This window comes from Thermobia domestica, chromosome 14 (assembly GCF_964235325.1).
Source record: "Thermobia domestica chromosome 14, izTheDome1.hap1.1, whole genome shotgun sequence".
NCBI classification, from domain to species: domain Eukaryota; kingdom Metazoa; phylum Arthropoda; class Insecta; order Zygentoma; family Lepismatidae; genus Thermobia; species Thermobia domestica.
In genome coordinates, this window is record NC_137467.1 from 3,004,659 (window position 1) to 3,076,747 (window position 72,089).

At 35.9% G+C, this 72,089-nt stretch overlaps 1 protein-coding gene across 1 annotated transcript; it reads left to right on the forward strand.

Moving 5' to 3' along the window:
• Positions 1–2,418: 2,418 nt before the first annotated feature.
• On the forward strand, positions 2,419–46,462 carry LOC145670555 (uncharacterized). Its single transcript, XM_081739360.1, has 4 exons — positions 2,419–2,703; positions 12,812–12,967; positions 35,892–36,053; positions 46,260–46,462. The coding sequence occupies exons 1-4, from the start codon at positions 2,518–2,520 to the stop codon at positions 46,404–46,406; spliced, it is 651 nt and encodes a 216-aa protein (XP_081595486.1). The 5' UTR covers positions 2,419–2,517; the 3' UTR covers positions 46,407–46,462.
• Positions 46,463–72,089: the final 25,627 nt, after the last annotated feature.

Here is a 72,089-nt window from a genome sequence, read left to right on the forward strand (position 1 = left end):
TATTTACTGTACGCCACTGATCTTGTTGTTCCTAATAACACCACAATATTTCAGTTTGCTGACGACACTGCTCTTTTCTCACAATTGGCCGCACCGTAAATCTCTTAACAAAACCATGCAAGTAGCTATTGATGCATTTGTGCGATGGTGTTATGTTTGGAGGTTGAATATTAACTCTTCCAAAAGACAAACCATAGTTCTTACCACGTTGACACCTTCACGAGTACATCGAAACCCGAATCTACTTCACCTTCAGGTTGATCTTACGCCTATTCCCGTTTCAAGTACTATTACGTATCTCGGTGTCATTTTTGACACTCATCTTACCGGGACTCCACATCACAAAAAACTCATAGGTCAAGCGCAATATCGAGTTAATCTTCTCAAACGATTATTTGACACACCCTGGGGATTAAGGGCACATACCGTTCTCAATACATATAAAACCTTCATGCGGAGTACATTAACCTACGGACATACCGGGGCATCTGGGCGGATTAACCTGGGCATCTGGGCCCCTAAAATTCTATCAAAAACTAGCTATACTAGAACGCCATGCTATACGCATAGCCAAAACGTTTACTGTATGAAATGATCAATTTTCCGCCATTATTAACGCACCTGGAACAACTTAGTATACGTTACATCTGCAAACGTTTGGCACAGCCCCATCCTATGATTCTTGATATACTCCGCTACGATCGTGACAACGATGCTCCACCAACTTTCATTCACACCCCTCTCAAACACTTCACGACATTATATAATTTACAAATAGATGATAACATGTTGGACCCCGAAATATATACAATCACCCGACCTTATGAACTTTCATCTCATATATATCCATCATATGCACAGTAATATCTATTAACAAGGGCCTCCTCCGTCTTCATCAGTCCCTGAATCGCCTCAGGAACAGAAGATAACTTCATTCTTCTAAACTAACATAACCTTGTGATGTGACGCCCAAAGCACTGCTTTTCATCCATTCATTACATTTGTTCATTTTCTTTACTGCTGCCCTCAACTTTCTTTTTCCCTCATCATTTGTGTTTATGTAATAACTGGCAATGTTCACTTCTAGCCATTAATCTATTACTGCTTGTGTTATTTATTTATTTATTTATTTATTTATTCTTTTGAAATTATTTCAATCCCTGGATGTTCAATATTAATGTGATGAATAAAGAAATAATAAACCTGGCAACCCTTAGACCACCTACATTTCCATAGAGACAATAGATCTACATTGCAGCACTTACCCTAAGAAAGGGCACAACCCTTTAAACGGGACAACAAACTAAAAAAATCTGCTAGTACGATGGTCTATATGGTAGTACATCATGTTTTTCTCGCTTTAGTCACCAATGAAGAATACTAAGACACTGAACTTCATGAAATCCGTCAATAACGTTGCCTCAAATATGAACATCTAGTTGTTGCACAACATACATTACACGTCAATGTCGTGCAAAGAGTGGTACAAACTTTATCACTTAAGTTATGAAATCTTTCTTCATTCTCAAAATGTTTCGATATTTCTCCAACAGACTACCATTTTTCTGCCTGCATTTTAATTATTTCTTCGGAAAGAAAGTTTTCTGAAATGATGGGACAGTACTATGTGAGGTACAAGGTTTTTCTGCATCTTACACTTAGAGCTTCTTTCGGAACAAAATAAAACCTTTAAAAAATTATGAATTAACGGCTTTGTAATTCCAATCTTTGACCAAAGAATCAGAATAGATGTTGATCTAGGATGGAATTCCCACACCAGAAGGATCAAAGAAAGAGGAATTAAGGTTTCAGTCAATCAGGAGCATTTTCAATAATATCAAAATAACACATCATAAACAGGTTGAGAGTAATGTTTAAATGAAAACTAACAAAATTTGTTAATGTGGAAATAATATGATGTAATAAAGTATTTGCGGGTTTGCGTGAAAAACCTGTAAGTCGTACTAAAATAATGCACTGTGCGCGAGACGTTATTTGCCTTAACATAATATATGTAAATATAATAATATTTTAATGTAGTGTTCTGTATTTGTAAATATGAAGCGTGTATTTTCAAAACATGCTGAATACAAAAGTGTCCAATTTAGAATTGATATGGAAGAGTTCAAGAAGATTGCCGAACCTCTTACGTTAAATTTTGTCTTTTTTTGTGTCAAAACACGTTGTTTTCTGTGGTAAATTCTGTTTGAAATATCACTTGCGATAGCGTTTCAATGTAAAAAGATATAGCTTTTTGCCTTTTCTGAAGAATTCTAGCAAACGGATTTAGCATGTTTTGGAAATTCACTCCTCATATGGATGTGTACCCTAGCCAATAACATTAGCTTTCCAACATATCAATTATTTGCATAATATGTCTAATAAATTTCTTTTATTTTCCATTCTTAGGAAGCAACCTTAGTCTTATAGCTAAGACTTAAAAGGACCACATATCCTGTGTTCAAGCTGATAACCGAATAACGTATTTTCTGAGTTAAATACGGAACGGATACAACAATGAGGCATTATTTTTGGTTATATATTTTTCTTGCTGATTCTGTGCTTACTAAAGAATTTAGACTTGGCAGTAAAAGTAAGCAAATGACATGCGAGTGCGAGTGCGATTGTGTCGACACTGATACTAATAGAACAATTACCTCTATGTATGGTAGTAGCAACAGAGATATGAAGTCGTACGAACCGGTAATATCATTTTCCATATTTTATACTACAAGTAACTCATAGTAGTATGTTAGATTAGTATGTTACAAAGCTTTTTAATTGTTTTCTCATTTTGTATTTATTTGTCTTATTTTAACATTCCAAGGACACTTTCAAGCTTATTTCCTATACTTCATTTTCCAGTTCAAATCACGGGTATTTAGGTCTATACATTTCTTCTAAAATAATTGTAAGATTATCATCAAGATTATTAAGTAATGGCTATACATGTACATGGTAATTTGCGTCACACTGTATACATACATACGTATATTGAGAAGAATCTTTACTGTCAGAATGAATGTAAGAGTAACTTGGTTTTCAATAATATTGCAATAACTCATTATAGACAGGATTGGGTAATGTTTTAATGAAAACCAACAAAATTAGTTAATGTGAAAATTATATAACGAAATAAAATATTTACGTGACGAAACTTGTAAGACGTAGTAATTGTGGAATTTGGCATACGATCATCATATGATATTATACAGGGTGGTTCGGAAGTGGGCGTACTCCCCTTTAGTTTAAACAGCATAGTGTTCGTTATGGTAAAATGTCTGTACACAATTACCTTGAAGTCTTAAGAGTCATAAACATCGGTTCACGATCCATGCCGTAACGTAATTCTGCGTCTAGTTCCCGCAGGTGTTTTGCAGAGATCATCCGAAGTCACGAAGTTGAAGGCGTGTTCCACAGCTGCTCGTAATTTCTTACTTGTTGCTTTATGAAACCCCAGAGAGCATTGCCTAGTGTCGTCAGATCAGGCCATACAAAGGGAGCGGGTGAGGATGCACAACCTCTTGCAATCCAGCGGCCACGAAACGTCTGATTCTGGTAATTGCGGATTTGAATCGCGATGTGCGCTGGTGCTCCATCCTCCATGCACCACAACAGTGTCTTTGATACTGTTTACTTCCAATTGAAGCACCAACCACTCATTAAGCATATCCAGGTAGGAATGTCCATTAACATTGTCTTCGAAGGATTAAGGCCCAAAAATGTGTGTTGCACTCATTCCAGCCCACATAATTATGTGTGGTGAATTTTCTCCATCTTTTTGTAAAACTGCAAGTTTTCTTTACACCACATTACAACGTTCCGAGAATGCATACTACGGTAGATAGCATAAACTTATGTGAAAATGACTGTAGCATGGGATCGTTGGGAAGGAAACGCGTTAAGAAGAGTTCTGCATGCCTCTTTCCGCGCATCCACGTCGACGTCACTCAGTTCATTCACATGTATTGGACGAAACTATTTTTCATAGCACTTAAGAAAAATATTTGTATTCGGTGCAAAATAATAAGTAATAACGTTAAGAAAAAATGAAATAATCTCATTCACATTGCTATTGAATAGTTCTGTTATAATAATTTATTAAGATGTGTTACATCAACTTCATCGCGAAGACATTAAATGTCGACTAGAAGCAAAGAATTCGTGTCATTATTCAGTTCTAAATCTCTTGTCGTCGTGAATTCCGTCGATGAATTTGAGGCGTAAAATATATAAAACGATAATCATGCCTGTTGTTCTGTATGGTTGCGGAACATGGTCACGTACTCTAGGGGAAGAACGTAGATTGGAAGTATTTGAAAGCAAGATCCTGAGGCAAATATAAGGACCCATTATGAACGAGAGTGGCGAACGGCGGAATCTCCATAAAGAGGAGTTACATAATTTATACGGTTTATCAAACATTGTTAGGGTCATCAAGTCTAGGAAGCTCAGGTGGGTAGGTCAGGTAGCCAGAATGGAGGAAAGTAGGAACTCTTTCAAAGTCTTAACTGGAAGTCCAATCGGACGACAAAAAGGAAAACGGCCATTAGGAAGATATATTCGCAGCTGAGAGGACAATATTAAGATGAATCTCTTAGAAATAGAAATACAAAGTAGAAACTGGATCCAGTTGTCTAAGAATGGAACTCAATGGAGAGCTTTTGTGAACGCGGCATTGAACTTCCGGGTTCCATATGCTATAGAGTTAGTTAGTGTAATCAAATTGTAATTGTCCATTGATTATAGTAAATCTTACTGTTTATTACAACACAGGGATTAGGCATAACCCCATTTGGTAGACATAATTCCGATCGCATTAATTCTGGAACTCGATGTTCAAGATGATACTCGTAGTGAACAACAAATCACAGCAATAGAAGATTGTATACTGTCAAAAGTTAAGCAAGGTTGGCACATAAGAAGTTGTGACTTCGCTAATGCCTCAAACGTCCATGACCAAACAACGTTAATTCATCTGGAAAAACTGGCTACATAAAGAAACGGTATGTTTTCGTACCATATGATCTGCCTCGGAAACATTTACTTCGCCAAAGAGCTACCTGCGAGTCTCCACTGAAACGTATCGAAATCTAGCCATTTCCGAAACTGTTCATCACGAGTGATAAAAATCGATATCTATGACAACAATGTGCGAGAAAGATCTTGGCTGAGGTGAAGATAAGCTCCACAGTCTATGAAAATGCATACATTAAGGCCCAGGTGGATTATTTAGTGCGTGGATTGTGAATCGTATATTACAAATTGCTGCCGCCGGGCATAAGGATAGACTCGATACTGTCGGCAAGTCAAAACAATTGGGTTAATGTACAACGGTAGCAGCGTCAGATAGCATTTACATATAACGACTCGTCAGAAATAAAGTGGACGTGACCAACAAGCATTAATATATTCACTATGTATATCATGAAGTTGGCATTATATGCCTAGCGTTTGTTTCCGTTCTTTCAGAACGATCTAACCAGTGTTACGTTTGTTTCAAAAGTAGTCCATGAAACCCAAATGTCACAATTTTTGAGAACAAAAAAAAAAAAACATTTTCTGTAGCGACAACATTATGGTGTTACTAGAAAAATGGCAGAAGTTCATCCAAATTGACATACAATCATAGTCATACGTCTTGCAAATAAAATCAGAAAAATAAACACACTGCTGAACAAGACTGCACTTATTTAATATTAAAACACATTTACACGTGGTTTTTTTTTTTTTTTTTTTGTAAATGTGTTTTTATATTAAATAAGTGCAGTCTCGTTCAGCACTGTGTTTATTTTTCTACGTTAATTCAACAATACAACATACATGTGGTCTCAGAATGATATTTTCAAATCGCAATAAATGTATTTGTTATTTTGAGCTCAAAACTACCAATATTGTTTAGAAAACCTGATACAACAAATTATTTTGCACTTCAGCTTTTCAAACTTTCCACTACACTTTAAAGTTCTTACTCGTTACAAAATATGATTTTCGTAAACATTTCTGATATAATGTAAGCTTTCAATATTTCTTTGTTCTCTTATTGATTACTTTTAGCTTCTATGATAATTTTTCATGCATAGGAATGTGTCTTCCTATTGTGAAATCTCTAATAATTCCTTATGCACTCTCCTTCGAGCTTTCTCTATTTTGTTTGTGATGCATTATAAACTATTGTTAGAAATATGAACAACTAAATATGCTCATAAAACACTAGAGTTTGATATTGATTTAGAATTAGATTAGATGTTGCAATTTAATAGCTTTGTGCACTCTGTAAAGAAACAAGATAGCATCACATCAATCCTTATAGTAACTTACACATAAAACCATGGAGCAGCCCGATAGAATAATAATAAAGGGAAAACCAAAATAGGATAGTTCAGTTGTATAAACTCTTACATCAGTGTATGTTGCACTATGGTGCTTGTAAATTTGTTCGTATACTGGAAGTATTCTAGCTAGAGGGCACTAAAAGTATCTCGCAAGTTATCGTAGTGAGAAATCTTCATCGAAGTTGTGATGAGTAAGTCAAAGTAATCAGTCTTTTCTGATTGTTCTTTGCTTCCTTATTGTTTGGCAGTGTCAAGTGGCAATATATCTGCTTTGCAGCGTTGTTTATAAGTGTTTTTGCTGCATATGGACTATAATAAAATAAGGGGTAAGTAATGTAACTTTTCTTCATGTAAATATGGCAAAATTCTTGGTTTGAACAGTGAAGGTTAAACCCAATAGGGATCTCTGGAATACTCCAACCAACCATTCAAGAGCAGGAACTGTATTTCACAAGCAAAGATTGCACAAAAAAGGAAACAAATCGTGACTTCGTCAACAGTGTGGCAGAGAAAAGACAGCTTCATCCAGAATATATCCCTATATAAAATCAACAGCATTGCACAATTCCAGTCCCTGAGAACTCACCTAGATGACCTGGAGTTCCAGTTACCATACAACTCTACTGATTTGAGTGATCGACCCCGCCAAGTAAACTTTGTGATGGACAAACACCGTGTGCGTGGGTTTCCTCGGGGTTCTCCCGTTTCCTCCCACTTTCTTCATTCGAACATTTCATTCATTATTCATCTTTACCGTCTCCTTTAGCCTAACCGTCATAACCGTTGGACGTAAAACTCAAATATTTCATTTCATTTTACTTTATTTTGAATGATCGAAAAGGATTTTACGATTAAGAAACCACATAAGGAGCTGACGCTGACAAGAGCACACAAGGCAGCAAGACGCGAGTTTGTGACCTCATTATATAAGTTGGACAGGACAACTGAAACCACATAGTTTTCCCCTATGAAAATACAATTAGTATAGTAGGAAGAGATTGCCGTGTGAATTTGCAGATAGAAAGAGCAAAGAATTTGACGAACATTGTGTTCCATATGGAAATATTCAGTGACAGATTGATGATTGTTAGAGTATCGGAGAAAGTATGGATTATGAACAATCGGACAACGTGTTAGGAAGTTGTACTAACAAAAGAAAGGCGTTACTATGAATATAAATAATGTGCAATTGAGTCGTAGAAAAAGAGCCTTAAGTGGCTGTAGTTGTTTATGTGTTGTAATGGAGCCATAAGTGGCTGAAGAGTTTGATAATTAGGTTGGTGAGCCAAAAGTGGCTGTTTATAATTTAAATATATGAGCCAAGTGTGGCAAGTGATATTTTAGTTACAACCAAGTGTGGCTGGTTGTAGTTGTAAGGCAATAAAGGTTGATAGTGAATAGAAAGAGTTATCTACATTCTTAAGTTGACTTGGGTACATGTGAAATCTAGTTGAAGTAATATTTAACTCACTTAAAAATATACCCTAACAATGATATGGACTTGTTTCAACGCTAGGGACATTAGAAGGATAGATACATGAAAATATAGGTCCATGGAAAAAGCTAACATCAAATTGTGGAAAGTATAATTCGTACAACAGTTAAGGATTACTTCTCTGAAATAATATGCACTACTTCGTTTTCCAGAACTATAATGATTCCTGTCACCAAGCGGACATCGTTAATACGTGGTTCAAGAGTATGCGTATTCAAAGATTCTTGTTACTTTCAAACTTACCTGACTTCAATGCAATTGGAAATTTGAGGGATCAACAGAACAGAAGACTATACCAAGACTTTCCCCAATAGAGTGGGACTTATAGAGCCGATAATCGTGCAGTAGTTTCATGAAATCGACGTTGTACTTTGCAATAGCATGACTGGATGATGATGACTATAAAAGCCTATAGTGATCTACAAAATACTAGTGTGCAGTATTATGCCACCTCATTTTCGTACACAACCCTTCTGATATTCCATTTTTTTTTGTTTTGTACTATTCTTCTTGATTTTCTGCTTTTATATATAAATGTTTCTACAAAGAATATTGTTTCAAACGCGCATAGCTACTTATATATGTATACAAATTCATTATATTTATGTGAATAAGCTGAAACTGTATTGCAAGGATAAACTTCTCAATGCAAATATCCATTGTGATATTGCCAGAAATTCGGTAAATAGTCACGTTGGTAAATGTATCTTATAAAATCCATATTCAAACATGCGTCGCTTTCTTATTTACAGAGAGTACTTCTTTGTCAAAGTTTAAATGTTTTTTGTAGTATCTCAGTGCATAATCTATAGCTCCAATAGGTTCAAATTACAAAATGGAACAAGCTAAATTATACAGTTTATATATACCGATCAACTTACAAATTTGGAAATGTACCTTATATTAAATATTATTTTTGTTTTCAGTAAGAGGAAATTACCACTGCCGATATAAATTATATAATAGTATACTTTAGGTCTTACTTCCAAAAAGCAGAACTAATAGCAGTTTTCTGTTCCCAGGAGGAGGAAAGTAGCCCAAGTGCCATGCTATACAACTCCACGGTATCTGCTAAGTGCTCAATAGATTAGACGTACATAAGATTTGTGAGCTACTGAAAGTTTTTCTCTAGGCATTCTGTGAAATTCATTTTGCACAGAGCTTAGTAGTGGAATATAGTTCGACGTATCCTTTCTGCTACAAGATATTCACGTACCGGTTATGTAATCATCTACACTCACCATGAAGCAGCTTATGATCCATGATTATAAGAACTTCTTGCTTTATTTGGCATAAGTCATCATTTCTCGAAGTTTATCAATTAATCAAAAATAAAGTTCAATTATTTTAACTTAGTTGTCGTAATCTAAAATGGAATTAACGATTTTATACATTTCGGTGTGATACTAAATCTGTATCTTAAATTCTGTCGATAAGATTCAAATGGAAATTAAACATATTTTAGGTGGGATTCTACTTGTTCCTTCAATGCATAAGAATGTAAGATACATTGCTAAATTCACATTGAATCATCATGCATATTAATCAGAAAGATAATATTTTTACAATTGTATTATAAAATGAGGGTCGCTCCACACTGACTTGCACTGTTCTTTTTTTCTTCTTTCAGAGTTCACCCTTGATCTTATCATTACAGCTGGAAGTAGCACTTATGTCTGCCTTTAGGTGGAAGAACAATACAGAGGTTATCCCTGGAAGTGTAGTTTCCAAGTGTTATCCCTGGAAACTACAATACATTTAACCAACAAATGTCACTACGTGAGCGGACAACATGGAAGGCGATGTGCTTAGCAAGGACAACGCTGGGCAACGTGGTTTCTATCACAAGAGGATGTATAGACTGCGGAAATTTACAGCAGATTTGCGGCAGTGTGTAGACAGTACGCACCGTCACGGAAAACTGTATAGAATTGGGCTAGACGACTGGAAAAATGGCAGCACATCAACGGGCTGCTTTCAGGGATTTAGGAATCCACCTGGGAGAAACCCTACCCATATTTAGGCGTTTGTGGATTATGCCGTGCAGAGTGATTCTGGTAAGTCTTGTGGCTGCCTCCAGTTCCTTGAACGTGATGCACCTCTTGTCCTAAATAAGCCGCTCCACTCTTGAAGTGTTCACTGGTGTTGTCACAGTCACTTTCCTTCCTTAACTGGTTCCCTTCTCCATTGATGTACGGCCACTTTTCCAGATTTCTGCCCAATTGTATATGGTTTTGCGTGACTGTGTACACTTTCCACACACTGCCACAAATCGCCTACGAATTGCCGCAGTATGTACATCCTCTTTCTACAGAGACCACGTTGTCCAGCGCTGTCCTTGCTCATCACCTTCCACGTTGTGCGCTCACGTTTTTATAGCTGTTGGTGAAATGTGCTGTAGTTTCCACGGATTACACTTTTCTGTATTGTTCTTCCACCCAAAGGCAGACATAAGTACTACTTCCTTTCAACTATAATGACGAGCTCAACGGTGGACCCTGAAAGAAGAAAAAAGCAACGTGTAAATTGAAAGTCATATCCAAATTGAAAAGGCATATCCCTTGCTAGTACAATATGATTTTCATCTATAGTAATTAACTATTTTGTAGCTACAAAATAGTTATGTCTTAGACATGTGTGCGAGAAACATTCCGGATAATGAACGAGGTTTTGTACTAGTTTAAAATCAAATCCGAGGATGGAGACAGCTCGCGTAGTAGGAGGTACCAGTTTGTTCAACTTTATCCAAGATAACTGAAATCAGTGTGAACGGCCACATTTAATTGGGTGTGGTGATGAAGATTTTAGTAGAGAACAACAGAAAAACAGATGAAATGCACTTCGACTTCCGACACAATGTAGTGATTCAGCAATCAGTCACAGTATGATATCTTTATAGTCCAAGCTATTCAAGTTTGGCCTTGCGTTTGTCACTATTGATAACATTTTAATGGATATGATCTCATAGCTCTTATTTCTGGAAACTTCAGCAAGTTTGACAACATTCACAATGTGTAAAAAATTTTAGTGCAAATACAAGACTGAAAATACTAACATTCTGTTCGAAAGAATAAACACAAGAATTCATTACTATTTGCTTTTGTGAAAACGGAGTGCATTGTAGGTTCAAAAATAGTTTCTTTTTCTTTTCATTGGCAGTAAAGAGTTAAAATACGCACTAAATGACATATGATCGCATTATTATAATAGGCCAGATTTAGCGTCTCATGATTCCAACCTGATTGCACGCCAGAAAGGGTTCATTCTAGGTCAATATTTCGACAATAATGAAAAAGTAAACCGGGTTGCCTTACAGTTATTAAGTCATTCTGACAAACGTTCGTGTAACGAGACTTCAAAAATCTTAGAATAACGTTGGGGTAAATGTACAAGGTGTTCAAATAAAACCTCCCTGATTACAAATATTTATTGCATAGAAACTATTAGTGCCAGAGTATAACGGCTTGCGTCATCTTGAAGAGCAACTCAATCAATTTTCGTCTATATATATGCACATTAATATAGGCCCCGTTAGTTGCTCTCAGAATATCCAGGCGATATTCAATTTCCAGCCATGTGTTGTGTAGCATGTCCGGTGTGATCGAAATTGATGCCTTCTTCAATTTTGTGACGAATAGCAGGAATATCTCATACAGGTGTTGCGTAGACTCTATCTTTGACATAGGAAGAAATCTATAGAAGTTCCAAGATCCTATCGGGAGATCCTATCTATCGGGAGATCGCAGTGGCCAAGTAGTGGGCCCATTACATCCAATCCATAGCTATGGGAACATTCGAAATAAAGCCCCACGAAGAGCCAACAACCAGTGTGATGTTTACCATCAAGTTGGAATATCACGTTTGGTTGCAAAGGAAGTAGCTGCGGAAAAGCAAATTGTTCAAGCATGTCTAGATAAACTGGACCAGTTATTGTGTGCTCCATGAAGAAAAATGGTTCTTTAACTTTGTAGTCTCCCAAAGGAAACCAGATATCCATTTGTCTAGCTATCTTTGACATATTGACAAACAACGTATGTGGGTTCGGAACTCCAAATGCGCACATTGTGATAATTCACCTTGCCTGATGTGTAGAATTTGCCTCATCACTGAAAATGAGACTCCCAAGTAATCGGAATCAACCTCGATTAGTTCCAGTATTCTGGAAACCTGGTTCCTTTTGTAGGTCATCGGGCTGGAGGGCCCGATCGATTTGCACCTTATATGCATACAAACGCATTATTTTATGGAGCACTTTATAGACCGTTGAACACGGAATGTTCAGCTCGCGTAACATTCTGTGATCTGAATTTGTTTGGCTTCTAGTGAAGGCTTCCCTCATCCACAGTTTCCTCTGACATTCGTGCTTAGCCCGAGCCAGGCTGTTTCTTGACACTCCCCGTGGCTAAAAACTCTCAAACCATGTTTTAATGGTCTTGACGTCTGGTCTGTCCCGTTGGTACTTTCGTCTGAAGTTCCTTTGCACGGAAATTGGTGAAGTACTCTCAGCCAACCACACCATGCACTTTGCGCTCTCTTGTGCTGTTCACATCTTTATTCATGAAGACCTGTAACAAATAATAAAAAATCATATAAACTTTGTTACTGAACATCTGCAACAAAGAACAAAAATTAACAATCAACAACAAAAAACATGTTTGAGTTTCCTTAAAATACTAACTTACGTTATATTCTATTTATTTTTCTTCAAAAAAGACCGAATTGACTTGAATGTTCCTCGTATTAATGATAATAACCATCTTAGCGTGTCATATATTATGTATGTCAACAAGTGTGAGGAATATATTCATTATTTTATTTCTATGCATAAGATATGCCCTTCTTTATTGTCAAACTTGGTAATTTATTCGGGAATACTGCTATACTTTCAACACAAAATTCCTTTTAATGGCATTAAGTTACTTAATTACTATGAAATTATACATACGTAATAATGTTTATTAATACTGTTATTTATTTCCAGAGCTGTCTAATCATTACGAGGTATGAAGCAAGAAGTTGTTCTGATTATGATAATTTCCTTCAAATATATAAGTTTAATGCGGAGAGAAGTGGCCTTTGTGAATACCAAATTACTACTAAAATAGAAGTTAAGAGAACACTATACGAACCGATACAGGTAAATAAATAGAGGTAAAATTCTCACACTGACTAAAGTCAGAGTAAGAAATGTGTGTATTTCAAATGGAAATTGTCTCCTAGATTAGTTAAATTCGATACCTTTCCTTAAATAGTCATCAAAATATAACAGAACATACAATTTACACAATATACACAATATACCAATATACACAATTTACACACAATATAACTATTCACTAATAATTTAAAAATTCAATTGCTAGGACTATAGCAATATAGATATATATATATATATATATATATATATATATATATATATATATATAGAGAGAGAGAGAGAGAGAGAGAGATAGGTAGATAGATAGATAGATATAAATATAGATATATGTGGAATTTCAGTGATGCTTTCCAAACTCAGAGGTATAAAAGATGATGCCGAAAGAAGCAATTTAAGGATAATAATGAGTTTCCGGAAATGCGTCAGTTTGAAGATTGGGCCCTGGACTATTTGTAGCAACGGGACAAAAATTGTCATAACAAGAGAAGGGAATGCCGGATTAAGGTCCGATCAAAGGCAGAGTGCAAAACTTAACTTGGAGATTTCATTAATGTAAGAATGAATTGAAAGCAGTGGAGGCGCAAGGGTAATCCCCAAAGAAATACAGGATATTTCGAACATCTGCAACAAACTTGGGACGAGAAATTGATAACTGTGTTCATTACAGATGTTTCGGACAGCCATGATGCCAGTAGCTTAAGTATGACCTGCACACAGTAGTATGCTATGAAAGAACTAGATGCTGTGGAAGAAAGAACGTTATACATGATGGGGACTGTGCACGTGGGAAAAGTGGATAGGGAGGGCGGGCAAGCACAAAAGAAGGAATCCTAGGTGAAAACTACTACTAGCATATGCGACAGTACAATAATTACAAAATAGGAGTGTGAAAGAAAGCCGTAGCAGGATGGCAGTAAGTGTGCCGCGCAGAAATGGAATGGTTCAGCAAAACGTGACTCACGATCCACTGACCCACCACACACCGTGACCCACGATCCGCTCTCATCCACCATGCCATATAAATCAACACACCAAGCCTGACCCACGAATTTAATATTGTACGAGTGGGTCACTTATTGTGCTGGATCATGGGTCATTGTGGGTTGCATCATTTGTCTGATTAGTGTTAGTCCGTTGTGACTCGCGAGTCATGGAAAAACTTAGGTTCGCGTGGGTCATCAAAATGACTCAAAACCCACCGATCTACGCTTAAACTGTACTACGTGACCCACGGCCACTGGCCCACTGTAACTCGCAGCGCAGATGAACGTAAACGATTCTGGTTAGCTGCATGTTGGTTTACTTAAAATTATGTTAATGTATCAAAAAAGTTATAGACGACGTTTATCGCACATATCGACAAAAGCAAGTGATGTAGTCATATTCTTACACGAATAGGTGTGAACACATTTTCTGTTTAAAACAAGACAAATACAGAGAGAGTAAGTAAAGGACCTGTAGACAGCGTGCCAGTCGACACCAACGATAGCACGGATGTAAGCACGTAATCTCTACTACAATTCGAAAGATTCTCGTGTCTACGGCATCAGCATTCAGTTGCCCATGAGGTGTTTCGCCAAATGTGGTTGATAAAGCCTGTTTTAGTTGGTTAGTGTTGAAAACTGGTGTCGTGTCCGTCCGATTGTAGTTTGTGTGAATTCCGTGTGATACACAGTACTGTGTTGAAGGTACTGGATGAACAGGGATTGCATCCCTACCGTCCACAAAGAGTGAAAACACTGAGTGGCGCTGACTACGACTCTCCTGTCGTATTTTGTGAATGGCTTGTGCAGTGCTGTGTGGCCGATCCTCACTTTCATACCTCGGTATTGTTCACCGACCACGCCTGTTTTACCACAGACGATGTGTTTAATAGTCGTAATAGTAACGTGGGCCGCCGAAGAACCTCATGCAACAATTTTACGGAGCCATCAAGAGAACTTTGCTGTGAACTTGTACGCAGGCACCGTTCGTGACTACTTACTAGGCCTCTATCTTATTCCTCCACGCTGAACAGCACCAGTGTACCGGTGTTTCTGCAGCATACGCTTCCAGAAGTATTAGAAACTGTCCCGCTTGGTGTTCGACAGCAGATGTATTTTCAGCATGACGGAGTGCCAGCCCACTTTATTGCTGTTGCTCGTGCTTATCTTGGTGAAACATTCCCAGATAATTGGATCAGGCTAGTGAGTCGTGTTGCATGGCTCAATCGTTCGCCGGATCTCACGCCACTTGAATTATTCTTATGGGGTTATATGAAAACCTTTCTCAATGAAACTCCTGTAGAGAGCAAATATTACTTCCTGGCAAGCATCCTCGCTGCCACTGACATCATCCGAACCCGCCAGAGATATTTGCGCGTGTACGATAAACCTTTCTTCGACGCTGTTATGCATGCATCGACGCCAGGGGACATCATTTTGAAAATCTACCGTGAAACTGTACATATTAACTACAGTATCTATATTTTATTACCGTACATTTACAATGTTTACACGGTATAGTTTATTTGGCTTAGTCTTACGAGAATTATCTAATGGCTATGTTCTGTGTTGTGTGACAAACGTATTCGCATTCTTTCTGTACGATACCCAAGGGATTTTGCAGCTATCTTTCTTTCTTATTTTACATTCGCTGCACACACATATGACGTCTACACTGAATCAGTTTCCCAGAATTATTTGTGTTCGCCTGCGCGGACCGTCCTAATACGGCTTTCTTTCACACTCCTACCATGCAGGAACTGTCGCATGTGCTAGTAGTAGTCTACAACGATACATGTATTCCAACGTCTTTATTCTATCTTTATTTGTATTTGTGGGCAAAATGTACTTTTCATTTATGCACAAGCTGTTCAAGAAAGGAAGAAGAATATGAAAAGAGATATAAATGTAATTTCTTTTCTGGTGTTATGCGATAATATTTTGATATAATAGTGATTCGACGATCTGAGTTTAGTTGTCATAGCAACGGAACAAAATTAAACATAACTTAGGATTCATCTCGTGATATCTATATGTACCATATTTAAAAGAGTGTACCTGTTTAACTTGTTTCGTATTATAATAAAAGGTAATATCTTGATGCACTGTATAAAATGGATTTTGATATATCAGTAGCCTTAGTTATATAAATATACAAACTGAGGACCTTTTTAATGTCATCATATAATTTGGTGGTCCTCGCCGCAGGATTGTCGTTATACATTTGATGATTTCCGTCAAGGATTACATTTATATCTTATATAATTTGGTGGTTTGCCGCCAGGACCTTAGGAGATTCGTATGAAGTTAAGTAGACAATCTCCTAAATAACAAATTCCGTGTGTGCAGATTTACTTTAAGGCTTCATAGTGATTTTTTTAAAAGAAATATCGAAACGGAGTATACATTATTAAGGAGTGGTAAAAAAATTTTCAGGACTATCAGAATGAGTTGTCCTGATGTTGGAAATGCAACAGAATGAAATGGTAGCAGGGAAATGAACCTTTCTGACCTCACAGATCTCATTAAACAATTAAAGCAAGATTTTAATGAACTTGATAGTAAAATAGATCAACAGATGAGACAATTAAAGCAATATTTTGGTGATCCAATGGATCAACAAACGAAACGAATGAACTAACTTGATAGTAAAATCGATCAACAGCTGGGACAATTAAAGCAGGATTTTGGTGATCGAATGGATCAACAAACGGAACAAATCTAACAACTTGATAATAAAATCGATCAGACTAATCTACTAATTGAACAAAGTGATCTTAAAATGAAACGAATTATACATAGATTCACTGAGATGCAAAATTCTATTGAAGTAATAAAAACTGTAGTTAATGATCACGCTACCCAAATAAATAAACCTGAACCTTCCACAGAAACTATGAGGAATACAGATCCTACATTTGCATCAACAAACAATAGTCCATCATTGATTTAAATGTGTGGATGAAATTTGCTGACTGTTCACAAAAACATACTGCGGTATTGGTTCGATCAGACTATCCCAACTCCTCTCTACATTCAACTGTTTTAGATTGCATTACTGATGCTTTGTGCAACGAAGATTTTAGTATGTGTCAATATGCGAAAAGTTATGGTCATCTTCGTCTAGTGAATGCCATTGGTTGCTTGTATTCATAGTATATTCAGCATGACATTAATTCTGGAGATGAAATAATGGTAATATAAACGTTTAATGATATATTTACGACATTAGTTCATGTAGTATGAGGAAAATTGATTCCAGTATTCGTGAAATTCAGAAAGAGAACATGTGTTCTCACCAATGCTTGTAGTGATTGGTCGATTGAGTTGGAGCTGTTGAATTGTTCATTTAACAAAAAGACCAAAATGATAATAGTGAAAAATCCGATGGTGCTTTTACAGAAGGTGATGTAGTGCGTTGACTTTAATCATCTGTATGACATTGCAAAATTTTGAAAATCCATCAATGGTGCAATACAACACTAACATGAATCGAACCAACCTTAATGGAAGCCAAGTTCGAAATGTTCATGTAAAAGTAAACTGTGATCCCAAGTAATGTTAAATTCACGTGTATTGGTAATGTAACCGAACCTAATTACAGAGGAAACAAAAACATTGGTAGGACAAACTACCTTGAATATTGTGGAAAGAATAGGTACATATCTGTTAGAAGACACGACTTCTCGCTACCACTAAAAAAATGAGAACTGAACCTAATTTTACCAGTAAGATAACCCAACATAACCTTAGTAGTTACTATCGCCTTGGTGAAAGGAGGTCACACAAGCTTGTTCACATCTCTTATTCACGTTAGTCTTAAATTAGAAAGTTTCCCAATCATCTCCCTCACCTGGAAGTATATACATGCTTGGCCAACCTTTGCTTGAGCTTGGGAAGGACTCAAGCAGAAAGGTTGGTAACAACGTATTTGGTCGCGTCCGAACTATCCAAAAAAAATAAGTATTAGCAAAAAAATTTTGATTTTACCTCTTTTTTTTTAACCTGAATGCAAAGTTTGTCGCGAGGGATAGTTCACTACACAAGCATAATTGTAATTATGTACGTTCCGCAACCTATTCTCGCGTATATGTTCAAAACTAAAAACAGCAACAAACAAGATTCGAGGAAAGCAACAAAATAGAAACTCCGGGACTGAGTTATAGACTGTTCATATTTAACAAGAAGCAACAGTAATAATCTTACATGCACTGGACACTACATCATAAATTTTGATATTAAAGTACACCTGAGCTGAAATGGACAACAAGTATTAAACATGAATATTACACGACAACGTTTTTATCATTCGTATCAAATACACAACAACATTAGAGCTCGTATTGTAAATGACAACTTTTCTTCATGAAATTCCTAACTAGCTAAACACTGTTTAAGAGCAATGAAATTATATGTATCGAAAATAAGAATACGCATGCGATTTTAGTATTATAGTGGCCTTACTGATCGGACGTCTATATAATTATCCTTTCTTGTATTTTTTTTTAAATCAACTTTCGATGTTAATGGAAGACGATGTAACTAGTGCATAATCCACAATTCAAAAGACACGATTAGTTCCACCTTAAACTGTTGATATGTCTCTGGATCAGGAAAGTTTTGGGTATTGCTCGCACGAATCACTCGAGGATTGCTCCTACTATATCAATATGTATTACTTACAGTACTGTATCCCTAGAGATGATGTGTTGATTTCGTTGTCCCTTTTTGATTGCGTGACGTTCAAGTTCAGCCAAGTTCATTGTTTCGGGTTCCTTTCAATTAATGCTTCGACTAATAATTTCAGATATCACTCACGTAGATTAAACTCATTTGTATCCACTAACTAAACGTCGATGTTTCTTATACTTATTGATTTCACTACCAAAATGTCTTCTTTAATCGGGAGGCGTGCTGCACCTCTTGAGTCTTCGGTCCCGATTGCTTAGCGTCCCTCAGGATTACACAAAGCATGTGAGCAGAGTACACTTAGGACGTAACATAGTTTCTGATTGGTCAGTCATTGAAAAGTTGTCCAATCACCACTCACTTTAGAAAATCACCGGAAGTACGAAATGATCTAGTAGCTTCTAGAACATTCTCGAAGCTATACAACCGGAAGTTCCAATGTCTTCGAAACAAAGGATCCCTGCTTTGCACACACACACATTCACAAGAAAAGTCAGTTTGTGGCGTCGAAGAGAACTCATGCTGAACGAATATGCGCATAGTTGCCAACCATTAACCTTTGTCACTAAAAGTCAATTATTAATTTAATAAAATATACGCATTAATTTTTCTTGCTTCGATGGTCGATAGCAAATGGCGCCCACAGAGAATTGGCAATATTGTATTAATAAAATTGCGAAAGGACCCTGGAATGTTTATATGTGGTCCTTGATTTTGATGCACCCTGTATATAGTTTGATTCTACTGTTTCATGGTAACGGTGAACACAATGTTTCCTTATGGGGACGGATACGTCACTATAACACTATATAGGAGCAACTTGGGATAAATGTGGAACATTAGTTGTATAATTTAGGGGAACTATTTATTGTTGACACAGTGGTAGGAGCACTATTGGTGGAGCATTATTTACGAAGCACTAGTAACGCCATTTTGCACTATTTTATACGCCTTGTTATTATTTGAGTAATAGGTCTTTCACCTGTATGTTCGGCCACCTTTTTTTTCGGCCACTTTTATATAATTACGAAATGTTTTCTGTCCTTTAATGTCTTTTCACTGAAATATGTAATTTTCTGTCATTCATTAATTTTCACTTAGTATTTTGGACTATGGTTTCTCACCGTGTGTTTGTGTTATACTTGTTCACTAACAACAAAATTTACTTACTGCAACATTACAAAAATAATACTTAACAAACATACAAATCCCATTTGGGTAAAAATTTAACATTATATAAAAAGGAATATTCTTTCGGCCTAACGACATCATACGTGACAAAACGTTTTTTTTTTTTAACCGGAAACGTATCGGAGACGAACTTAGAACTCAAAAATTTAGATGGAGTCAATGACGAAATCGAATTTGTGCATTGCCTTACAATATATAAACCTCAATACTCATTGGCTATAAACAAATTTTGAAAAGCTTCTCCTTTTTTTTCACAAAAAATATGGATATCCTTTTCAAACATTTCAAAAAAAATCGATACAATCCAAAATGAAAAAATATTATCAATGTAGTGATCTTCGTCATTACAACTTAACAACATTAAACTTTAAAAATCATTCACTTATCAATTTGTTGGAACAAAACTCAACAATCCTAAAATTGTATTTTGCAATATATCTTGCTCTTATATGTTTTATCATGTGGTTCAGTATTTGAGAGGATTTTTAAAACAAAGATTCGTTCTTAACAATGCTTAACCATTCCCTAACAATATGACGGCATACATTAAGGCTACATAACTATTCATATTTTCTGGGTATTTGAGAAATATCATCTTCAGCACTTTCCCTACTAACACATTTTTATCGCATTTACATTTAATTACATCGAGGGCACAACGTCAACCTCGGTAAACAACATTTTCATAAAACCATTTCGTCGCTACTACTATCAGAGTATAGCCTTGCTACTGCTATCAGAGCATAGCCTGTTTTCGTTAAACGCCTTGTGACATCTCTGTCCGAGATATACTTTATCAACGGGGTACACACACACATAGATATTCACAATATTCCTTAAACCCATTTGCAAACATCGTTATATATTCGCCTTATGCCTCAGATAATTTATTACCTATTATTATTCCTTGGCAATCCTTGACCTCTCATATTCATTATAATTACCACTCGTACTTCTCAATGACCAAAACAAACTTAGAATACAAGCTTGCTTCATTCTCATTAAAGCAGATGATTGTTGACTATGTTGACGAACTAAAAAAAAATATTTATTTGTCTATTTTCCCCTTTTTTTTCAAATAAGTATTCTTGTTTTTAAACAGATTTACTTTAAAGTTAACGCCAAAAGTTTGAAAAATGTATCTGAAGGTCTCCGTTACCTTCCATTTTTTTTTAAATCGATAACAAAGATAATGAAGTAAAAATGTAAAAGTTCGACAAGAAAAAGAATATCTAATTCAATAGTATCTGCATAATTATTGAACTGAACTATATTTCGGGCATTACTAACTAACCTTCTTCAGTGACTTACTTACATATGTTTCTTCGATATATTTACTAATAAACATCACATTTATCTAAGAACCTAAAAATATGAACCAACACATAATATGACATTGATTATTAGAACTACTATAGCATATTTCATAAAATTATTACAATGCTTTATAAAATTGTTATCCACTAAACTAAACAAAACTTTCTTTCCCATAAAAGGTACGTTGCTTATGTCTTTGGCCTTAACTATCATAAACGAAAATAAAAATGTGGTGAATGTGTATCAAGGCTAATTCCCTAAATAACTCGGCTATTTATTACTTAATGCGTGAACGTTTTATTAAAAAAATACTAACCTACTTAATTGGAGTATCTTATGTATCATTACGACTAAGTTACACGTAATACAAATTATATTGATATATTGAAAAACTAATATATTATATTAAAGTTCAACAAAATTTACTGTAGTGTGCATTTTTGTATATATGTATATATGCGTTTATATTTTTTTTCATAAAATAAAACACAGTAGCCTTTAGACTATGAATGCGAAATTTATGAAACATTACATAAAAACCTAACATGTGAACATAAAATGGTATATGATTAAATCCAAATCCTATATTTATTCACTAAATATGCAAAGCAAATATATTCACAAAGACTTACGAAGTTTGATATTAATAATAATTTCTGTATGTACTATGTGATATTTGAATCTTGTTATTATTATTGTTATTTTATATCTTATTCTTTACGTATCGGATAATTGAACTATTCATACACAAGCTTGCTTTGCGTAACTTAACTAATAAAATATCAAACATTGGGATACATATGTACAAGTATGAGTTAAGCGGCGGTTAAGCCTTACATAGCGCTATCCTGTGTGTCATTGGTCGACAAAACAGGTCGTAAGCCATTAATTAAACAAAAATATAGGTTAATGATTTGATCCCGAAGATCAATGAGCGCTGGCTTACTATTTCTTTTTACAGCTCGAAGTGTGCGCGATCGCCAACCTTCCCGACGATTTGAACAAATCGCTTCTGCACTATATCCAAATCCCATCCCAGCTGAATGCTTCAAGCATTACAGCTATGTCATAATCGGGTAAATTATTCCAACCCCAATTGGACTGTCAGTATCTAGACCTATAGAAGGTGTTTCAAGAAAATAAACGTATGAAAAGGACAATAAGAATACCCTGGGGGGGGAAGTTCGATACTACAGTCCCGCATTTCAATACCATTAACCACTTATTAATCATTAATTATTTTTGGCTCGCTCCTACCTACAAAATTAGTAGGTTTACAAAGTATTTTCTTAAAAAGCGCCAGCCAATACGAAAGATTGTGCGGCCTCACTGGCAAAGTGCACTTATCAAATCCGGGTATATAGTCACGTTCGAGATTAAAGTCACAATCGAGTAAATTATTCACCAATCAAACACCACAATTCTCTGCAATTTGAAATGATAATTTTCCAGTAGACTAATAGAATTAAGGATGCGTACGAGAACGCTAATCAGCTTCCAGCACAAACGTGTCATGCTTTATTATTTACTTTTTTTTTCAATGAATGCTAAGAAATGAATAACAAAATATCAATAACCTCAACGAAAGAAGGAAATGAGGTCAGCATGACGAGTCTGACTATGATAATCAATGGGTTGAAAATGCTCAGTTAAGAACCAACAGACTCTTCTCATACAAGAAAGATCGAAAAGAACTGAAATTGGAAAATTTTCACATTCTGAACTGATCGTTACATCCGAAAAATATCATTTAAAATTAGAATATCATATTCGTGATTTAATTGATTTCACTTTAAACAATTATTATTCACGTTTTTCATTTCTAAAAATGGATTCATTTCAAAACTTGAAAGAGTATTTATTAAGTTTTATTCAAAATCACCGACATTAATAAATTCCAGGTTGATAATAATTTTGATTATCCAATTTATATAGTGTTTTACAACCAATTTACATTATATATATATTTTTCATTCTTGTAACCCGAATTTATGTTTCCTTTTTCTTTTTGTGATTCAAATTTGTTATAGGTAATCGCTACCTAAGTAAGACAAACGTTTCATACATCGATACCAAATTGTGTCGGTTATCATTGGGTCCATCGTACCCACAAAATAATATAACGATCCTTTGCAAATGACATGATGACCTTGTCACATTTTATATTTACATAAAAATAATGTATTATTTTATTTTATGAATACGATGCACCCCGAAAAAGAGAAGAAGGAATCGGTTTAAACAATTACAATTTGTTGTTACCTTTACGTCAAATAAAAGTAAATATCTAATAAAATATAAAATTTTACGCGTCAATAAAGATGTCTTTCCATTTTCAAATATATATGTATTAAATGTCACAAGCCGAAAGTGAATTTTGAAGTGTGTGTGTATCAGCCAAATCACACACTAGCTGAGGCCCAATCGGACGCCAACTCGATTTCGTCACTTTAATTTTGAAAGAGAATAGTAGTGACGCCTCTAAGGGTTAAATTGCATTTTAACCTCTTCATTCTTCTTAACTGATAACATGATCATTTTTAGATTATGCTAAATTTTAAACTTTATTAATGTGATGACGAATACTTATTAACTTTACATAGTATCTATACGGATGAACCAATTTGTGACCAGATTTATTATTTTCAACCTTATTTTTGTATTACTCTTTTTTTTCAATCACATTTAATAATATTTTAGAATTTTGACACTTCAATGTATAACCAATTTAATTTCGTAGATTTACCATGCTCTTACGTATATTCAATAACAAAGACAATCATTGACAAACAAACACACATTTTTTTTCAAGACATGTTCCAAAATACAATTGTGTTTACATATTTTCGCCAACAAACTAAACAAAAGAAATATTTGCGTATAATTTTAGGTATGCATGTATTCACATTGGTGATATACGTTCTCTAAAAATCCTATCAGTTTCTAAGGGTACCTAACCAACCTTTAAAATTCCTATTAATGACTTCAAATGGGGTTAACAGGTTTCGAAATCCACATTTCTTAATATTATGGTAATAAAACAACACAAAATGATATAGGTGAACTTTATTCAGACCTCCTCTCCTTTTATCCTGAAATGAAAACAAATACACAAACAAATCATTTAAATTTCGTGAGTGTGTTAGTGTCCACACAAAAATAGTAATGGTTGGAAAATAGGTTGTGTTTATAAAATTTTGAATCAAAGCACATTCGCGAACTAATTTCAATTTATCTTTACCTCTCCTTTTCCTTAATCATCCTCTCTGGATCCCTTTTCTTTCTCTGGGTCATCCTCAACTGGAATTAATCCTGAAATAAAATTTTATTAAGCACATATTTATTATCTCACGTACCTGTTGTAATGGTGAGAAATATGGCTGGCTGGATGGAGGGTCTTCTTTGGTAAGCTGTAAGAGAAATCCCTAAACATACGAATTGGTGGGGTTCCTAGCCTTTTTTTTTTCAACGGAGCAATTGTAATCCACTGGAAAAATTAGTCATATTGGGTGCTGAGTTTCTTGTCTCTTTTGGGATTCAAGTCAAATTCGGGGCAAAATCGCGCTTCAGTTGCACTGACCCTTTCACTTTCCATCGATGCCGATTACACTTGTACGTCTGCACTTTTATACGTTTATGAACACTTCTCCAATTGTTCTTGCGAATTCTCAGCCCCTTTTTCCTTCTTATGGCGAACTTACTGAATTTCCAGGCACAGATACGCCTACGTTTACGGTGGTTAGATCTGCCATGCCTAATAGTACCTTGCACGAATAGTTGGTCGCGCTTACGTTTCTTAAAATTTCTTCGAGTCAATGTTTTTACAATTTGGATGTCTAGTTCGGGATGAACTCGCTTATGGTTCGACTTTGATTTATATCTAGTTCGTTTACGATTACGTTTGACTTGTTTCTGAGTATGCCTACTAGCGCGTTTTTCATTCGTTTTGAACTCACCATCTAGCACATGTTTGGCATGTGTTCATTTGCATTGCGCACACATTTTGGAATTAGACTGACAAGTATTAGTGTCATCAAAAACGATCAGCTGTTTCGCTTTATGTCTACTTGTACAATCGAATTTTTCCTTTTCGTCTGTTCGCGGTGGTAGGGCACTAATTTTAGAATTTGCACGCCCGAAGAAATTGACTTTACTACACTCGCGACCCACTTGTCTATTACTACTTTTGCGCCTACAAACCCTGATCTTACTAGTTATGCGCCGAGACGTCCTTTTATTTCGAGTTGACATGCTACGAAAAATCGGTTGACTACTCCGTACTGCCTTGCCTTTCATTCGCGTCGGATTCTTACATTTGACTCTTTTTGCTAGTGCGCGTTTATTTTTCAATCTACTTTTATGGACAGTGTTATTTTCTTGTCTGGTTACGGGTAAGAGTACTGGCGAATTAATTACACAAGAACCACTAACTATGCAAAACACGATTCTTTTTATGGGCTTACATTTCAAACTCTTCACTTGAAGTTGTTGACCTATACCACGAAACTCAAGGTCGATGAGGACAGAATCGAATTGCAATAAAAAGACGTAACTCACACTGAAAGACAAATACGGTACTACGGAGGCATATGTAGTTGTAGAATCGCGCAAAACGATTCGCTCGCAACACAAATACAACATTAAATTCTCAACATCGCAGAAAAATAACAACTCGATTCTCAAGCCTTCGCTGGCTTCTCCGAGAGGGTGGGTACGCGCTTCCACTACGCTACCATTCGTTTTGTATAATTCATCCGCATCTCTCACCGGCACTGCAACTACATCTAAAACCTGTCTGCCTACGAATACTCGCGCTGGATCGTGATCGATTACTGTCTCTGTATTGCCTACTTTCTCTTGTTTTTCCTCACATATGTTTATCGTCGACTTTTCTCCAAACATTTCACGCGACTCATTAATTTCCTGTTCGGACTCGCAAAACAATTCTTCCGTCACTACGCAAAGTTGTTTATTAGAATCGTATTCAAAAGTTTCGCAAACACTATTTCCCTGAACTACAACTTCCGGTGTAAACAAAGAATTATTTTCTAATACAACATGATCTTTAAATAACTCACACTTCTCTTCCGTAACCTGAGCTTTTGCGTACACGGGAGTTTCAATTTTCAAATCATCTGCCACTTCGTATACTACACTTGGAATTACACTAACACTAGCCTGACGTACTATCAAAGGTGGTGGTTCAATAACTATAGGTGTAGAAATCTTACATCGCTCCATACAATTATTTTCGACGAAGGTGACTTTAGCTTGCGCTTGCTCTACATAATTCTCCACTGAATTCTTTTGGCTTTCTAAGCGTTCAAACTCGATTGACCTACTTTCACAACTATCCGGCTGTTTGACACTTAACGGTGGTGATTGAACTTCGACGGGAGGCAAAATCTCATATGTGTCCTGACATGGATTGTCTACTGTGCTTACTTGCGCATACTGCGGTTCACTTTTCAACGGTGGTATTAATTCCCAACATCTTTCAAAATTCGTAAATTCAAAATCATAAAACGCATGTCTATTCCATACTTTCAGTTCACTTGCGGCTGTGGGGTGAGTCGATGATACTGACCTACATGACGGCTGCTTGCATGCATCTACTTTGGATGTATCAGCTGATTGCTTATTCGTAGTCTTTTGTTTTTTACGCCTACCGGGTTCATTTTCGAGCTCTTTTACAATTTGTTCATGCAAAGATTGATCATACCGCGAATCACCTATTTCCTGATAACGTTCTAAAAGAGACTGTAATTCTTGCAGTGTACGCCTACCTATTACTATAATTCGTCTTCGATCATCTGTTCGCACTTCCGCCGTAACGTTAAATATAAATGGCCAACTTTGTACCGTAAACGTAACTTCCTTCGGAACATTCGTATTTTGATCTTTACCTAACGGCCCAAAACTTTTTGACAAATGGATTCTACGCCAAGTAACACAGTTATTTTCTTCACTCTTATCTAAATGTATATCGCAAAGACTTTCATCTATGAACACTGCAAATGACCTCATTTTGTTTTACTTTTTTTTCAAAAACAAAAACAAACTCACAACTGAACTTTGGATTCTTTCAAGCGTTTAATGTTGACTTCCATTTTCTAAGATTTCCCCTCAAACTAGTAATCAGTACCATTTTCCTTTACACTACCAACACTTTCAATCAATTCTGGTTTCGAACTCACGACCGTGTTATTGATCTGTGCGGACTGCTTTTTAGACAATGCTGTAAACATATTCTTTAATTCCTCGGATTCTGACATTTTGTACAAAATTCAATGATCAATGGTTAAAGAAAGCTAATAATTTCTCTAATTCAAGCTAACAATGCAGTCTATTGGTTACTAATGATTTCTCTAAGGGAACACAAACATAATAAAACACACAATCAACAACAGTTATTAAAAGTGAAACACATTTAGCAATGCACAAATTTTGTCACGCGTCTTCCTTTTTATTTTACTTCTTAATACCAGTGCAAGGTAAAAATACACGAGATTACCGTATTGTAAATCTGTTCCGAGTTAATTTCTGTACCAATTAAATATATCTTCCCGGGCTTATTTAGATGTCAATTAAACATTTGCCTTCCCGGGCGGAAACACCAATTAAATATACTATCGCCTTGGTGAAAGGAGGTCACACAAGCTTGTTTACATCTCTTATTCACGTTAGTCTTAAATTAGAAAGTTTCCCAATCATCTCCCTCACCTGGAAGTATATACATGCTTGGCCAACCTTTGCTTGAGCTTGGGAAGGACTCAAGCAGAAAGGTTGGTAACAACGTATTTGGTCGCGTCCGAACTATCCAAAAAAATAAGTATTAGCAAAAAAATTTGATTTTACCTCTTTTTTTTTAACCTGAATGCAAAGTTTGTCGCGAGGGATAGTTCACTACACAAGCATAATTGTAATTATGTACGTTCCGCAACCTATTCTCGCGTATATGTTCAAAACTAAAAACAGCAACAAACAAGATTCGAGGAAAGCAACAAAATAGAAACTCCGGGACTGAGTTATAGACTGTTCATATTTAACAAGAAGCAACAGTAATAATCTTACATGCACTGGACACTACATCATAAATTTTGATATTAAAGTACACCTGAGCTGAAATGGACAACAAGTATTAAACATGAATATTACACGACAACGTTTTTATCATTCGTATCAAATACACAACAACATTAGAGCTCGTATTGTAAATGACAACTTTTCTTCATGAAATTCCTAACTAGCTAAACACTGTTTAAGAGCAATGAAATTATATGTATCGAAAATAAGAATACGCATGCGATTTTAGTATTATAGTGGCCTTACTGATCGGACGTCTATATAATTATCCTTTCTTGTATTTTTTTTTAAATCAACTTTCGATGTTAATGGAAGACGATGTAACTAGTGCATAATCCACAATTCAAAAGACACGATTAGTTCCACCTTAAACTGTTGATATGTCTCTGGATCAGGAAAGTTTTGGGTAATGCTCGCACGAATCACTCGAGGATTGCTCCTACTATATCAATGTGTATTACTTACAGTACTGTATCCCTAGAGATGATGTGTTGATTTCGTTGTCCCTTTTTGATTGCGTGACGTTCAAGTTCAGCCAAGTTCATTGTTTCGGGTTCCTTTCAATTAATGCTTCGACTAATAATTTCAGATATCACTCACGTAGATTAAACTCATTTGTATCCACTAACTAAACGTCGATGTTTCTTATACTTATTGATTTCACTACCAAAATGTCTTCTTTAATCGGGAGGCGTGCTGCACCTCTTGAGTCTTCGGTCCCGATTGCTTAGCGTCCCTCAGGATTACACAAAGCATGTGAGCAGAGTACACTTAGGACGTAACATAGTTTCTGATTGGTCAGTCATTGAAAAGTTGTCCAATCACCACTCACTTTAGAAAATCACCGGAAGTACGAAATAATCTAGTAGCTTCTAGAACATTCTCGAAGCTATACAACCGGAAGTTCCAATGTCTTCGAAACAAAGGATCCCTGCTTTGCACACACACACATTCACAAGAAAAGTCAGTTTGTGGCGTCGAAGAGAACTCATGTGCTGAACGAATATGCGCATAGTTGCCAACCATTAACCTTTGTCACTAAAAGTCAATTATTAATTTAATAAAATATACGCATTAATTTTTCTTGCTTCGATGGTCGATAGCATAGTAACAGTAATAGTAATCGCGTAACCGAACCTAATCCTTGTGTAGTACGATTACTAACTCTTAAGCAGCATGTAATCACTAGATCTAATTTTCCTCGAATTGTATTTCGTAGAAATTCCATAGATGGTACAAATTCTCAAAGTAAGAAACAAAGAACTATAGAAATAAGTAACGCACAAGACTGTATTCTGGTTTATGATTTTCAATGCAACTTGAATGAATTCGTTGATCATGTAGCTTAAGCTAAATTTACGGCGTCCAAGAAAACCATATTCAATTATTTTTTTGTCGTACTTCCTATAAATACCGTTACGATTTCGTTTGTTATATGCATTTCATTTGAATTCTATGAAGATAATTCAATAAAAAACAAATGAAACAATTGGTGTATTTATGATCTTGATAAGAACTTTCTTTTCAAACCGTAATATTAGTTTTTGTTGTAATGTTAATTATTATGTGATGTTCTGATTATTATCGATATTTTAATCATAATTTATATTTTGTTTGATTATATCCTATATTTGATCCTTTCTTATGTGAAAAGTGCAATTATGTAAATGTCATATCCTTTTCACAATTTTTTCTGTCCCCTAAAACGATGAAAATTTTGTTCACTTCAATTTATATTACGTATCAATGGCCACAAAAGGACCTTAAAATTACTTCTATGCAATAATCTGAATGTACCTTTATATTATCGACGTTAAAGCATATGAAGATTTGATATGAAATTAATTAAGAATTTTAGATAAAATATGAAAATGATATTGCTATAAAAATATAATGTTATATGATTATATGAATTATAATTTTTATATATACAATTGTCATTCGGAAACTCAAGTAACTAGTATGTATTAGTTAACGGTCAAAGATTTCTTTTTTATATATTTTTTTTTAAAAAGGTCATACTGTTCAGGCGCCACATACAACGATACTTGTATTTCAACATCTTTATTATATTTGTATTTGTATTTGTGGACAAAATGTACTTTTAAATTATGCACATGCTGTTCAAGGAAGGAAGAAGAAGAATATGAAAAAAGATATAAATGTAATTTCTTTTCTGTTGTTATGCGATAATGTTTTGATATAATAGTGATTCGACGACCTGAGTTTAGTTGTCATTGCAACGGACTAAAAATAATACATAACTAAGGATTCATCTCGTGATATCTATATGCACAATATTTAAAAGACTGTACTTGTTTAACTTGTTTCGTATCATAATAAATGCTAATATCTTGATGAAGTGTGTAAAATGGATTTTGATATATCACTAGCCTTAGTTATATAAATATACAAACTGAGGACCTTTGAATTATATATAAATATATATGAACTGGTTCGTCGTTATAAGTCCTCATTTGGGATTCCTTCTTTTGTGATTACCCACCTTCTCCCTCCATCTTTCCCACGTGAACAGTCACCATCATGTACATATCTCTTTCCTTCACAGCATATAGGGTGTCCGAGAAGTCCTTCCCTGATTGCAGAAATTGATAACTCAGGCTAGAAATAAGATAGAAATATGAAACTGGTGTTGAATTGTTTGCAAACTATAAAAGTTTTGGTCACATCAGTACACTTCCACATGAGCACCCTTGGTAGCACGTAGAACATCTAGGCGATATTCAATTTCCAGCCACACATTAGCCAACATCACTGGAGGGATCGATCCAACGACATCCTTGACATAACCCCATAAAAAGAAGTCTAATGGGGTTATGTCAGGAGAGCGTGGAGGCCAAGCTGTTGGTCCATCACGACCAATCCATCGCCCAGGAAATGTCCTATCGAGATAGGCACCGACGTCCAAACCCCAATGAGGTGGTGCATTGTCTTGCTGAAAAACGACATCGGGGTGATACTGAAGCAGCTGAGGAACAGCATACAGCTGCAACATATCCAGGTACACTGCAGATGTGATGGTATCCTCAGCGAAGAAGAATGGCCCGATAATTCGATCGTGCAATAACGCGCACCAAACATTCACCTTTGGACTGCCTCTGGTGAACTCCCTGACCTCCCTGGGGGGTTCGGAACCCCAAATGCGTACATTATGGCGATTCACTACTCCACTGACAAAGAATGTCGCTTCGTCGGAAAAGGCAATTCGTCTGAGATAACCATTATCGTCCTCAATACGTGATAGCATTTCGACCGCAAAGTCATATCAACGTGTACCGTCGTCGGGCAACAAGGCCTGAACGAGTTGCACTTTGTAAGCACGAAACAATAAACATTTGTGTAAAATGTCATGGATAGAGCTTTTTGGCATCTGTAATTCACGTGAGGCCCTGCGCACCAATTTCTTAGGACTTCTCAGAAAAGACTGCCGCACAGCCTCCACCGTGTCTGCTGAGGTTCTTGGTCGACCAGACCTCGGAAGGTCAGCAACCGACCCTGTGTTCTTGAACTTCTCATACCAGGCTTTAATGCTCTTGATATCAGGTGGAGTCCTCCCAAATGTTGTCTGGCACTGTCTCTGCACCGTGGTTGGTGATCGTGTCTCATGGTACCACAGGACACACTGTGCCTTCTCCTGGTTGGTTAGCATGGCTTCTTGGGCTTCTTACTTACGTACTACAAACCTAAAACAAAAAAAATTGAGACTTGGTAAAACAGAACAAACCTAACATAGACAAAAACTTTTATAGTTTGTAAACAATTCAACACCAGTTTCATATTGCTATCTTATTTCTAGCCTGAGTTATCAATTTCTGTAATCAGGGAAGGACTTCACGGACACCCTGTACTACTGTGTGCAGATCATGCTTAATCTAGTGGTATCATGACTATCCAAAACATCCGTAATGAACACAGTTATCAATTTCTCGTCCCATGTTTGTTGCAAATGTTCGAAATATCGTATATTTCTTTGGGGGCTACCCTTGCGCCGCCCATGCTTTCAATCCCTTCTACATTAATGATATCTGCAAGTAAAAGTATTGCACACTGCCTTTCACCGGGCCTTAATCCGATATTTCTTTCTCGGGTTATGACTATTTTTGTGCCGTTGCGACAAATTGTCGGCGGCCCCTATCTCCAAACTGACCCATTTCCGGACGCTCGTTCCTATCTTTAAATTGCTTCTTTTGGCATCATCTTTCATTCTTCTGAGTTTTGCACAGCATCACGAAAACTGTATATATATATACAGGCTGGACAATTTGTAATCATTCCCCATAAAATTAAAACCAAAAGAGAGACAAAAGCGCAACTTTGCTCGAAGCAGCTATAGGGTAGGGGACATCTTTACATGTATTAAACACACTCAATCAACAAACACTGTTGCCAACCCAATATTTTTTTCAAATGACACTAGGTCATATTATTACCTATTTCGAATCAGTATCTCAAACAAAAACTTAAAATACCATATTAATTATTCAAAGTTTGGAAATCTCTATTGCACGTACAACACAACGGAGATGGACAGAACAATGCACATCAAAAGCAACTTAGCGTTGCATACAATGCTCATGTTATGACTTTTTTCGAATGAATACGAAAAACGTTACCATGGCTTAGAAATTTCAATTTTTTTGAAAGTCTTTATTTCGAAAAAATGCTTAAATAAGTATAATATCTAGTTACATGTATGTTTTGAAATGAAAGTATAAATTATTTTGCCATTAACAGTACTTCACTATCTCAAACCGCTCTGGAGATATGAAGAACATTGCTGAAGTTTGCAACACTGCTTAAACATGTAATTGCAAGAACTTGTTTTAATGACAACTACTAAATGCTATTTCCATAATGCTATAAAAGAGAAGGAAAACAATACTCATTTTAAATGTTTTTCATATATATGCTCCCTTTTAAAAGTGTTCTGCAGTATGTGCCCCCTTGTTCCGGTGCCAAGTAACACCGATGTACAATAAACTAAATCTAATTTTAGATGTTTGTTTTGAAACTCGTCTTCAGGATCACAAAATAAATAAAAATTAGGTATTTCTGTTATATTTATTGAGACGTTTCTGAACAGTGTAATCGAACACACTTCAAGATTGTGATCAGTAATACTTGTACATGCAGGTCATATATGCGTAATGCTATTATTTGATATTTTCCATCCTTGTGTTATTTCTCCAGAGATTCTTTTGCTCCACGTTCATTCACGTCAGGAAAAGTGATGACAGAGCTTATTGACACTTCCAACGCAATGTGATATGCTATTTGTGACTGTATGAAGGAAAACGGAGGATTGGAGAGAAATTAATATTGAAACATAATAAGTACCTATCTTGAGCCAGCATTTTATCATGATATAAGATAACCAAGAAAGTTCTGTTGTCTTTTTTGTGAAGGTCTGCTTTCCATTGACCCTTACACCGTGTGTTGAATGGGAATGGAGATAAGGCGAATGTCAGTTGTTGGTGAGGGTATACCCAACATGGTACCTGTTTGTAGCAGTTCAGTTACACTTTGATCTTGCATAAGAACAGTGTGAATATGGGACTTCCACGGGGCGTCATAAGGGCTTGTATACTGTACGAGTTCAAACTGGGATGAAACTGCGCTGCAGCGGAGCGGAAGATATGCCAGGCGTTTGGTGAGTGTGTCGTGACTACGCGAGCCAATACTTCTGAATCGCAAAGAGGTCCTTTTGTTACAGGACAGCAGTAAGCCCCACATGGTTAGAATGTCCCGGGATACCATTCTATGCCTTGGAAACATTGTGGCATCCACCATACTTCCAGGAGATTGTACCGTCCGATTACTACCTGTGTCCATTCCTTGGACAATCACCTTAGAGAATCCCAGTTCAAATCCCTAGTAGAAGTGTAAAATGTACTTAATACTTTCTTCGCTCCACGGCCCATGAAGTTCTATCGCGATGGAGTCCATGGTCTTCCAGAACGTTGGCAAAAGGTCGTCGATGCTAATGAGGACTATTTTTATCTTCCAGGTACGTATTAACTTAGGTTACTTATTGATGGTGGGTGAAAAAGCGACCGAACTAACTTCGTTACCTTTATGTATTGATTCAATGGTGTGTTCTAAGGGGAATGCTGAGTGTTATTATAAAATACATTTCTCAAGTGATCTCAATTTAGAAGAATGAACATTCACAAATAAATTCATCTTTAAAAATAATTTGACACGTATCCCATTGTTTCAAGAATTGCTGTTATTAAAGGAGACGATTTCTATTATTTTTTTTCGACATGTATTTTCGTAGTATGTTATTTCTGATTGCTTCACAGCAAAACTACTACCCCGTTCAAAATTAACATTGACACGCTGTTCGTTATTACTTCAAGGTGTGTTTTTATCATATCATTATGTTAGAGGGAATATCTAAGAATATTGTAGGTCAATGTTTAAACCCAAAGTAGAGTAAACTGTGTTTTTCATACACTTTGATTTAATTCGTTGAATTTCATTGAAGGGGAAAAGTGTTTTGAAATATCTTTAACAATTTATTCTCCCCTTGCAAAGAAATGGCATTTCATCTTATCATCTTAAGGAAAGTATACTATAACATCCTGACTAGTGGTTTAATATTATATTCATAATTAGGAGGCTTTTTTAGGTTCTCTGATAAAATCGATTTAAACTAGTAATGCTTTCCAATACGGCATACATACATATATATATATATATATATATATATATATATATATATATATATATATATATATATATATATATATATATATACCAGACGTGCTAATGAACCAAATTTGAAACCGGGCACTAGTGATGCAGAGTACAAACTGGTAGATCAACTCCCGGAAATTTTTCCGTTTTCCACCAGTCAGTACTGCGAAATCCACCTCTCGACGGTCAGTAATTGACACTTTACAGTAATAACCATTGATCATTGGCAAGTAATCTACATATCATCCGTAATGTACTGGTTATATACAGTGTGACCCAAAAGTCCCCTGACATAGGGTAAATCTTTTATTATCAAAGTTTACAACAAAATACAAGGGGGGAAACCGTCTTCAAATATGATGTCTTGAAACTAAACTGAAGATTTCATTTCATTTTTATTAGCTGTTTGGACTGTACGCTCTTTCTGCACCCAATGATAAATGAAAATGCAACGTTTCCATTTACCTGGTCAACATACCCACAACATAACTGAATGAAGTTACTGTCTTTTACACTAACGTGTCGATGGTCAGCCCCCATTTCAAACATGCGCCCATTCACCATACTTTTACATCAATTTAACCACCTCCAACCCCACCCTCCTTTCCCCCAGTCTCTCTATTAATGGCAACGTTGCATTTTCATTTAACATTGGGCGCATAAAAAGTGTACAGCTCAAACGGGTAGTCCGATTTAAAAAAAAATATCTTTCACTTTAGATTTAAAACATCATATTTGCGTTTCTCCTCTTACATTTTGATGGAACTCAGATAATAATAGTTACCCTATTTCAGGGGACTTTTGAGACAACCTCCATAAGTATATATTATATAATGAGATGTAAAGTTCATGAAAGCGACAAAGCGAGGACTTTGAATATAATTCTGCATTGTAACAAATTGTCTTTATTTCAGGTTGATTGTAAGCTTGAGTATCGTACTGCTGGTGCGTATAAACGTGTTGCATGTTATCCTTTACATGGGTCAGAGCTTTGTAGTTACCTGGATGCGTTGCAGTGCCAAGCACACGTATCCAACGGTCACGGCACGGTGCCTTGTACATGTCCTTTACAAAGAGTAAGTAACAACATTTACACTTGTTTTCTTTTTAAACAGTTAAATCGCTTTTACAATATTAAAACTTTCCTTTCTCATCATCATCATCATCATCATCATAGGTAATCTGTTCTTATTAGCAACCAAAAGTCGTAACTGAGAAGCTTCTGTGCTCTACAACCTTACTCTAACTTCTTCGTCTTTATGATTTTTCTGATTTGCATACTTTTTATGATAGCTCAAAATTTAATATTTTAACGTGTAGTACTGCTTTGTCAGATTTCAGATCTTTGACATGACAAAATATACGATCTCCTGCTATCGACAGTTCACATTTTCTACTATTGAACGCCTCGTATTGGTGTCGGTTGTAGTCATCAATATAAAAAAAATAACTAATATTTTGTATGAATGTGTCTCTGTATGTAAAAGAAGAAATCCTGACAGGCAGACCTATAAACCTCAATGTCAAACCGCCTAAGCTAAAACTTATCATCTGCACAGTGTATAGGATTTACAACATAAGGTAACGACAAGATAATACTTTCAGGAATGGAAAAAAAGCAAGGTTAGAAATAAAGGTGGAAATTATTTCATTAAAATATTGTAAAATTTTTATCTTCTTTCTTGCCTGCAGCACTAGAAGAGTCTTATCTGGAGCCTCCATAAGTTAAACTTCTGGTAGGAAGATCTCGGTTGGTAAAATCAGAGTGCGGAATCGATTTTCATTACCGGTGTATTTTTGCAAATCCTCGAATAATAACTTACAGAGTATAAACTTGTATGGTAGAAATTAGGTAGCTCAGGACTATGCGGTCGTGGACAGGATCTCTACAGAGCCCCGAAGCAGTAAGCAGTGAGGGGAAGAAATGTCACAGAGTCCCGAAGCACGCTAAGCAGAGTGTCGTAGGAAACCCCAATGCTCCGAAGCAAGCAGTGAGGGAAATAAAAGTCACAGAGTCCAGAAGCAGTCTAAGCAGAGTGGTGTAGTGAACCCTAATGCTCCGAAGCAAGCAGTGGGGGTTAGAAAAGTCACAGAGTCCCGAAGCAGGCTAAGCCATGAGGAAAGAAAAACCCAAGAGTTCCGAATCAAACAAGAACTTTGAAATTGGATTCTTCTAGTCCTCAAAAAGAGCAATACGAGGGATACCAGAAAACTGGTACATGTTGCTATTTAATATATAGGCGCAGTGTTGCCACAGTCCTAGCTCTGAAGTGGGCTGAAAAATACTAACAAATTGGAACAAAAAAGGCTGAATTTTATACCAGTGTAATACATGGCATATATATACGAAACTGAAAATGGTAAATTTCTAGAACACCCACCAACACTTCCTTCCAAGAGTCCAAATCAACGCTTTGATATAGATCTACAAACACAGAAATGTTCGGGTATCTTTATATTCGTCAATATGGCGTCACTAGTAAACAACTTTGCGCGGTAAGCCAGCAATTATGCCAATGTATTTTTCGTGCTATTGTATTGTGTGCTATTGTTTTGGTGTAGAATCTTTGCAACGACACATAAATTATAGACTTACTTGAGCACATGCTGATCTTCAGAATATTCAACACTTGATTAAACGTGTTAGCGAGTGATTTTTATATAAAAATTTCAAGTTATTATATCCACCACAGTACTTTTTCTCGTCTCCTTCATATGCGGAACGGATTTGCCCATCTAGCGTCATTTGTTTCCCGGTATAGTTTTAATTACGAATTTTGCACACAAAGTTCGTAGTGTTATGTTGTGCAATGTCACGGAATGAATATTCAACAGCATTATTAAGAGCTCAACACACAGTATGAGTAACGTGAGATGAAGAAAAAGTCTTACTGACAATTTTGATGTGACAAGTATTTGTTAAATGTTGCTGAATAGGGTAGAATTGTACCAGCTTTTTTACAAAAGAGGCTGAAAATGCCGGCGTGGTACCAACGTTCCGAAGAATGACAAAAATGGCTGAATTTGTTACAACTGTACCAAGTGTGGCAACACTGTATAGGCATCCCACAGCTGCGGTGGCGCTGCGGTTGTAAGGCCATCATTTGACTTGTCTGCTTCTTGTAGTAATACCACGTGATGTGCAGTACTCCGACCTAAATACATGTGGCGATGTTTAGAAACAGGAAAATATGTCATTGTTTGCACATGGACGCTCGTGCTACATTACAATATTCATATCTAGGAATCTCCTGAAGACATGAAATACATATTTATACTTTTGTTTTAAAATAGCTAGAAACATATCCAGTGTTATTTCGTATTTCATCTATGGAGTAATAAAAATACAGGCAGAAATTAAGATGCGGGAGTCCATGCCTCGAAAACTGGACAACAAAGCTAGACAGCAAACATTTATTATTTGAAGTTTTTGCTTAAAATAATAATGCTCCAATTTATGTGTTGTGCTTTCCTACATTTCACTCAGAAAGGGAGAAACGAATCGCAAAATTAGAGGTAAGTAGTACATTTATGATACTAAGATATGAAATCTCTTAGTCTTGTACTTGTAGGTACATGAAATTCCCAACCAGAACTTCTCATTTAAAATAATTAGGAGCTCCCAGAAGATTTGAAATGAAATGACATCTTTGAGTTTTATGCCGGCTAAGCTAAAGGAGACGGTCATGATGAGAAATGGTGGAATAAATAAATTGGGAGGAAACGGGGGAATCCCAAGAAAAGACACGAACATGTTGTTTGTCTAACAGAAACTTCACTTGGCCCGAGCTGGGATCGAACCTTGGAACCTCAAGCACCAGAAGTAATCTTCCTACCACTGAGCCCCCGCGGCCCTCCAGAGGATTTCATTATCTGACCTAGAAAAAAAGGAAATGAATTGAGAAAAAGATAATAACAATTACAACCTATGCGTTATTATATTAAGGTGGATCACTAGGTGTTCCCAGTGCTATGCTAAACGCTGCTTAAATATTGTGGCGTTGCCAGATAATGCCGAGTGTTTAGTGATGCCAGATAATAAAGGAAGTCTTCATGGAATTCTGCTTAGATAGTTATTAGAGAAATTAGTTTTCGACCCTTACCTCAATTCCGCTTCTCGAACTGCAAATCTAGAATCCAGGAATTTTCTTAATGTGACTACTATAATAAAACGTACAAATTTGACAACAACGCAATATGGCGTTCAACGCAAGTTTAGACTCAAAAATCTGTTTCCTTAAATGTAAATTAATATTTAAGTAAAATATGAAACATAACACGAAAAACGGTCAAACAATCTATCTAGTTCTTAATAAGATTGTTACTTTAAAATACTTTACACATACAAATAAACATTTCATAAAACTGAGTACTTCTTGTAAGATCTTAATGCAAGTGCCATCTTGTGTGTTCATTGTAAAACGAATCAAATATTTTCTTTCATTTGTGACATTTCGATATCAGAAGACACAACCAAATGAATCAGAGTCTTGTCCTGTATTATAAAGTAAACATTAGTTTACTTTATAATATAATATTTATAACATGTAATGTTCCATTGCGCAGTAATTAAGGCAATGAGCTAAAAGATGTACTGACTTCCGGTTGGTATTCGTAATGCACCTTAAAGAATGGAAGTGACTTGGCAAACGACGACGTACTGTTTTTAGGAAAACGTCAACAGAATATAACTTTCGTAATAAAAGCAAGAGATGAGCAATGTTTTCTTTTTTATTTAAATTGATATCCTTAGCGGAGTAAAGTGAGCGTCAATTGTTTGTCAGTAATAATGCCTACAGCCAAATCCTGAAATATGAGAAATGAAACTCAAGTTTTCCATCAAAAACAAGACCACACATGTTTCAGCCATTTTGAAAATATGTTGTCTTTTGAATTTAGGTTAGAAAACTAATACAAGTATTATTGTTACAGTTTAAAGTTAGTTCTAAAAGGTGAAAGTTAATTCTCAGAATTAAATAAAGCAGATTAGGAACTATATTTCTAAATGATACTCTATTTTTATAGAACACTGAACATGTTTTTTTCAGGATCTCATAATCAAAATATTCTTATAAGTTAACATTAGTTAAAGGCATCAGAAAAATTCACCCAGATATTAAAACACTGAATTCAACCAAACGTTTTCTTCAAACCAGGCACGTAGCCAGGATTCCGTGAAGGAAGGGGGATCCATGACATGAAATACTGTGGTCATCACACCATTGGATCGATCATTATAAACAATTTTACTGGAACATATATTGGTTCGTTTAGCCAGGATTTCGTAAAGGGAGGGGGGTGACATAAAATTTTGAAAGCCCAGAAGCTCGATCAATCTAAATTACTTTTCTATCAACATATATTGGTTTGTGAGGATATGTTGTTAAGTATTTTAATAAACTATGAAGAAATCTCGAGTAAGATAAAAAAATGTATTGAGAAAGATTATACAATATTTACATCCTTCCACTGTTTATTCAAATACAGTATAATAATTTTCCTTTCATTATGACCTCAACTATTATAAAAAGTACATACTCAATAATGTCTAGTAAACTATTTTGCAATATCTGCGTTCCTTTTTATGTTGAATCAAATGTTAACAGAACTTTCTTTCCATATACATTTTTGTTTTTATTATTCCGTCTGTTTCAAATGACAGGTTAAAGGAGCAGTAGAAAATTGTTTTTGAAATAACATGTTTGATATTGCAAGGATACGATGACGAAAAATTATGATAAAAAATGTCCACGCTGTTACTCAACGGTACTATGCTTTCGGAATCTTGAAATCTCCCTGACTCGTAGCAGAAATTCTGAGAATTCCGCATATTTTCTAGAAATTTTAAATTCCCTGACTCTTCCAGGATATATCGCTCACCTTGCAACCATGTATTGCAAGTAATACAAATTTCCTCATAAGAAAGAGTAACCAAAAGCTTCCTGTAGTTTATTTTTAACGCTGATCCTTCTTTTTCTCATTTCATTTTGTTTCATCCTTCCTTAATTTTTTTCATTTCTGGTTTCGAAGGGGGGGGTCCGGGACCCCCCTTGGCTACGTGCCTGTTCAAACCCTAAATATTACTTGCAATCGTTAAAATTGAAATTGAAGAAATATCTTAAAATGATTTTTAAATTTCCACTAGATTTTGATTTTGTGCACTGTCCTATTCTATAGTGTAAAGGTACTCAACTGATTTGGTGCTAGTCCTATAACTTCACATCGCAATTTCAACCAAACCAATAGTGAACTCCCCCGTTGCTAAGGGACTAGCGTACGCGCCTTTGGCGTTGGAGACCCGGGTTCGATTCTCAGTGGGGGCTCATGTCGTTCGGATTCCACGTTAATCAGTAGGTCCACGTCTCATATAGCCTAGCTGCTGAACGGCACGTTAAACTCAAAATCAACTCAACTCAACTCAACCAAACCAATAGTTATTGTTGCAGGTGCCGATTATGTAGTCCCATAAGTCAACTTCATTGAAATCACCATTGTGTGAAACTTAAGTTACACAACGCTTTCTGCAGATGTCAACTACACTTAGTTCGTGGTTCGACATCTATTAAGAGTAGGTCCCATTTTTTAATCCTTGACGTTGCATAAGAACGTAAACCCAAACTTAGTTATTCATTTTAATTTACTCAATTGCTGTCTTCCCAATACTGCTCAATTCATAGTGCCGTTTTAATTAAAATATTTTTCCTTGTTTTAATAACACTTATTTTACGTACAAGCTTCAAATTTACCAATAATTTCATATAATTTCCTTTCAAAGGCACAATAGAATTCCAATGGAACATTGTGCACTGAAACTTATTTACCGATATAGAGACAACAGCTAAAACTTACAGACTTACATGTTTTATAAAACAAGGTCATGTGTACTTAAAAGCATTTGGTCGTATTCAGAGACGATCTGACGCGTGATTAGCGCCATACTAAAGAGTTCGACTAACATATGTTTCATGCAGTAGTCAGGTCCTTAGTATGACGCTAATAACACGCGAAAATGACTCTGAATACGGCCCATTGTTTCTATTTTAGTCTTGCAATGGAAATGATTGTAGCACCATAAGAGATTTATAGGGCTTACTCATTTTAAGACATGTTCATTTTACGATTAATGAACTGGATAGTTGTTAGACTTACACATTCTAGAAATTCTCAGTTTAGAATGCATGTATCTACTTAATTTTTAGAACTTCTGCAGTTTACGTGTACTCAATGTAATGTTCAGTACAGCTTCAGACTTCTGAACTTTAGAATTTGCACATTTTAAGACTACTGAAGCTCTCAATGTCACGAACATATTGGAGGGAAGATCGGAGGTGCTGATCTATGTGGATTGGATGCCTAGGACGCGTTAAGCTGACGTATTTCACCTAAAATCGATTCCCTTCCAAATTTTCAATTAGGAATTCTGACTAAAACAATGTACAAGAAAAACTAAACGAACCTGAACATATTTAAGGACAGGAAAATGATTTTTCTCTCAATTCTAAAGACCCCTAAAGTTATCAAACTACGTACACTCATGTCCAAAAAGATTGTCGCATTTCTATTACTGTCTTCTTGTAAGAATATAATTTGATAATGATTTTGAAGGGTATTTTTCATGATGATACTATGTGTATAATTGGGAAATGTTTATTTGTGGTAAATTTCATAGAAAAAGAATTATAAATGCAAAAGTCAGAGGTAGTAAAACAAAATGTTGCTAAGTAGACAAGCAAGTTGTATTTTTTTCTTATTTACTGCTATTTACACATGTCATTTACCACATACATGTCTTTGCTGATTATACACATACTAACATTATAAGAAAAACATGACGATTTCATTATCAAATTATATTCCTACAACAGACATGTGACAATAATTTTGAACATGAGTGTACATTAAGTTACTAGAAAAACGAAAACTTAATTGGATAAAGGTAGAAATAGAAATAAAGATAAAAGAAAACTTAATTGCATAAAGGTAGGGATAGAAATAAAGGTAAATGAAACTTAATTGCATAAAGGTAGGAATAGAAATAAAGATAAACGAAAACTTAATTGCATAAAGAAGAAATAGAACATAAAGATAAACAAAAACTTAATTGCATAAAGGTAGGAATAGAAATAAAGATAAATGAAACTTAATTCCTTAAAGTTAGGGATAGAAATAAAGATAAACGAAAACTCAATTGCGTAAAGGTAGGAATAGAAATAAAGATAAACGAAAACTCAATTGCATAAAGATAGGAATAGGAATAAGGGAAAATGAAAAACATGACACATCAATAGAAAATTGACACTCTGAATTGGCAACAGTGCTGATTTTTCAGTGCATCAACAGATGTGTTAAAGATCTGTCTACATTATGCAATTCCTGAAAACAACGAGAAAGAACCTTTGAAATTATCATGACAGTGCATCTTATGTGCACTTGGCAACACTGCTATTATCACGAAATGAGTTATCCGCTCTATAGTAGATGTTGGAAGTGCCCCACTGTTTCATCATGTTAGCAGCAAGTTTACGAAGAGTAGAAGTATTAATGTTCTCAATTACACTGCGAATGTTCGTTTCAACGTCTTGTATAGGTTCGAGAATTGCTCTTGTATAACCCTTGCTTTAAGTAGTCCCATAGAAATGAATAGCAATGATGCCGGGTGCACGTAAGTAAAAGTTTTATCATGATAATTTCAAAGTTTCTTTTTCGTTGTTTTCAGGAATTGCATAATGTAGACAGATCCTTAACACATCTTTCGATCCACTGAAACATCAGCACTGTTGCCAATTCAGAGTGTTAATTTATGAAAACTACGATTTTCCTATTTCCTCCTTACAAAGACCTCATCCGATTATTTACTGGTGGAAACGAAAAATTATTTTTTCTGATCTATAGTTTCCAAGCTACTCCAACTAAACAAACTAAAAATTAAGGACGGAACACTCACACATATGAGTTATGAGTTAATTTACATGTTTTGCAAAAAAAAAACACTTTTGTTTATATCTGGCAACACTGTGTGGTTCCTAGTGTACTTCAATCGTTGCTTCCTAATTTAAAAATATGTACATGAACAAAGCTTTATTTTGGTATCACCATTATTTGTATATTGCTTCAGGTTCAAAAGTTCTATCCCAAAATCCAGGTTGCATTATATATTGGACAATGGACACCCGATATATATATATATATATATATATATATATATATATATCCGAGCCCTGGTCCAATGTCCTCATAAACGCAAAAAATATGATGTGACTGAGACTGGTAATTAATCTGCTGGAGATAGTCTTTAGAGGACAGGTATTATGGTTCGTCCAGGCCGATATCTCGTACATAAAAGAACACTCCGTTTTGCTTGTAAAGATCCTATCTTCCAAGTGATATTAATAGAACATGTTACTTTTTCATATCAATCAAATTTTCATGTATCTTCAGAGAAAAATTAGATATAAGACAATTTTTCGATATATGCATTCTTGGTAACAAATCTTATTCAGAAGACACACGACAAATAGTTTCTACATGTCACTTTGTACTTAAAAATTAATAAGTGAATCATAAATATAAACACATTTCCTAAGCATCGACTTTTCTGAGAGAAAGCAAATCGAGAAAATTAGTTTCAATTTCCCTTTGAATTACTTGCAAATAACATTAAATTACCTTTCGCGTTCCAAAGATGTGAAATGCCATGAGTTGGTGCCATTCTGGAGCCCATTCTGATTAAGACAAAAATGAAGTCGAGAGATCGCAATCGAACTGAGCACTACCTATTTGTGCTGACGGACAACGCGAAGCCAGTAGAGCGGCAATCATTGTCTATTACTGTGCGTGAGAGTCTAGAATGCGTGTGAGTCTAGAGTTGTTCACACGTGGTTACCATTATTTGGTACTTCTCTTACAGCTACCAACCATTTCTCTTCGAATTCAAAATGCTTTCAGTATTAGAATATTTCTGATTCGGTTTCATAAAGTAAAGGAAGTATCACAGCGATCTTAACTTTGATGCTGGCACCATTTCGTGGCATCCCATACCTTTGGAATTGGATATCTCAGGAACTGTGCATCTGGCCACTCTGGTTTGTTCACAGGCGTGTTCTACAGTAATAAGGGGATCACCCTGTCTCACTTTGGACTTTGACCCCGACATTTATGACGTCATAGGTCAAAGGTCAATGACCTTGGCCCGGGGTCAATGGCCTAGGGGCACTTAGGACCACCCCTCTAAATTTTGGCAGGGGAACCATACCCCACCTCCTAAATTTTGGCAGGGGTACATAAGACTACCCCCCTTAAATTTTGGAAATTGCCAAATCTAAAAATTTGGTGTATTAGCCTAGGACCATAGTATGTACTTGTATTAGTATTGGGGGTCTATGTCGTTCCCTTTCATGGGTAAAAAATTGCCAAAAAATCAAATTTCGGGGGTTTTTGACCTAATTTATCCCCTTTGATTAGGTGTTATTATCCTATATAGTTATATGGGCGTATACAGGGGTCTATTCCATTTCATAACATATGGGTATATTTGTGTACCCCTTTAAAATTTTGGGAGGGGTACCTTGGCTCGCCCCTTAAATTTTGGAAATTGCCCAATTTAAAGATTTGGTATTATAGTACTGGACCCTAACATGTATTATGATAAATTTGGGTGGTCCACCTCGTTCCCTTTTAGGTTCCAAAATTTGAGGGGTGAGGCATGGTTCCCTGCCAAAATTTAGAGGGGGTGGTCCTAAGTACCCCTAGGTCATTGACCCCGTCCAAGGTCATTGACCTTTGACCTATGACGTCATAAATGTCGGGGTCAAAGTCCAAAGTGAAACAGGGTGACCCCCTTACTACTTCTAAGCATTGCACACAACTTCGGGCAAATGCATATTGAGATGTAATTTGAGCTAAACTTGGTTGCACTGTTTATAGAAATAATAAGAAAAGTATTCACAAAAATTATACTGTGTTGGGCACAAGGTAACCTCCACCACTGTTGGTAGTCCGAGTGTTCGAAGACTTTGGGAACAATATGGATCTGAGATTAAATTATTTCTAACGTAGATATTAGTTCATTCTACTAACACTATTATCTTATAAACAAAAAAATTTAACATAAATAATTTAACAGAGGACAGTTATAAATATATAAGCAAAACGACCATGTGGAATTTTAATGTTCTCAGTGACTTCAATGATACCTCTTATAAGTAATATATGCTTACTGCACTGAAAAACTTACCATTAAGATGTATATATTTGAATAAATGTATTTATTACTCTTCTTCTAGGGTAGTTACGAAATTAAGGACGGCTATTTTAACATTGCTCCTCCACCGAGGGACAAGTATATGCCCGGAGAATACCGATTCAAGTATAAATTTAATGGAAACGGAATGACATACTTTTGTATTCAAGGTGAATTCACACTTCAATAATTAGAGTTTATTTTACGCTATGTATTTTGTAATATTTCATTTGATAATAAAGATGCTAACAATGATTGTTTATGTTTCTTTTATCTCCGTTCCAATACACACCAGTCACGTATGTAAGTAATTATATAACTAGCTAGGTGGAGTACGAGTCATCAATCGATTCCCACTACAGGTCTTATTACAATATCTTCAAATAAAGTACAACAGTATTTGCAGAAATACTACAATATAACATTCTTGCTGCCTCTCGCCAACACTATTTAATGTCTATTTAGAAGAGATAGTGAAAAAGAGCCTACATGATGATGATGGCATTTCGGTAGGAGATTAGATTCATAAGATTTGCAGACGATATGCCGCTTGTTGCAGAATCTGAAAAGAAAATCAATAAAATGTTAGAAAAAATGAGAATGGGCTTTGAAGAATATGGGATAAAAATAAATGTTAGAAAGACAAAAGTCATGGTGATTGGAACGAAGGGGTCTGTGTCAAATATAAAAGCAGGAGGGGAGAAAATAGAACAAGTGAATAGTTTTCGATACCTGGGTAGTATGCTTAGTAATGACATGAAATGCGAATGTGAAATAAAAGCAAGGTTAGGAATGCCGAAAGAAGCCTTTAAAAGAAAGAAAAGTCTGTTTTGTGGGACCTTGAACAAAGAGTTGAGAAAAAGACTCATAAAATGCTTCGTGCGGAGTGTTGTACTGTATGGGGCGGAAACGTGGACATTACGTAAAGTTGGCGAAAATCGACTGGAAGCCTTCGAAATTTGGGTGTGGAGAAGAATGGAAAGAATTAGTTGGGTCGAGCGGACAATGAATGAGAGAATGTTAGAAATAGTGGGTGAGAAAAGAACACTTCTAGATATTATTAGGAATAGGAAGAGAAACTGGTTGGGACATTGCCTAAGAAGAGATTGTATCATGAAGGACGTCCTAGAGAGTATGGTGGCGGGAAAGAGAGGAAGGGGCGAAGGAGACTACAATTAATGGATATTAAAACAAAGATCATACGCGAATACGAAAAGGTTAGTGGAGGACCGTGGAGCATGGAAGCTTCTCAGCTGCGGCAAGTGACCTGTCAATAAAGACAGAATAACTATGATGATACCTATGATGATTATGTGGGTAGAGAAAAGGTGACCCAATACCATGCAGCCTTAGGGCCAGTAAAGAATTCCGTATTAAGCTAAGCGACTAAGGTCGGGATCCCGACTGACCAAGGAACGGGCGGGAGTAAGGGAAGTATAGTGTTCCGCAGCAAACTACAGACTTTTAGGTTGCATTTCTCCAAAAGTTCCAGGCAAGCTAGAGGAGAGGTGACCAATCACAGACTCGTACCTCTTTCTTGAATCCTCTTCATTATATAGGAATTCCGTGCTGCGGTGCCACTGCTGTTTCCTTGACATCTTGAGACCGTAGATGGTGCTGGTGGCTCTGTGTATTAATCCAAGGTGAGGTGTAGTTCTCCAAAATAAAATACATGTGGTTGTTGTTTACAAATAGGTGTAATGTTCATAAACATCAGCACGTGGCAATACAATATATATCTGTACAAAAAAAACATTACAATTTCGAAACCGTACCACCTATCAAACCTTGCTAAATAGCCACACCCATTACATAACTATTCATTCCATGTTTTTCTGATAAACTGGACACCATTACCTTTAACTCATTCCTGAACACTTTGACAGTATTTAAGGAGTGCGTTAGACAATATGAAGACCCGTGGGTGATGTTTCAGGAAATCGTAAAATCATTTGGATCAATCAATCATAAAGCAATGATAACTGACATATTAACTTTATGTTTCATTTAAATAGAAGATAATTTTACATATTCCACTTGAATAGAAAGTAACTAAAAATAAACAATAATAATTATTGTCATGGGAAATATTAGTAATATGAGCAACAAGGAATACAATTTATTATATTATAAAGATTACCAAGAAAGTCCTGTCACTTTTTGTGGAGGTATGTTTCAATTGGCCCCCACCCGTGAGTTGAATGCGAATGAAGTTAATCCGAAGGTCAGTTGTTGGTGTGGGTATATCCAACATATTACCTGGTTGTGATAGTTCAGTTATACCGTGAAATTACGTAAGGACAGAGTGAACATGGAACCTCCAAAGAGCGTCATGATGGCGTGGATGTTGTACGAGTTCAAACTGGGGTCAAACACTGCTGTAGCGGGGCGGAAGATATGCCAAGCATTTGCTGAGGGTATTGTGATTACGTGGACAGTCCAGCGGTATTTTATCAAGTTTAAGAACTGTGACGAAACACACGAAGACGCAATACGTGCCAAAAGAACAACACATGTACAAAATGAAGATGTTCAGGCAGCAATTGAGGCGAACAGTGGCCAGACTTGTGAGTAAGTGAGACTGCAATTCATTGTGAGTGGAGAAATCATTCTCCAGCACCTCCATCAACTATGAAAACACGAGAATTTAGGTCAATGAGTCCCACATGATTTGACCTCGGGTCAGAAGACAATGTGAGCAGACACCTGTGTTTCTTTGCTGTCTCTTCTGAGGAAGGAGACATTTCTGGACAGAGTGTTAACATGTAATGAGATGTGGGTCCCGTACTAAGCTCCACGGCGCCGACGTCATTGTTTAGCATTCCATGAACTGGTTCCGAAACACCAGAATCCAGCACTGTACCAGACGAAGACCTCCTCTGTGTTTGGTGGAGTGCTCGTTGTCGTGCATCGGGATCTGCTACCAGCTAGTCAGAGCATCAATGCAAATGTGTACTGTCAACAGTTGTGCCGTGTCCAAGTAAAAGTCAAAACTCTTTGGGCAGTACTTCTAAATCACAAAGGGGTCCTCCTCTTACACATCAACGATAAGTCCACATGGCTAGGATGGCCCGTGACACTATTCTATGCCTTGGATAAGAAACAGCATTGCATCCGCCATACTCTCCGGACATTGCACCGTCCGATTGTCACCTGTTTCATTGTTTGGATAATCAACTTAGAGGGCGCGATTTGAAATCTTTAGTAGAGATCCAAAATGCGCTTGATACCTTCTTCGCTTCGCTGCCCACCAAGTTCTATAACGGTTGAATCGATGCCCTTTCAGGACGTTGGCAGAAGGTCGTCGATGCTGATGGGGATTATTTTTGATCTCCCAGGTACGTCTTAGGTGATATATCGATGTTAGAAGGTGGTGGATGAAAAAGCGAGAGAACCTTCTTGGTTACCTTTGTACATGCATACTCTTCTGTGGTCTAGTATCTTAATTAAATTAAAAACAGCATTTTTATTCCGACTGATTTATTTCGTCAACATTCACAACATTTTGAATTTGAATTTCATTATAGCAGTTGAGTTGTATGTACTGTTATGGAACCTCCGAGGATACTCTCCTGAGGTTCATTTTAATCCTTTGCTTCTAGGCTATATACTGTATCTGTTTGCATGATACTTCTAAACAGTAACTTATCAGTTTTAGTTGTCGGTTCACTCTTTCAGCATTTGATGCATAAGTAATGATTATCCTTTATTATTAACAAATGCTTCAAAGACTAGTTTACACACTTAGTAGTAATACCATTGGCAATCTTAGGCAAAACTTCATCAATCTTTTTAACCCATACTGTGATAGCGATATAGTTGAAATCCTCGTTATGACGATTTTTTTCTTATTCTACTTGATACTTCTCTAATTTATGGTTGAGATTTACATTGGATATTTCCGATGATGAATAGATCCTTATTCCTGGCTTTAATTTAATATATAATTAGCTTTATATTTCTTATTAGCCATTGAGTGCATCCAAAATATCATATAATATATGTATGATGTGTAATCATGTTTCAAGAGTGCACTTGTTAATAGCTTTATGATTTCCAAATAAATCCGCAAGGCTTTTTTAACTTACTAACATTCTGCACCGCTCTATCGGCTACCATTTCCTGTGCAATTGTGTGTTAGTTAAGGTATTTTCCACTTTTTATAATGTAATATTTCTAGGTAGGGCCTTTATTTAGAAGCCCGTTGTCCATAATAAGTTGCATGCACAACCAGAGCCATAATCGAGGGTAAACGGAGATTCACAGCATATACCCTCTGCTTAATCATAGTCATTAGAGTGTACCATCTACTTCAAAGCGTATAGTACTTTCTACTTTTGTTTCGTTTATATTTAATTAATTAATTGGGCCATGTTTCCAATGATGTCGGGATGTGGCTCCTCCATCGTTCACTTCTTCGGAACTGCAGTCAGCCTGCTCCTCCAAGTTGGGGTTATGCCAGCCCGAACACCCGGCATTTAAAACCGGGCATCGAGCACAGTAGAAAGATAAGGCTTGGATATGGACAGCTCTTTTTGGATTCGAACCTTGTTATGGCCTGTTTATGATAAATTGATTTGTAGTTTTAAGACGCGTGGACCAGGAGCCAGGGAACGGAGGAATGAAGAGCATGGAATGGAACGAATGGTGCCGTGAATGGTTGGTGGGAGTCTTGGGAATGATGATTTAAGTAAGAAGTGTCATCAAGAAGATGGCGTGAAATGCTTTCAGACTAAAAGAACAGTAATATATAATTTATATTTAAACTACATTAATATATTCGTTTTTATTTAAAAATGATTTCTATGTTTTTATAACAATCATAGGTGATAACAAAACGGCGTATACGCTCTGAAAATTTTAGGATGACACCTACTGTCAACAACTATTGTAATTGTAAATTGTTCTTCAGGTAACTATAACCCTTTCATAGTACCAACATGGAGTAGTAAATAACGAAATTCAATTATATGCCATAAACAGACAATACCAACATCGTTTACAAACTGACAGACTAAGTTATAAAATGTGATCTGTTATATCTGAATGTATCCTCATCGCCAAAAGTGTCTTTACATCGCCGTTAAAGGTATGTGACCACGCAGTACTCCAAGAAGGGGGTGGTTGCATAAGAATGTGTGATTAATTTTGATGAGTTTTTATCTTGACTAGGGAAATAACGTAGGTATGGGGAGTAAAGGCACAGATTCGAAGCATCAGTGCACTGTCATCTTTGAAAAGATTCGTATTCTAAGTTTTTTCAATTTATTGTCTTATATGTTAAGTGAATAACTGCTAACAACTGCTACTAGCGCTTTTCCCTCTTCAGGAATTTACTACGGCATGTTCACAGGACACTTTCCTAAGTCATAAATGTGTGCGTGAATTATTTCATTCGCCTCACTATTCTTACTTTAGAATGGAAACTAATTAGGTTGAACGTGAATATGTTTCACTGTCGTAAAGCAATGACCCTAATAAATGTAAATAAGGTTCTTATTATTATATAAAACACAGAAGAATTTATTCCGTGTATGGCACAATATAATGCAGTAATTAAGAAACACGATAATCACTAATGAACGCATAATTTTTTCCAACGGCGAGGGGGATTCAGAGGCCGTTTTCTATTTATTATCCTATATATATAAAATCATAAGTCATAACACTTATCATTGTTTGCGTATGTCGTCTTACGTTTTAAAATCACCACTGTAGCCTATTAGTCAGAACATTCTGCTCTACACATGATGTACAAAGAAGAGAAAGAAAGAGATATGGCCAGTGGCTTAACTAATTTTACTGTGCCCTGGATCGATCGATCATTGATATACTCATCCCCGGGCCCTGTCCCACACATTTTAGCTGCTGCGTTTATATATATACCGTATTTACTCGCGTAATTTTCGCAATTTTTTAGACGAAAAAAGTTGTTTTGAAACAAGGGTGCGTAAATTATACGAGAAAAAAAATAGCCACACCAGTGAACATCATCTATTTTTTTCCCCAGTCAAAATAACACGAAAATACCGGTACACATTTTCTTTGTAGCAAGAATTGACAACAAACTACTAATTCTAAATTTGTAGAAAAATAACGTTAAAAAATTGATTAAAAAGTCGTGTGGTTTCTTACCTTACAACAATGGATTTGCTGCGTTGCCAATTGTTCATTAGCTACCGTAATTGATTCTTGGAAAAATGCTGTTTCACAAAAAGTTTCCGCGTGCGCATATTACGCGAGGAAAATAAAATATACAGAAAATGCCCTTCCAAATTGGGATGCGAAAATTATGCGAGGGCGAAAATTACGCGCGTATTTACGGTATATATGGTTCCATATCAGAAGGGCCCGACAAAAGAACGAGAACAGAAAGCCTGAGTCAAAAGGGCTCCGCGTCAAAAGGGCCCGGGACGAAACATCCCCGTGACAAAAGAGCCAGAGTCAAAACTGTCCTGTGTCAAAAATATGCGGATGAAAAGGACCCCCCTCAAAGGGGAACACGTCAAAAAAACCAAGTCAAAAAGGGCCCCGCGTTAAAAGTGGCCGAGTCAAGAAAGCAACTCGTCAAGAAGAACCGAGTCCAAAAGGCCCCGCGTCAAAAGGGACCTGTGATCATTACAATTCCATGGCATCAAAGGCCATCAATATGTATTTGAACACACTTCGTATTAGCATATTTCACACTACGATTTAGCAAGCGTTCCCAGGTCATTACTTCAATAACTACAGAGTCAACAGTAGCGAATTAAATTGCATCTATTGCTTCACTGAGTAGGTAACTATTTCTTAACCTATAAAATATTCAGTGAAAAGTATTTTAAAATTCGGATAAATTGGTATAGGAACTAACTGAAGTATTCTTAACAATATGAGGGTATTGGGGTTCGATTTTTGTATATTTTTGTTCGGAATAGCCAATTAATGGGTTCGTTTCCTAATTATTCCTGTGAGGGATTAGCCAATTTATGAAGGTCTAGGGTTCAACGTAAGCACTCTTCACTGGAGATGACGAATTTATGCACTGTTTGTTCAAATTATTTAACTCCTCACACATTCCCGTTCCACCATCCATATTGATCAACGTAGATTACTATTTTCTGTCCTTTCTCACACTTTTATTGACAGTTGGAGTTTCCGTAGTATTTTAATAATAAAAACTTTCCCGTAGACCATTATTTACATGGATAAACTAATAACGGCTTGTGTTTCTTGTGTTGCGTTGAGAATTCTAGTCCTCGCATCTTGTTTCCTTTGATATACGATTTAAGTTAATTTGGAAGTAAAAATAACGTAAGTATGAGTTGCACCATTTCAAAATAAATAAATTACACTTATTATAGCATATACACTTCACTATAATAACAAAACAACGAAATCAAGTGGGAAGTAACGTAAACATGTCCATTTTCGATTGTAGCCAGAATCTCACTCCTCGCGCCTTGTGTGAGTGCTACTTTCTTCCCACACAATGGACGCGTAGGAATACAGTTTTGTAACAAAAAATAATTCCTATAAAACGTTTTCTTTTTAGGTAATTGCTCCTCTCATAGGAACTAATTGATTGATTGTTGCGTTATTAAAAGTATATTAATTGCACTTAGACAAATGGTAAAATGAATAATTACTCTTTATCGCAAAATACGCAAATTATAAAAATATAGTCTGTTGCTCCGCATTTCAACTTCTACAGAGAAGGAAGGACAGCCACGCTTGGGACGAATTTGTCTTCCAAAGAAGGCTATGTTAAGAAGTATGTGTGTGCGACAAACACGCACACACATTCAAACACTTGTGAGAGAGAACTTCGCAGTTCTTAATTTCCAATAATTTTGTCTCGCTGAGTGGCTGTATATACGAAGGTTGTTTAAGGCTTAGTTATCGATGATGTTATAACAGTGACGACGCCATTTTTAATTAATTACGTGGGAGTTAGCGGAAGGACAGGAAAAGTTGGGAGACAGCAAAGTTTTGTATACGAAAAGGGTAATTTTATATTACTTCACCTATATCATAGTACAATTTATATGCAGGGGCAGGCGTCGTCATATGGGAGGCGTGGTATCACAAACGTGTTAGGGTATGAAAAGGAAAAGGGTATCGCGAACGAAACGTTTGTATGAAACTTCTACTAGGAGAAATTATAAGAGTAAAACGGAAAGGAAAGACAGGTAACATACTGTATATAATAAAGTTATAAGTTCGTATGATAGTAAGTTCAATTGTGAATAGGGTAGGAGGGGCCAAAAGATTAGCTTGCTACTATATAATTTTTGTCTTGGAATTAAGATTACACAAACTCCAAGCCCTATAAAAATTAATATGTTGAATACATTCCAGGATATTATTATTATTATTATTATTATTATTATTATTATTATTATTATTATTATTATTATTATTAATATTATTAAGATAAAAATCGAAGTAATTGTGGTCTGGGTAGTGTTGTGTCGATCATGAACGATTCGATCATTATGAACGAATCATGGCGTGAATCAAATGAATTATGATTCTTTTCACAAATGAATCGATTCTTCTAATGAATCATTTGTACTTCTCACTGAATTGTTTGCTGTGATCGAAATGAATTGAGAATCACAAACTGCCAGCTTGTGTGAGACAATTGGTGAGGCTGCTTCTGCAAATGCGCTTGCAGTTCACGGGGAGTGAAAAAGAAAAAACACGCGCGTCTTTTCTTCCTGCTTTTGTAGATGCGTGCGATTTTTTTTTCTTTCTGTGTGGTAGGGTTGTTTCCTAGGAAGAAAGGAAGCCACATTGTTAGATTACTTTCAGTTTCAGAATAAACCTTCTTGTTGCTTGCTTCTTGTCGTGAAGTACTGGCAGTGTTGCACAATTGGATGTAATACGATTTCGTAGTTAATTTCAACATACTCTTGATGAGCATTTATCCATTTTATTAAGATACTGTACGTGCATTGGATAAAATTATTTTCATCACTTTCAACTGCAGTAGCCAAAAAGGCTCAAAGTACTATATTATATTCAATATAAATACAGTACTTACACAGAAAAAGTGCACTGTAAATTATTCGTACTGTACATAATTGATTTTAAAAATGTATATGTAGAAAGACGAATAAAGATTCTTTCTGGGAAGACAGTTGATTGCATCTTTCAGTAAAAACACTTGTCCACATAGAACGAAGCTTAGTGGTACATACTTTTCACTTTACTTCTATTGAAACATACATGAAGATACAAATAGTTTTCTAAGCTTCCATGTAAACAAGATGTCGGAGACCCGGAATCGATTCCCGGCGGAAGCTCACGTGGTTCGGATTTCATATTAATCAGTAGGTCCACGCCTCATATAGCCTCGCTGCTGAACCGGACGTTAAACTGAAAATCAACTCAACTGAAATTTAACTAACTAACGGTTTTCTCTTAGAAATGTAGACAAACACTGATGATAACAGGGGTGGCCGGGGAGAAAATCCGCCAGGCTAAGAAGTTTCTCCCGGGGCATTTCTCAGATTGGGTTCAATTGAGGTTACCAGTATTTTTGCAAATATACGTTCATCTCTTGCTTATTGAAGTAGTAGTGGCTCAGTGGTAAAACGTTCACCTCTGGTGGATGGGGTCCCTGGTTTTCTATTTGCGCCAAGTGGGATTTATGGTGGACAAACACCATATGTGTGGATTTTCTCGGGGTTCTCTTGTTTTCGCTCACTTCCTTCATTTCACCATTTCATTCATTCTCATCATTATCGTTTCCTTTAGTCTACACGGTGATAATCATGGAACGTAAAACTTTAAAATATCATTTCATTTTGCGTTTATTCAATGTCTCCCCGAGCTAAATCTTTTAAAATTATCACAATAGTATTTAATATATGTTCATGTGTAAACACCCTCTTTTTCTCTATCTCGAAGATCAGTATCTTTTCCAGTCAAGAATAAAATAGAAATATTTTAGAATATAATAGAATTAAATAGAAATCTTGCAGTTTAACATTCCATGTTTATGTCCATTAGCCTAAGAAAAACGAATGATTAGGGCAAGTAAATGACGATGAAATAATAGTTGGAATGAGAGTGTGGAAGGAAAGGGGAGTGGGTTTACCCGATAAAACCCACGGACAGATGATGTACACCACAAACTTACTTAGCAGTGGATCAAATGAAATGAAATTTTTGATTTTTACGTCCCACGGTTATGCTGGTAAGGCTAAAGGAGACGGTGATGATGAGAGATGAATGAAATGGTGGAATGTAGAAAGTGGGAGGAAACGGGAGAACGTCGAGGAAACCAAGCACACGGTGTTTGTCCACCACAAAGTTCACGTGGCGGGAGCAGGGTTTGAACCCGAGACCCCTAGCACCAGAGGTGAACGCTCTACCACTGAGCCACCACGGCCCCCAGCAGTGGATCAAACCAGGGACCCCGCGCAAAGGAGGCAAGAGTTTTATCAGTGAGCCACGGTGACCCCTAGGATAGAATAGAATGGACTGCGAGATAACAATTTACTTTAATTAATCATCCGCATCTTCTTTACCCTACAGGGTATAACTCTGACTTACAACAAAAGAAATCCATTAACATGATGTGTACTTTACAAAGTTTATATGACCTGGGCAAATAATACCCACTAGAAATGAATATAACACTACAGACTCATTGTATAATGCTTTCTGTATTTAAAACCAAAAGCATGAATGTCGCCTATACAGAGCTCTATATTTTTTTCCCCATATTAATATGTACGACAATAAGAAGTTGAAAATAAATTGTTATAACTGCTCATATCCCGTGAAAATCTTACGGAGTATATTTCAACAAAATATTACCTCGAACAACTGAAATTGACAGAAAAAAGGTGGAGATTGCAACTGTTTTATTGTTTGTCTCAAGCTCTAATATGAAAGCAGGATGCAAAAATAACAACAATGGAAACAGAGCAACAGCATATTATTGAAACCTCATAATTGCACTGAAGCTTACGAGTTCCCGAGCCACTCCACTCACCCCAATACAACGCTGTCCGTGTCATGTGGCCAAGATGATACACGAGGTTGTACTTCCTCACAAGGAATTTATTAAGTTGCGCAGAAAAGAAGTGCAGTAGCCCAAGCGATTCATATGATCGTATAATTTCCACTCAATTCATATGATCGAATAACTCATTGCGCAAAAGAGATGCGCGGAAACCTAACTGATTCAATGAGCGAATCATTCCCAACCAATTCACTTGCGCAAAAGGAATGCGCGGACGACCAATTCATATGAACGAATTAAATGATCGAATCATTTTAGTGAATCAAAGTAAATGAATCGATTCTCCGAAATGAATCGTTTTGCTTATCACTAGGTCTGGGTTATTGAGAAAGATATTTAACCATTTAGTGTGCTCCCGTATTTTTGAGAAAGAAGTCACGATCTCGTTTCAGGGACGTCGTTTAGGGGGCAGGAGGCAATTTTCCTTCGTGACTTTGAGAAACAATATACTTTACTCAACTGTCTACTAATATACTAGTAAAACCCGTAAAAATCTTATGTCGGTGGAGGCCTTCCCTTCCCCCTAAGCCAAATCTGATATGATCTAAAATGACACCCCTGTTTCCTTTCAGTAGCATTTTTCCTTTTCTGTTACTACAAAACATGAAAATATTATTTATTTTGATGATACTGTTGTTATTGTAAAACTACGAAAGACAACAAATACGAAATGAAATTAGATCACAAAATGGATTACATGAAATTAATCTATATACATTGTACACCAAGATTGTACAGACTACTTCAATTTTTTTGTAGCACAACCTTTCCCAGAGTCCTCTTTTAAAATATTTCTTTCTCTTGTTGTTTAACAAGTCAATATGATGTATGCACTTCGAGTCAAATAGAAATACGTTTTATTCATATAAGAGCAACATGAACTTTTATCAACGCTGAGCAGAAAATTTAAAAGAAAAAAACTATATATTACTTACCAATAGCAGGAGAGACCACATTCAGGATTATCACAATAAAGATCACTATCAGTCTGCCAACGTCCTCATATTTCTGGTAACTAAAACCATTTCATATTTCACTCACACAACTAAATTATTTATTAAGTTTGATTTGAAGTACGAATTTCTATCCTTTATTATTCATTATACGAATCACAGTTAATGAAGTACTACTAATGGAGAAATTTTGCATATCTGGGAGGCTCTTTTCAATGTCACGTGGTTAATAAAAAAACACTAAATTTGCTTAATCTAAATTACCAATATTAAAACAAGATTAACATAGCACACTAATAATAACTAATCAATACATACTTTATATGCGTTATTTTTTTGAACAAAAATAGTACTTGTATTGGCTCTTTTCCGAAGGCATCCAACATAGCAGATATAAATTCTGTTTTGTTCTTTTGTACAGTTTCTGGTTGGAGACTCATCATGCATAATCTTGTTAATCGTTCTTCAGACATGGTAGGTCTTAATCAAGTTTTAATACGGCTTTATGTACTAAAACTTATTTCAACGGTACAAGTTGTAATAGGAATTATAATAGAAATTTGAATCGCCTCTTTTATTGCTGGGTAAAATGTAGATTGATCGATCAAGTTGAAAAGAGTGAGTTTTTCTAAATTGGCAGAATCCAGATTTCTATGTCTTGACAAATCAACCCAGCATTGTGCCTGAGAAATGAAATTTTCTGTCTTGTACGTTCGGCTTACTTCTTCCATCTTCTGCAAGAACTGAGACTTAGAAAGATTTCTCATCTCGGATGGATCCAAACAGAGAAATCTGAACTATTATCCTCAGAAAATCTGTAATTTAGTTACTGTAAAAGAGAATCGATGTATGGGACAAAAACTGCTGTGCAATAATATTCTTCTGTACAAGCAGAAGGGGAATTATCACGATGAACTTGTCGGGACGAAGTTCTTGCAACTGTTAAGTAGATATCAAGTTTTTTCGCTACACTATTGGACTTTTGGAAAATCGCTTGAAAAGTTTATTCTGCGTTTACTCTGTGATTTTTAAATATACCAATCAACTAATTGATATGAGACTTTGCTGCCATTAAGTTCGATTTGATTTTAAAATTGCGCCACTGACGCAAGATACGAAGATTAATTACTGACAATTACCAAAGAAACTATGAAACTGCCTGTAGATTCTGTACAGAAAAGCCGAAAAGCATTGTTTCTTATATGTGAAACAAGAGAAGTTATAAATAAGTCTTCTAATGCACGCATTATTTGAACGAAGTGTTCAGAAAATATTTTATGCTATTGTATTTAAAAGTCCATCTAGTATCTGAAAGGAGTGGGATGCTAGGAATAAGTTTCCTTCTCAATGGGCTTTCAGGAAAGAAAGTAATGATTTCTTTAACAGTGTCGACGGTGTTGCGTATGTCGGAAACGGAAAATAATTTATTAACAACAAAATTTAGCTTATGTGATGCGCAGTGGTAAAAGAATGTTTTTGTTCGTTTTTTTCTAATAATACTTTGCACTCCAGTACTATACCCTGCCATGGTAGGACAGCTTCAAAGCCTTGTCCAACAAGTTCACATTCAGATAAACCTGGCTCTTCTAAAACCTTTAGAATTGTCTTAGCAATGTGTTACGCATTGAAATCATCTAATAGAATGAATCCGAGGAAGTCTTGGGTACCCTATTTTCACTGTGGTCATAAAATCGAATTCCTATCAAAAATTCTTCTATACCCGTAATATCGACTGTCTCGTCTGCCAGCACACTGTAGCAATTGGAATACATAATCTTAGGTTTCATATAATTTTGAAATAAAACATTACCGGCAATTGATATAAGCTCATTCTGAATACGTACTGACACATGCTTGGCTTTTTCCGCTGGCAGTCTCAGACTGCTGTTTTAATAAACCAACGCCAGAATCCACCCTAAATTGGAAAAGATCATGGAAATTACCGGAATTGAAATCCTTCCCGCTCAAAGATAAGTCATGTGTTGCACAAAATACAATTGACCCAATAATTGATTATAGCTTTTTCCTGTTCTCCTCAACTTGTTTCCGAACTGCTTCATTTATTTTCTGTTCAACAGGTAAAGCTTTAATAGTCATAACGTTTGAAGAAGCTTGAACAAGTTCTGTGTATGAGATGTGCCATTCAGATTTTTCGAGTGAACGAGCAAAGGCAATAAACTTATTGTACTTTTGAAATGGAGGTACAATAAAAAGACCACTGAAATCCTTTTTTATAGGTGGCCAAAATAAAACACAACGCCCACATAGCTTTCTAGAGTATAAAAGCCAAGGAAACTGACTAAACCATTTGTATAGAAAAGGACGCTTTCCAGTCACAGCATCTTCTTTAAAATTATAAGTTTGGCTAGGCTGTCGTGGAGATACTAGGAGATCATAGTTGTCAGTGTCCGAAAAACATACCTGGGAATTAAAGTCAACATAATTCCCAATATCTTTGGGATCATAGCTGATCACGTCACTTAAAACACTGTCAGAAAATGTGGAATCAAATTTGGGACATATGAAGGAAAATACACTCACTTTGCTGTTATTTGATGACTCCATTTCTCCACTATCACTTAACTCCACTTTCGCACCAATACTGACTTCAAAAGAAGTATTTTTAGAAAAGGTAGTTTATTTTAAGAATACATCAATCTTTGTTTGTTTTCTCCTTTTCTTTTCCACTGTCGGACCAAAGAAAAAGGCTACTATTACTTTAATTACACGCACAAATTAAAATAAATTAGAAACAAATATCAGCAAGCGGTTTCCACACAGTTAAGAAATCAACTGAATTAACTTCACTTGTTTTACTTGAAACATTGACTAGCTACCACAAATTGAAATGTATAATGCCTAACTGACAACAGATGGTGTATTTTATAAACATCCCTTCTTTATCAGCCGAAAATAACATTCCATATAAAGGAAGTTTGGTAGGCAGGTCATTCGCCCAACCTTGAAATATGGATAAGCGAGTAGTTTTTATTGGTGACAAGTAGCATGTCATAGCTTTATGGGTCCTGCTTTTGAATACTGGAAAGGGGGAGGAGAGAGGGAGTGTAACGTACCGTTACACTCTATAAAAAAAATAATTTTCTTTCTCGCCGTTTGTATTGTGTATTTAAAAACATAGACTCATGTAATTAACTACTGTTTATTTACATTATCAAGGTTTACCAAAAAATGTAAAATGTAAAAATATTTCCTTTCTCCCGTGCGACCTTACGGTCGAGTTACTTTCTCCCGAGCGACCTTACGGTCGAGTTAGGATTGCGAGTGGTGACCTTTTGTTCTTTGCGCATGACCGCAGCTGACTTCTCCAAGCTCCCACCTTTGTGTGGTAACTCGGAAGGAAGCTGCCCTGTGGATCGGATCATGGTTAAGGATTGCTGTTCTTGTTACGGATTCGTACTTGTTGGGATTGCTTGTGACCTCGCTTTGTGTGCTTGCATGTTTCAATGTGGTCTCGCTTTCCATGCTTGTCAAAATGGAGTTGCAGTGAAATTTTAATCCTGTCGATTGATAAAGATTATTGGATTTTTCGACGAAATGTTATTATTAATAGGAAAGAACAGTGCAAATCAAGAATAATTTGTGTTATGAGGAGTGAAGTATTGTACGAGTTAATATATTACATTTTTGAATTGTGAGAATTAAGCAAATTTTCGTGTGTTTCTGTAAATCGTTGTTTGTTAGTAGTAGCTGCTGTTGCCCTAGAGTGGTTTGACTAAATTTTTTTGCGAGTGACGTGTTGAATTATATTTTTTTAATTAGTAATGAAACTATATGCAAGAGAGGTAACTAATTCGTTTCATTCTTGGAATATTAAGTGGATTTGATTTTGGATTCCGGTGGTCCACGGACCCTGTGATTTATCTTTATGCTATTTCCTCCTCATAAATGAAAATTATTTTTGTTTGCATGGAGTAGTTCAGAGTCAATTGAAGCCAGGAATTATTCCAAAGAGGTAAAATATTACTGAAGAATAAATGAGGTGAGTGTTAAAATTTGTTGTACTAAGTTAGTTCCTGTTTTTTTGTCCAATGTTTGTGACGTCTTATGTTGATTGTGTTATTGCCTCCGAAATATAGAGTAATTGATTTGTTTAATTCTCGAAAGAATAAGGATTCGTTACGGTTTGGCCCTGTTCCAACTCAAAATCCAGGGGAAGTTAGGTGGAGGGTTTGGACCCAAAACCTCAGTTATACGAATGTTGTCTTTTTCATGTTTGGTTACCAGTATTTGCGATTTCTAAATTTATTAATTTTCTTGGAATTATTAGATTTGAAGTTAAAGAGAGAAATTAATTGCTTTCTTTAATTAAAAATAAAAGGAGAGAGAAAATAATTTGCTCTGAATTAGTATCCGAGTCTTAGGCGTCGGAATATTGCTTATATAACTATTAAAAACAACTTTTTTTGGTTGTAAGAAAGTTATTTATTTATTAATTTTAATATTCACCGCTTTAATAATTTCTTGACTTTATCGGAGATAAGAAAATATAGGAAGGAAATCTTTACTAAAAAAGGTAGAAAACAAATTAAACTTGAAAGTTCTGAAGCTTTAATAGGTGAAGATTTGGTCTGAAGATGGTGAAGTCTTAGATTGCCCTCCGACGACTGTGAGAGAAATCTGGAATTTTGTTGCCTTTAATGGGAGAGGTCCTAGACTGGCCTCCGACGTCTGTGAAAGAAATCTGGAATTTTGTTGGCTTTAATGGGAGAGGTCCTAGACTGGACTCCGACGTCTGTGAAAGAAATCTGGAATCTTGTTACCTTTAATGAGAGAGGTCCTGGATTGGCGCTGTTTGCATTGTATCCAATCTTAATTGAATTTTCATCCAAGAAAGAATTGACATAATTATTTCGATACAATTTTTTTTATTTTTTTGTCAAATGTTTGCCAGGAAGATTAATATTTTGTCTGTATTATTAATTGTAAATAAACTTATAAATCTGAGTTTTTTTCTTTCTTTCTTTCTTTTTCACTTTCAATCTGAGTGGTGTTTTTCATTGAATTTGTACTGTTTATATGTGTATTTTGCAATATTGCCAATCCTCTGGATTTTCATTCCACCAGTAATTCTTGAGCGTGTATCTTGGCCGCGCAAAGCTCTTTCTGTTGGCTAGATCGTTCGACGTATTTCTCGCGTTGTAGTGGTTGTGCCTGGATACGAGCGTTACAGGAGGTAATACATATCGTCACTGTTTCAACAAAGAAAAAAGAGCGATCCAGCTTCAAGCCAGCGAACTCATCTCTCCCCTTTATTTTTAAAGATGTTCCGTTTTGCGTGCTTGTCCTTGCTCTTCTGGGAAGACACAAACAACGCACTTGTTCGATTTATATACGAAACCGCCCGCTGAATTCAAATATTTATTTTCAATTGTGCACTTGACCCGACCCAAGTCACGTGTTTTTAGGGATTTCATATAAGCAACGCAGAGATTGAGAGAGAGAGTGTGTGTGAGAGAGAGAGGGCAATGCATATTTTAACGATGAATGTGTCACCTCCTTTCTCTACGAAGAAGTTTTGGTCACTTGGGAAGATGGAGTAATCTACATTGTTTTCCTGACATTTGACTTGGAAGACCCACCAAGAGGTCTATCAGGTCAAAGCAATCTGTTCTTCAGTGCCAAGAAAACCACTTCAAGATATGGTTATAATAAGCATCAGGTCGATACATATATATAACAAGCACACAGTTGGAAATGCGTACATAAGATGTTTTATGTATTTAAACAATATAAAGCTCCAGTTTTATAAGCATCCTTCTTTCTTTAGAAATACATACATTTTTATTTGAAACAATCACTTCTTATTTTAGAGATATCAGTCTGTACTCACTACATTCCATGAGGATCGGTCGACCCGTTCGGCCACCCCCGCCGACGCCCATACTCTTACGTGTATTTAACGCGGATGTTTGTAATTCTTATTGTCCCTTAGTGAATCACATAAATCTTACAGATGTATCTCATTCTTTCTCGTGTCTCTACATCACATCTGGAGATTAATGTTTGACAAATAGGCTACTGAGGCAATTTTAAAAATTAAAACGATCTACGTTATCAGTAATGGATGTTGTTGTGTTTAATTTAACATATAAGACAATAAATTGAAAAACTGATAATACGAATCTTTTCAGAGATGACTGTGCACTGATGCTTCAAATCTGTACCTTTATTTCCTATACCTACGTTATTTTCCTAGTCAAAATAAAAACTCTTCAAAATTAATCACACATTCTTATGCAACCATCCTTTCCTTGGAGTACTGCGCGGTCACTTACCCGTCACGACGATGTAAAGGCACTTTTGGCAATGAGGATACCTGCTTGTTGTCCAGCAATACAAGAAACTTCTTTGCTTATGCATTATCTTAGCTTTTCTTAGCAGTTTTTTCTTCAGGAAAGAAGATATACACTTCTATTCAAGGATGTAATACTTTAAAAATATTCCTTATCCAAGTTTTGTATCATGTACCTCTTTAATAGCTATTATCTAACACGCAGTTGCTCATTTTACGATGGAAAAAACTTGGCAAAAACTTCTGTTTGTTACAATTGTAACAATTCTAAAAGAAGTCAAAGAGTAGAAACTATCACCTAAATACGTAATTAATTTTCTAACACTTTATAATTCTGTATCTTGCAATGTGATCACTGTATTGTACGGAAAATGTAACGGATGGGAAATGTGTTACGTAATACCTGGTTGTATATTCACTCAATAGCAAATGTCAGTGCAGAAACAGTAAGTACAAATATAAACTCCCTTACCAATAAGTTTCTTTACGTATTTGCAGTTAAAGCGCACAAAGTTTATAAAGTGTCTCGTAGTTACAACACCACTCATACTAATTTTACAACAAATATTTCGTACCTGACATTTGCTTCAAACTATTGGAATTACCCTAACGACGCAAAAGTTTGTACAAAGATTTAAGACACCCAGTACAGCTGATGTTAGACAAAATTTTCTGCCTGGGTGAGTGTAGTAAGGTATTGTGGGATTTTAAAAATCTCAAAATATGATAGGGATTGTTTCCACATACGAAGGCTAAGAACCTCAATTTAAAGGAGAAAGTTAATCCTTTCAGACCTGATTTTTTGTTTACTCACCAATTTTATTTTAATCTTGTCTTATGATTCTTTTTGACCTAACAAATGAAATACAGCCGTCAATTTGTTTGCGGATGTCATATTTAGAGAATTAGGGTGAAATATTTTGCTCGCACTAGAGTTGAAATACGTATGTAAAATACAAAATGGCATTAATCCAAAATATTATAGTGACCTACATAGTTTAGAAACCCAAAACACACCACTAAAGCAGAAGGAAGATTTACTGCAAATATTTTGTTTCGCCAAGAATAAAACAGCATACGTGGCTGAGCTTTCTCCATCGTAATAGCCCTGCAAGTACTCTATAAGAAATGTGCGTACAGTATCTTTCTGACAACAGATGAAAGCACCAGAGAAATAGTGGAAAGTGATTTAGACAAGTTCAAAGAATACTGACCTGAAAACTCAGCTATTTTGAATAGTCCAGAATAATTATATTAATCTTAAAATATGATGTACACAAATGTTACCATCAGGTCTGAAACGGTTAAACAAACTTGGAAATTTAAGCTATGAATGAGTCCAAATTCAGGTTTAAGCACATATCTTTAAAGTAAAACTTAAAACTTAAATGCAGAAGTAACTCAATGATTTGTCAAAACACTACTTAATACAAGCATATACTACGTTACAAAAGAGGATAAGGTAATGTAAACGATAATCCGTAAGGACATTTTATTGAATATGATTGCACATTTTATTGTAACTTTGTTTTGTGACAGATACTCTAAGAGAAACGAAATAAAGTTTCAAGTATTTACTTGTTGCAGTTGAAAATCTAACATTTTGCGACGTATTTCCTATGCACGAAAAATTCCTATGAACATAATACTATATACATTATATGCCAAATACATAATTTCCACATTCCTGTAAAAGTTCTAATAAAATATAACAGAGTGCAGAGAAGGTTACTGCACTAAAGCGATTGCGTTAAGTGTTATAATGTTCAAAGATACATTCGACAGTAGAAAATCACTTCTAACTACCATATTTAACACTGAACTAAGGAAGAAGCAAGGCAAGTTTTATGTATCGTTAGTTAGATTGTGTTCTTGGAGATTTGATATTAATGAAGTTCGGAATGACATACTTAAAAAGTTCAAACATCTTCTTGAAAGAACATGGGAAAGATAAAGTCTATGAAGAGAGTAAGAAAAATGCAAATTCTTGGAAACGGATAGGAGATAAAACGACAATTTCAATTAGCGTTTTTCATGGGAAGACCAATTGGATTCATGAGATCTCCTCATTCATCCTCTTCATAAACACATAGTAACGAAAGTAGAAAGAAAGCAGGGAGTAGGAACGACAATAAAATAATTGTTCAAGAATTTAAAAATTTTAAAATGGTAGATATCTAAGTAGGAAAGCGAGAAGTTTTGTTGAAATATTTCCTGAACCTGACCAAAAAATTGAGAAGTATGTTTTCTACTACTAATCTCAGGACCTGGCAACAAGAAGAATCTATATATATAAAAGAGAACGTACAAATCCTTTGTTCCCTCATCACGCTAATACGGCTGAACCAATTTCTTTTATTTTGGGGGGGTTATTAGGATTTGGACCCTAGATGGTTTTTATCATATCACTTTAATTTTTAATTACCAGTGTCTTGAGATAATTGACCATTCAAGTGTCCATAACGTACAAATCCTTTGTTAGATCATCATAGGTAAAAATAAACGTATTTATATGCAACCCGCATGACCGTGTCACTCGGCGGGTTAACATAAATGACAGGCGCTATAATGTTAACATTTACTGCAATCACTTGAAAGCGAAAAAGTAAAAATTATCTAAGTAACAAAGTTTATTGCGTTCCGGGGTGACCGCAGCGAAGCGGGGCGGGTTAACATAAATGACAGGCGATATAATGTTAACATTTAATGCAATCTTCTATGGTTTTTATCATATCACTTGAAAGCGAAAAAGTAAAAATTATCTAAGTAACAACGTTTATTGCGTTCCGGGGTGACCGCAGCGAAGCGGGGTGAACGCTGCTAGTACTTAATAATAATCGAAAATAGTGTATTTTTATTTTATCCAAGATTGCTGTATTTTGTGCCGATTTCTAAGTAGAACCTAACTTCAAGATATAATTGTTGATTTATCAGAGTGATATTGTATTTAACAACATTTCAATTAAATACAATTCAATGACATACACTTTACTTCAAACTTTTCTATAATTGCCGTCTTCTTAGTGAATTAATGTGGGAAAGTATTGTTGTGATGCAATGGTGGTATAAATTGAACTTTTAGGCGATAAGTCATATGTGCGAGTCCTTGATAATCACTCCAGTAGAAAAGATTCGTCAGTGAACGTCAAATTATGTCTGTAGAGTGGAATAATAGAGACATATTCCACATCAAAATAAGAAAGAATAAATAGGTAAGTCTAGCAGATGCATCTGTGTCCAAAACTGCAATACTTTGTGACGTTTCACGAGTTACAGTATCCATAGTGATTTGTGATTACGAACAGTAAGGATGAACCACACCCAGGAGGAACAACTGCAGGGGAGACGGAAGTTGTCTGAAAGGGAATTCAAGACATTGACTACGATTGTTGAAGAGAAACGGAAAACTACCGCATAGGCAATTACCACAAAACTGAATACACACGTCACAAAACCTGTGTGCACGAAAACAATCCGTTCATACTTGCATAAGTATACCGAAACCTTATATCAGTAGCAGGATTGCTATACCGAAGCCTTACACCAGTAGCACAATTGCAGCGAAACAAGTTCAGTGGTGCCAGAAATTTAAAACCTAGAGCTGAATGACTTAAAACATGTCATATTCTGGGATGAGTCCAGTTACACAGTTATCAAAATAATAGTGCGAATGTTCGTCTGGAGAAATCCTTCTGATGCTTGCAAACTAGACTGTTTGGTACTCACAGACAAAAGTGGAAACGAATCCGTGATGGTTTCGAGTACACCATCGAGACAGACTTTAAGCCAGGTAATTGTTCAAGGGGGTCATATCACTACCAAGGACTATCTATAACACTATTTTGGAGGAAGATTTCCATACTATGGTTCCAACACTCTTGCCGGACGGTAGCAGAATGTTCCATGTTGATAATTGACCAATTCACACTGCTAAACCTGTCACAGAGTGAAATTAAATCTTTGAGTTTTACGTCCCACAGTTATGCCGGTTAGACTAAAGGAGACGGTTGTCACAGAGTGATTTGATGAGCATGACAGTAGGGTTTTGAACACTTGCCATATCCAGTTCAATCGCGGAATCTGAACATTATTGAACCTGTATGGGGTTCGTTAGAGGATTGAGTGAGGAAACGTTTTCTTCCATCGTACACGTGATGAACTTGTCACTTTTTTCGAGAGGAATGACTGAAAATCCCTCTGCAAACAGTGTAGAACACCTATCGATGTTTCTCAATTTGCTACTATAGTGGCTGTCAAAGTTACCTCAACACTTTATTTAATACACATTACTGCTTTGTACCGGGTATTTCAGTTTCAATGTTCATTAACTGTTATATCTATATATCTATGTTACAGAAAAATTCATACGAACTCATGCGGAACGTACATAGTTTCAGGGCTAAAGACGTAAAAATTGGGTGTGTAGAACATGTACAAGAAATTCCTTACAGGAAATTATTCTCAGACATTCTATCAAAAGAATGCTCAAATGCTCTCTGATTTCTAGGAGGGTCTAGAGTAGACAAAAGGTAACGCCGACATTGAATAAGGAGGGCTTCAGTTGTAAGTCTGTTTTGTTAAAAACCGCCAACTCAATGGTTCCTGGTGTTTGAAATAAGACATACTCTCATATACTTTCCTACGGTATATGTTATTTCTTTACTCATAAAAGAGAAACAAAGTATCGCAGTATGTGTTACGCCGAATAGGAGGTACCATGGAGCTGCTGATTAACCATTTCACTACCACTACAAACGTAGCTAGTTCCAACAGATAAAGATGAAGTATTCTTACATAATAATTGCCAATAAAACAAACAAATGATTATAGTCGGAGCGAAACGAAGTATATGTGTTGCTGTGACATCATTAGAGCACGTGACCTTTGTAAGCAATGGACAAAGCACGTTGGTTATGTTGTCTATTGCTGAGAGTACGAACCCCTGCTATTTATGAGTAGCGTGTTTCTATTCTAGAATATAGTTGAAGAGGTGGGTTATATTGCAGGAGACCAAATGTTAATTGCAACAAGTTTGAAACAATTAAGTATTAGCAATCAATGTGGTTAATGATTTGTTTGCAATATTTGTTGCCTAATGCTCTGCGCTTACTTAGTATGGTCATGAGGTTTAGAACATTTAATCATTCCAGTTTCACTGCTAACACAACTTACCTTTTGTATACTTTGAACACACCTTGATATTAGGGTAGATCTGATAATTTCGTTGAGAACAACTTTGGGAATGATATCCTATAGGAAATCTCTTACTCACCTAATGCACATTGATAAAATACGCATTTTTGGATTATATATGACTTTCATTCTGGTGACATGGACTGCCGTGTTAGGATTAACTTTTTTTTGACAATTTTTGACATCCTTGCAGTACAACCGAAACTGTGTACTGTTCCAAGAACTTTTCCTGCTATCTTGAGGTTAGAAATCTACTGTTAGTTTCTCGGTATAGCTAATTAATAAAGCCTGTAATAAATAAAAAAAGAGTGAACCTAATTTAGAATAGTTTGAAATATCGTAAGAAATACATGTAAATAATTGCTTTCGTTGGTTAAAACTCCAGCTAATCTTTCCAGGGTTACAAAATTATCAATTCACTTTTAATTTTTAACTGAATAAATCCAGAAAGCTCAGTAGTTTAAATTGTGGACTTTTTGAACACTTAAGATTAACTTTATTTTATAAACCGAAAATAATTTACCTTAGTACTTTAGAAAAATAGGGATCAGAATATGCCGCATTTTACATATAGATAATTTCTAAATTTCGCAATTTTAAAACTTTGAAAGCCCCAAATTACCTTAATTTAAAAGTACATTTTAAAAAAATGATACCTGATTTTTGGACGTGAAACTTAACCACTTTTCTTCGTTACCAAAGAAGAAACACTTAAAACAATTGCAATAACATTTGCATACATAATTTTTTCTTGTAAATAGTAACCATTAATATAACACTAATTTCCAGGAGTATGTATACATACTATTTTTTTTCCGTGTCACGTCCAAATTGGACCTACAAAGTGGATCATAACAACAACTTTCGGTGGAGCTACATTTTTTTTTTTTTTTTTTTTTTTGTAAACGTAACGGGAGACACAGCAGTTTAGATGAAGCAGGGTTGTATTATTTATTGTCATTCAGACACACTTTTCAAACACAATCTGTGTCTACACAAAAATGAAAAAGTCATACATGACAAAATATGAGTGCTACGGATGGTTATTCATCCAGTTTACTCATTAAAAGTATGTTATGGTACCATTGAACTTACCCCGCCTTCAGTGTAAGCCAGAAAAAAGGGTCATTTTCCTGCCTGGTGTACTATATGGCGTGAAACTATTCAATTTGCTTAGTATAAGGAGTGTATGTGTTATATATATAAAGTTGACAAAGAAAACTGTCGCTTTTTCACCCACCACCTTCGAACATCAATATATCATCTAAGACGTACCTGGAAGATCAAAAGTAGCACAGTTAATCACTTGCCTTACATATTTTAGTCACAAAGATTTTACCTATTTTACACATTTTTATTTGCTTTTTAGAATATACACTTGATGCCACTAACAATGGTTGAAACAAAGTATATAATTGATGGTGCGATGACGTCATAAAACCTTTAACAAAAACTTTAACATTATTATCCCTAGTTAACTCTGTAGCAAGTATACTCGGGTTCGCAGAAAAATGCAAACTTTTGTTACAGATCCTACGAGTAAACTTGGGTTAATAATATATTATACATAACAGGATTCCGAGTATACTCGGATTAATAAGAAAAGTAGTTAACATCGATAATCTTCTTCCAACGTTCTGGAAGACCATGGATGCTATCACGGTGGGAATTTGTTGAGCCCTGAAGCGAAGAAAGTATCAAGTGCATTTCACATCTCTACTAGGGATTTGAATTGGCTTTCCCTAAGTTGATTGTCCAAAGAATGGAAGAGGTGATAATCGGACTGGGCAATGTCCGGCCAGTATCGGAATAGTGTTTCAAATTCAAGGAATAGAATGGTGCCCGCGTCATCCTAGCCACGCCGAGCTTGGAGTTGTCCTGTAACAGGAGAACCCCTTTGCGATTAAGAAGTGCTAGCTCCAGAATTTTGAGTTTTTCTTGAACACGTCTCAACTGCTCTCAGTACACAGTTGCATTGATGCTCTGACTAGCGGGCAGCAGTTCCTGATGCACGATACCGCGAGCAGTTTACCAAACACACAGGAGGACCTTCTTCTGATACAGTGCTGATTTCGGGTGTTTCGGAACCGGTTCATGGGATCCTAACCAATGGTGGCGGCGCCGTGGAGCTACGTATCTAACCCACTTCTCATCACATGTGAACATAATGTCCATAAATATCTCTTTCCTGAGACGAGGAAGCAAGGAAACACAGGTGTCTGCTTGGGTTGCTTTCTGGCCCGGAGTCAAATCATGTGGAACCCATCGACCTAACTTGTTGTGCTTCCTAAGTTAATGGAGGTGCTGCCGAATAGTTTCTCCACTCAAACTGAATTGTAGTCCCAGTTCCTCACATGTCTGGACACCGTTCGCCTCAATGTTTGCCTGAACATC

Excerpts from the sequence above, each read along its gene's own strand:
- LOC145670555 (XM_081739360.1), top strand. The coding sequence starts at position 2,518 with ATGAGGCATTATTTTTGGTTATATATTTTTCTTGCTGATTCTGTGCTT. Across the intron at positions 12,968-35,891 it reads CACTATACGAACCGATACAG|GTTGATTGTAAGCTTGAGTA; the intron begins GTAAATAAATAG and ends TCTTTATTTCAG. Across the intron at positions 36,054-46,259 it reads GTACATGTCCTTTACAAAGA|GGTAGTTACGAAATTAAGGA; the intron begins GTAAGTAACAAC and ends CTCTTCTTCTAG.